Source organism: Pinus tabuliformis, chromosome 9 (assembly GCF_031772625.1).
Source record: "Pinus tabuliformis cultivar Carrire ecotype Pingquan chromosome 9, CPIR1, whole genome shotgun sequence".
NCBI classification, from domain to species: Eukaryota; Viridiplantae; Streptophyta; class Pinopsida; order Pinales; family Pinaceae; genus Pinus; species Pinus tabuliformis.
This window is the reverse complement of record NC_142307.1, coordinates 321,174,339-321,246,427: the sequence shown is the minus strand read 5'-3', so window position 1 is coordinate 321,246,427 and position 72,089 is coordinate 321,174,339. Positions and strand designations below refer to the sequence as shown.

The window sequence follows — 72,089 nt, the reverse complement described above, 5'->3', positions numbered from 1 at the left end:
TAGAACCTAAGAGTGAGAAATGTACTTTTGTTGGATATTCTGAAGATGTAAAAGGTTATAGACTTATTCCATTTAAGTCCAAAAATGTTATCATTAGAAGAGATGTAAAATTTGATGAAAATAAATCGGCCTGCGAGCCTAGTCCGGCGGATGTGCCACCTCTTCCTATCTCTTCTATCTTTGAAAACATTTCTTCTTCTGATGATGAAAGCGAGGATGATAATCCTCCCCCACCTTCTCAGGATCCTCAACTTCCAAGATGGGTCCGTGCTACTCGGGATGCAGCAGGTGATCTTGCCGGTGATCCTACAGATCAGCGACGTACACGTTCTCAGTTTGAAAGAGCCTCTTCTTTACTGGCTCAAGCTCCAGTAAATCATGATCCTGACACTTTTGCAGAAGCTTCAGGCCATCCACATTGGGAAGCAGCTATGAATGAAGAATATCATTCATTGATGACAAATGATACATGGGATCTTGTTCCTCTACCAAAGGGACGCAAACTTGTTAGATGCAAATGGGTTTACAGAACCAAGTATGGACCAGATGGGAAAGTTGATAAACATAAAGCTCGTCTAGTTGCTAAGGGCTTTTCACAGGTTGAAGGCATTGACTACACTGAAACCTTCTCTCCAGTTGCCAAAATGAACTCTATCTGCCTTGTTCTTTCCCTTGCTACCTCTTTAAAATGGGAAGTCCATCAAATGGATGTTAAATCTGCCTTCTTGCATGGGGACTTGCAGGAAGAAATCTATATGGAACAACCCATTGGCTTCATACAAACAGACTCCAGCCTCGTTTGTCAACTTAAGAAATCCCTTTATGGCCTCAAGCAAGCTCCTCGGGCTTGGTATGCCAAAATGGATAGCTTTCTTTTAGAATCTGGCTTTTCTAGGTGTCATTCTGACAATACTGTCTACACCAAGAAAGTGGGCAACTCTCTTATCATCCTTGTTCTTTATGTTGATGATCTTATTCTTACTGGTAGTGATCCCAACCTTATAAACCATGTGAAGTCCAACCTTAAAAAGAAATTTGAAATGACAGACTTAGGATACTTACACTATTTTCTCGGTCTTCAAGTCTTGCAATCCCAAGAGGGTATTTTCCTTTCCCAGTCCAAGTATGCTTGTGATATTCTTCGTCATTTTCACATGGAAGACTATAAGCCAGCCCCTTCTCCCTTTCAGTCTGGAGTCAAACTTTCAGTCTCTTGTACTTCTCCTGAAGTTGATGCTACCTTATACCGTCAACTTGTCGGAAAACTCTTGTATTTAACCCATACTCGTCCTGATCTTTCCTTTGCTATTGGCCTTGTTGCTCGTTTTATGCAAAACCCCCGTGAAAGTCATTGGAAAGCAGCTAAAAGAATACTTCGTTATGTTCGAGGTACAGTACAGTTTGGGATTCATTACAGTGCCAAAGCAGCTCCTCTGTTAGTTGGTTTCACTGATTCTGATTGGGCTGGTGACCTTGATGATCGGAAGTCTACTGCCGGTTATGTCTTCACTCTTGGTTCAGGACCTATTACATGGGCTTGTAAGAAACAGGCTGCCATTTCTCTTTCGTCAGCAGAAGCAGAGTATCGTGGTGCCATGGAAGCTAGTAAGGAAGCCTTGTGGCTTCGTCAGATCCTATCAGAGTTTGGCTTTGAGCAGCAGAATCCAACCACACTTTGGTGTGATAATCAAAATGCCATTCAGCTATGCAAAGATCCAGTCCAGCATCAGCGCAGCAAACACATTGAACTACACATGCACTTCATCGGAAAGCTCATTCATGACCATGTTCTTGAAGTGCAATATTGTCCAACAGATGATCAGGTTGCAGACATCTTCACAAAGGCTCTCACAGAGGCGAAGTTCACTAAACTTCGATATATGCTTGGAGTTCAGGAAGTTGTCACTAAGGGGGGATAGGCTCTAGTGACTCCTTCCTTCTCCTATTGTGTCATATTTGTAAATCCTTCAATCCTATCCCAAGTTGTTCTTAAGGGGGGATGTTAGGATATTCCGACACATAGGATATAGTTACGTTCAACTTGGTCTAGCATAGAGTTAGGTTAGAGTTAGGTAAAGTGTGTTTCTTTACCGTTGTACATTTTGTAACTTACAATCCGACGGTCACGATATGTAGTGATCCGACGGTTCACTCTCACCTCGGTATTACCGACACTTGATCCGTGGCTTGACACCCGATTGGTCCATGAGTTCTATTTAAAGCGCATGGAGGGTCATTGTTCGGGTAATCCGTGCATGAGAGAAGCTTATGTAAATTTTCATTCTTTGATTAATAAATTGCCTGTAGTACCCACGTTGGGACAGGCCGTGGACTGTTTCCCTCCTTGCACTCTGAGGGTTTTAACCACGTCAAAAATACTGGTGTATTGATTTGAGATCTGGTTGTGAGCGGTGTCCTTTTGGTATTCTTTCTGTGGAACTTACCCTGTAAATTCCTACAAGGCCAAGGCTTTTTTGATTGCCTTCTCTATATTCTTTCTATTACTGTTCAATCTGCTATGGAAACCTCAAATGGAAACAACCTTCTAAATCGCCAAAAGCAACCTATTCTTAACCAAGAAATAGATTTATCTAACAACAACTAAAACTGAAACAAAGCATATAAATACAAACAAGAGGAGATTTTCTGCTTGGATTGGGCCTTAACCCAAGAGCTTCAGCCCTCTGAGGTAACTCAATGCTAGCTCAAAAAGGATCCCATCTTTATTATCAAAATAATAATAGGATTACATGAAACTACCAACAAAAGTAAGATTGAAGTTGAGCAAAGCAAAGCTACAACAAAAATTCGAAAATTTGACTAAACTCCTAATGAGGCCCTAGGCCTCTCTACTTATACCACTGAAGCTCCCAACAACTTCCTTAAAATCAAGGAGGCTTGGCTCCTAAAACTTGAGATAAACAGAAGTTATCCTCCACTTGCTTGACTGCCTCCTAGTGCATTGATGTGGCTATTTGTGCTTTGAGCTGCATGATGAAGAATTCGAAGTGGGGACTCATAAATGAGGGCGGTACCCTCCTATAAATCCTCTTCCTTGTCTTCTTCGAATATTTTCTGCCAATTTTCCATTAAATCTTTGACTTTGTCCCCAAAATTCCACAAAAATATGCATTAAACACATATTAGACTCCATGGCATAATAACCAACCCAACTCACTCTAGAAGCATAAATATAATCAAAAAACATGCAATAAGCTAAGATAATGGTGGATCAAACTAAGTTAGGAGGCAAAATGAGCCCATATAATTATCCATTTATGGGGCTCATCAAAGGACTCGAACCATCATGTCTATTTTTTCTACAAACTAATGATTACTGGACTAGGAAATGCCTAACGAAGTGTATTTTTCCCAACCATTACTTAAGGTCAAGGAGAGGGCACAAGAAGGGGAGAGTTGAGGAAAACCAATAAACAAGAAGAGAAAGAGACACTTAAACACAAAGATCTCATGAAGGTGTAAGACAAGGATGTAAGAATGGAGAAGGGGAAAATTCGTTGAGTCTTGTGTGAAACAAATAGTGTGTATGCTAAATCATAGTAGAGTTGTATTTAGAGTAGCATTATGAACTTTGGTAGAACATGTCATAGTGGGAAAATGTAGATTACTGAGAAGAGAAGACTAGGATCTGGAGGAAGATGGTGAGTGAAATCAAGGATAAATTCCTACATGTTTATTACCAATATAGTTTATATAAACAAGTACAAAACTTATGGAAAGAATAGATAATTGTCTCAAAGTACACTAAGGAATTTTTCAAAATATCACTTGAATTAGGGATTAAAGTAATAGAGTATCAACGAGTGACATGATACATGAATAAATTAAAGTATTGGATTCAATATGACATGCTCACACTTTTCTTTCAGTATTTGGATGAAGTGTATCAAGTCATCTTGAAGGTGGAAGAAATGATTGGCACAGAAGAATAATAAAAATTAAAAAAAAAATACCCTGAGGTAGAGGATGAGAAAGTGTTTGTAGAGGAAATGAAAAGGAAAATTAATCCACTAGTAGCAAAAGAAATAACGAAAGAAATGGAACTAGAAGAGGAAGAAGATTTAGGAAAGGAAAATGCAATTACATCATTACTAGATATAGATGTGTAATAGAGAGGTACAAGGCTATACTATAGATAGGTACAAGTAGTAGTATGTTGTATATACATACTATGGTATAGGAAGACTAAACTAGATGAAATATTGTGTATTCTTTGAAATGTTGTGATGTGATCGTTTGTAAATTCTCAATAAGATAAATCATTTCTTTAATTTACCAAAACAATGTTTCAATGGGGTCCAAGTTTCTAAGTCAAATAATTATGTCGTATTCATAAGCATGTGTGCTTCATTAAGTACTGTATTTTATATTGTGATTTTCCTCTTTCACTTATAAATTAATGCAAAATCTCTAACACATATGGAATTTGCAGTCACACTCCAACAACATATAAAAAATAAAACCGTAGCAAATTCTAATGAAAAATGACATTGAAATAGAGAATACCCTACTGGAAGGTACACCTAACCTTCGATTATTACGCTCCTGTATTCAGTCCTTAGCATGGATTATTCCTTCTTCCATGTGAAATATTCATCTAATGTTGATCTGTTGATGTTGTGACTATGGCCTATCCATCTCATAAACATGGAGAATTTCATCGAATTAATTAAAAAATTGTGTTTTCTAACAACTTAAGTTCAATGCTTATTTTCTGACAACGATGAATGAGTGGCTCTATTTGGTCAAGACTAATTGGCTTAGTTCACTCCTTGTATTGTCAAGACAAAGGAATATTCAAGAAATACAAGAACCATATATTTAACAACCAACAACTAAATAAATGTATTTGTTAAGTTAATAAATGTAGTCTAATTTTTAATGTACATTCATAACACTTCACTCCATCATTCCTATGCTCATTCACAATATAATTAATTTATGAGTAGTTTTATGGCATTGAATTTAGTGGATTACTCAAACAATTGTTCACTTGGATTAGTCCATTCCATTCACACATTTATAGGTTTCCATTTTCGAATTTTAGCCTTCTCTTTCTGAAGATTCTTTTCTTGATGTCCATATCAAGACTAGTAGGTGCCATCAAATTAGTATGTGAGTGAAGTTATCATGAAGGGGTTTTCCTTAGTATGCCAAAAATTCACATGTTATATTAAAGTTTCATTAAGTGAAGCCCCCATATGATCAAGTTTCCTCTATTTCTTGTTGCTTCAACAATAGTTGTTAAACCACATCATCTAAATCATCAATATCCCCCTTTGCACAATCCTGGTCCTCCTTGGCATTATCTCGAATGGATTCAATACTTGCATCTTTATAATTGTGACCCTTTTTCTTTCCTACATTTGTTATAGTCCACATTTTCTCTACCTCAAGAAGTGCTTCAACACTTGAGGCTTCTAGGTCATCTTCTAGGAATTATCTTAGTTCTTTTTGGATTATTTTTTTGTTCCCTTCCATATTCTTTGCAAGAAAGCTTGCATCTTTCAAGGACTCCATGTTTTTAATAAGAATAAAAAATTCCTTCAAGGCCAATCTTCAAGATTCCTTATCTCGAGTAACTGGTGGAATAGAAGGGAGGTACAAGTGCATTTTCTCCACCTCTCTCTTGACAAGTTTCATGGAGCAGCTTGTTGTGTCATCCTCTCTTAATTTTTTACATACTTGTTCCAAGTATGGCCTGAGTAACTCCTTTGTATCATATCTTTGCTTTAATTCATTGAAGAGTTCTCTTTTTCGCTTGTCCAAATCAGCCTTCAATGACTCCACTCTAGCCATAAGGACATTCTATGTAGCCTAATTCAACCTTTCCTACTCCTTATATACAACTTTCCTCTCGAAAGCCAATATTTAAACCATGTATAAAAAAAAATAATGTCCTTAAGAGACCTTGTAATATCCATGGGACAACTGAAAAAGAAAAACAATACAATGTACATATTCTCTCCCCTTCTAGCATAACAATATGGAAACATTTCTTCCACTCTAAAATCCTCCTAAATACAAGAAATATAAGATTACAATACCATTAAAATCCTCTCATACATACATTGTCTAGAATTATAATCTTGTAGTCTAATAGAACCTACCTAGGCAACAAATTTTATTATTCCTTGCCATTGCAAGCACTATACTTTTCACCTGGTCAAAGGTGTTTTGTTTTAATTTGACTCATAAATAATTTGTCAATGATTCTATTAGTAGTCTTCAATTGATTGTAAAAAAAACTAACTCGTCAGTTTTTGGGAGAGAGGTGATAAGAGAACACATGAACCCTGTGCATCTTCTATTGTGTATCTCATATCCAAGTGAATTTTTTATTCATGACAAAGCACTTCCTTGATTTAGTCGCGCCTTCTCTTGGACTTATCCTTCCTTACATTCCATTTGACTGCCCCTTCTCATGTTCTTATTCTTATTTTGATTCCAATTTTTAAGAATTCAAGTGAAATTTGTATCTATCCTTCCTTGATTTCAAGAAACACTCTGAAATATATCTCCTCAAACACATGGTATCCTATGAAACTAGAAAGTCTAGGTAATGGGAGTGTTAGGGAAATGTAAACACGATAAGTATTCATCATTTATGGCCTATTATCATATGTGTGGATTTCCATCATAGATATTTTTTTTTCATTCTGATTTGTGTATGTTTGACTCTATTTTAAATATGCTGCAGTAAATTTCTCAAGTAGCGCAGCCAACTGTTGGAGAAGGAGACTTAAATAATGTCATATCAATTTATTCTCCTTTATGTTTTCAATTTCAGATTGAGGTATTGTGGTTCGTAATTCATTAAAGGGTTATGCAGTATATTTAAGTATGAAATAAAATAACTCTTTATTTTCTTGGTATGTATATCAGTGGAGTACCCTTAGAGGAATTACATTCTAGTTAATTTCCAACCATCATAAATATACCTTTACACTAATTTTCAGTATCTTGTTACAACAATTATTGCTCTCATTTACCACCATTATTCAACTCACATAATGTTTTCACTGACCCCATGTGCCCTCTTCCACTTCTAGAAGTAGCCTTGCCCCATCAAAAAACCTTAAAACCAATTTAAATAATCATATACAAATATTTATTTTCTAAGACAAATCTTTGTATCACTTTGAGCTCTATTTGTGTATGTATTACTAATCCTAACCCGAGTGACACCCCCCTTGCACCCGAGGAGAGCTGATCTTAAGTGAGACAAGGGTTGTGTGATGACATTGGCATCGTGCTTGAGTTACCCTTAGGCTTGCACCGATATTTGAACTTTAGATCTCAAGTGAAATAACTGGTAACACAACTTACAACTCAGCATGTTGATGATGAGTGAGACTTTAGATTTTCCTAGTAGAAAACCTAACTTGCCAATGTCAAAGTTCTCAGATTTTGGGAATCTAATCAAATTTTTTGTATTGTCACATGTTTAGTTAACAAAATTTTCCATCACCCATATGAATAAGGAATTTATTCCCACTTGTGTAATGTTTGGAAGTGCAATTGGTTTCCAAACTCGTTTAGAATGCTAAATAATTGCTCCACTAACATTTTATCGCAACAACTAAATACCGCCATTATCAAATGAATATTTTCTTAACAACATAGTAATTTTTAGACTAAATAATTACTTAGCATCATATAAAAGTTTCTCGAGACTATTTGAAACCAAAACAGCTATTCTTATATAATAAGAAGCATTCACCACAATAAAAGGTCACCTACAAGTCAACAATAGGATATACCACATCAATCAAAATGACAAGCTCCTCCCAATATTTTTGAGTTACAAGTTGAACAGAGATGTTGTCACTTCCATCAGTTTCCTTTATCATCAAAGTACAATACAAGTACCATTATAGATAATTTGCAACATGGAAGATAAAAAAATGATATTTTTCCTCAATTGCAGATATAGAACGTAGCGACAAACATCTCAAAATATATATGAAGAGAACTCATTGCAGCATATTATATGGTAGAAGATGAGAGGAATAAATTCTGTAAGGAAACATATACAGTTTCCTCAAAGAAATTCAAACTAAAATGCTAAAAATTACCTTTCTCATCCTTCATTTTACAACTATTACGGAATGCACTTCCTGAACCTTAGTTGCAATTTGTTCCAAATATTGGATCCACATGATCTACATTAATAATGGATCATAACAATTTAACGTCATCTATTAGTGGTAACCTAAATTGTCATAACACATTTTAGTCCTGAATATTACATTTTCCTTTGAGTGTACTTTTCACCTTTACATTTCACCTTCTTCCTTCATTTTTTGGGGAAAGTTGCAAAGAGAATAGTGGTTCTTGTTATGAGGAGTGGAATGTTTCTCACATCAAGCAATGTCAAAATGAACACCACAGTTGTCTCAAGTCATAGAATAAATCATTTATATGGCTTTCTAGAAGTCCAAAACTAGCAAGGGTGACATAAGTAGGCTTTAGGAAAGATCGAAGTATCATGGAAGTATCAGATATTATTTTCTGCATGTACCATGTAGCACATAAACACTCAGATACTATAATGTCCCCTACTAAGTAATTTCCCAAGGAAGGATGAAGTATCCTATCCAACCCCATGGGATATACTCAATGAAGGGGGAACCCATTATCCAATACTTTTGGGGAAATAATGGGTAAATTAGGGTAATTGGGGGAAAACGTGTGAAGGAAGCCAAAATTGGGGATAAGTGGAGGGAAACTTGTAACCCCTCACATTAAAATAAGGAGAAAAGAACTCAAAATTCAAGGGGAGTCTATAAATAGGAGAGAGGAGAATCATTATTCTCACCATAGTTGATTGGATATTTCTACTTTGTGAGTCGAGGCTCTAAGGGTTTTGAGACCCCTTCATCATTTGATTGACTTTTTTGGAGAAATATTCCACCCTAGGCAATCCCATATCTTTCTCTCATTTGTTTGACATAATTCTCTGAGGCACTTCCCACTTGGTTTTTGACAAGAAAGGAATAATTTGATCGGTTATTGGCATGCAAATACAATATGTGATATATGTGGCTAATATCTAATGCAACAAGGTATTCTAAGGAAATTTTGGGAGTAGTGATACCTCTTTTGGGTTTTTCTATATCAGCATAGGGTTTTCAAGGTTTATTGTGGCCACATAGCACTTATATGGTTCCTGAGGCCCCTTTTGGGCTGCCGACCAACATATGTAGGCAATGAATCTCCTCCAAGAACACCATCTAAGACACTAGCACTTTCCAAGCACTAATCTATGACAACATAGGGTTTGATGGTAAATTTGTCTACTATATCCCTTCTCAATCCTAGTGGAGCCACTCTAGGGTTGAGAATGAAGTCCTGAGCATACACTAAAGCAGTGGTTCACATTCCAAGTTTCTATTGATACAACAAACATCTCACTAGCATTGATCTGTAGAAACAAAAAAAAATTAGGGCAAGAAGGAAAGTGACATTATTTTGAGGCACAGAAAGTGGATTTACGCTAGTGAAGAGGCTAATCACCGACAATGAGGTAAGCGAAGGTTTTCTCAAACTTTTTCTAGGAAACAAGGCACACTAGAGGGGGGGTTCTGAGGTAGCGGGTCATTATGGGTAGTTTTGAGGGTTTGGAATATATGGACTTGTAGTTGAAGGAAACAACAAGATAATAAGGACTATTAGGGCATCACTAGCAAAGTTTGTAAAGGTTACGATCCAGTTGTCTCCTCAGACAACGAGCATACAAACATTTATGTAATTTTATTAATGAGTCAGACTGATTGCTATCATTACTTGAATGTTGTTGTAATCGTATATAAATTTCTAGTTCTTGTAGTAGAGGGAATGCCATAGTTATGGATCCCATGTCATAGGTCTTGACCTGATTATTTTGTCAGGCTTGAAATTATTTGCAAACATTTTGTTATTTTATTAGTTAGCAATCTGGTCCAAGGCAACTGCACTAGTCATAATACATAGGTATTTCGTATTGAACCCTTAAGTTTAAATTTAATCCAAACTCTTTCGTTATATGCAACGAGAATATAATGGGAAATGAAGAATAGGTAGTGCTAAGTTATATAGTTTTCAATGTAGCGTAAAAACCAAGCTCATTGATTAAGTGAAGAAGAGAGAACACAACATATCATTTTCCATTATGGATTCATTACACAATTTAAAGTGAAAACCATAGGTTGTAGGTCTGGGGTAGTGAAAACATATTAGTCACATCATTTCAAGGTTCGATAAGCTTCAACATTATTGGAATTCACATACTTTGATAAAAAAAAATGGACATAAATAAACCTACCCATGCATATCTAATATTATTGATCTTCTAGAGTTGGACATAGTAGTTGAAGCGTATCCAAAGAATTTATGGTATGAGAGTAGTCATAAAATGTTGTTAGTCTTCTTCTCTATGATTTTTCATCATGATGTTTTGTTCTTGTACTTTTTTAATTCTATAGGTCCTCTTATTCATTGCCTCTATTTTCAATACTTGTTAATTGAAGCACAGGTAGTGCGAATAATTAAGCTCATATTTTAAAATGAATATATTGAAATCAGGCCTTGTGGAGTGCTTTACTAACCAACACAAACCAAGTGTTAGGTTATAGTGGACCTTCGAGAGAAATAATACCACACACAACCATGGTATAGGTTATTGAACATAATGATTCTACTATAGCTTCATTATTCAATTTCCTTTAGTAGCCCCTACAATACCTGGTGTAGGCACAACAAAAGCATACACCCCTCAAGCTTGGCATTTAGGCTAGAGGAAGTCTGTTAAGAAAATATTAACAAAAATTACAACAATAGTTAAATTTTTTGTGGTGTTTTATGTATATTATGATGATGAAAATATTGTTTTCCCTTACATGGCATGATGTGTATATTTGCTCCATTTACAGTTGCGAAATCAAGTCTCTAAAGCAAAGATTCAACTCTATCCAAGTATAGTTACAACCATGGTCCTCGTTTTTCCAAAGAACATGGATTTCCAAAATATATAACTCATAATGAAACCACAATTTTGCTTGAGGAGATATTGTGCATTCAAAATACAATAAATTAAGGGTTCCTAATGCAAGGGTTTGACTATAACCAAGTATAGACAATTGTACCCTTGTATTTTACAAGAATATGCAATCCCAGAAGATTAAAGTTAACAATCAAAATCAATTAGTTTACAAGCATAAGGAAACAATGTTTCTATGTGGATAATTTTTTTTTCTTAAAATAGCTTAGGGAAATATGTGGCCAAAGATTACAATCCTTTTAGAAAATTTATGGTTCCCTTTCAATATTTTTAAGTGTTTTATATGCCCAATAATTTACTTAATATTGTCCTTATCCTTGTCTTTCAATATCTACAACCAAACTACTAACTACTAAAGTTTTGGGTGTGTAGCTCATTATTTATGCACAATTGCTTCTTTCCAACTATAATTATTATTGCATACCATTTTTTGGATTCAACTGCGTTAAGTAAGTCATTCACGTATGACCATTTCCATGAGAGGTAGTAGTAAATGACTAATTTCTCATGATTTTTGAATTGTTCACATAGCACTCATTGCATCGAGTGATGCCCCCAGGGGTGAAGAAGTGGGATTGAAACTAGTGAAATGAATCACATAGCATCAATCATCACTTCCGAGGCTTGCACTCGGTAACCATGACTTCTTGGGAGGTCACCCATCCCAGATCTCCTCTTTCTCAAGCACGCTTAACTATGGAGTTTTCCCCACAATCAAGCCCACTTAGCTTGCTACCCCATCTGCAAAATCTTAACAAGTATTGTGCCTCATGAACTATTAAAGAAGAGATCCCTTCACTCTTTTTGAATTTAAGTATTAGGGGGTTTACACAGTGCATTATATTGCATATCATTTTTGGGATTCAACTGCGTTAAGTAAGTCATTCACGTATGATCAATTCCATGAGAGGTAGTAGTAACAGACTAATTTCAAATGATTTTTGAATATTTCACTTAACACTCATTGCATCGGGTGATGCCCATAGGGGTGAATAAGTGGAATTGAAACTAGTGAAATGAATCACATATCGTCAATCATCACTTCCCGGGCTGGAACCCATTAACTAGGACTTCTCGGGAGGTCACCCATCCCATATAGCCTCTAGCTCAAGCGCGCTTAACTGTGGAGTTTTGCCCACAATCAAGCCCACTTAGCTTGCTACCCCATTTTCAAAACCTTAGCAAGTATTGTGCCTCATGAACCATTTAAGAAGAGTTCCCTTCACTCTTTTTGAATTTAAGTATTAGGGGTTTACACAGTACATTATATTGCATATCAATTTTGGGATTCAGCTACGTTAAGTAAGTCATTAACGTATGGCCATTTCCATGAGAGGTAGTAGTAACTGACTAACTTCTCATGATTTTTGAATAGTTCACTTAGCACTCATTGAAGCGGGTGATGCCCACAGGGGTGAAGAAGTGGGATTGAAACTAGTGAAATGAATCACATAGCGTCAATCATCATGTTGGGTCCCTATAATACTAGTGATTACCCCATTACTATTGTAGTTATACCCCTTATTTATATTTTTGTGCCCCTATTACCCCCATATTGTTATTTCCGTGCCCCATAGAATCCCTCTATTGTTATTTTTGTGGCTTTATATTATTATTGTTAGGTCGGCTGGATTATATTGTGACTCCTTGAATCCTATCTATAGAAAGGAGGTTTTGTCATTTGTATCATCCAAGAATTGTTCATTTATGTAATGTAAAGGAGGTTGCCCCTCGAAGAGGCTGAATTCTAAGGCGTTGATCTATCTTTTCTATCTTTTCTTGAGTTGGTTTCATAACATTCGGTATCAGAGCTTTGGATTCTAGGGTTTCACTACTCAAAACAGGTCATCGTGGAATTTTCGCTATAACTTTTTTTCTGTGACGTTTCAGAAGTCACAAAAAAAAACCCATTTGAGAAGAAATCGCGCTGAACCTTGGGTCTGAATTTCAGATATTTTCGCGCGATATTTGCAGAGATATGCTCTGAGGAAGTTGGTCTTTTTGCAGACTCCTGAATTACATTCAAAACAGGTGACCGGGGGAAAATCGTCATAACTTTCTCTCTTGGGATCGGATTGAAATTTCGTAAGAAGGTACAGAAAGAGGACGGACTGAAGTTTCTTGTATGTGTGTTTCAGATTCAAAGGTTGAAACCGGGACTCGTGGAATGTCGTAAAAGTTTGATCTACTGAACCAGTCTAAAAGCAAGTCATTGTGGGAGATTTCACATAACTCTTTCTTGGAGAATCCAATTTGGCTCAGACTTGTGGCATTGGAAAGAGGACACAGAAGACTACTACAGGTAGGGATTTCAGAACTGGATGATCTGAAATTACAGAGATACATCAGATTCAATATCAGGCTTCTATAAAGTGAAAAAAGGTGTGTAGTTTTTTTTTTAATTTTTATGTAAGCTTGGTTTAACGGAATTCAAAGGGCATAGTAAAGCATTATTATCGGTAACTGATGCCCCGAGGAAAGAAAATGCAAAAACCTAGTAAGGAACCTGAAAGCTCTAGCATGACTCACGAAGAAGAGGAAGAAATGCTACATGATATATCAAAATTACAAGAACAAGTGCAACAAATGTCACGCTCACAAAAGCTAACAGAAGCTAAGATAAGTGGCGTGGAATCTAAGATAAATGGCGTGGAATCTAAGATAAAGGGCATGGAAGCTAAGATGGAGGATTTGATGGTAAATTTGAAGATATATTTGAAGACAGACATGGAAGAATTGAAGAACTTGCTACAAGAAAGGGTCACTAATGGTGAAAAGGTAGTAAAGGAAACTCATGATGAGAACAAAAGAAATGTTAATCATGATTCCATAGAATCTAATGTTGGATCGAAGACTCACCATGTTCCAAAAATCGATATGAGGAAGTTTGATGGCAAGGATCCCGCCACATGGATATTACAGATGGGGCAATTCTTCGATCTCAATAATGTGCAAAACACACAAAAGGTACGTATGGCAACTTTATATTTGGAACCAAATCAGTTTGTATGGTATCAATGGCTTTGTTCTCGTAAACAATTTATCACTTGGGCAATTCTTACGGAAGAATTGATAGCACATTATGAGGATACAAAAACAACACTTTTTTTAGCCAATTGATAAGTCTCAAACAAAAGGATTCAATAATGGAGCACATTGAGGAGTTCCAAAAATTGAACATAAGGGTAAAAGATATTCCAGAGGAGCATAGGATTGATGTCTTCATAGGGTCTTTAAAGGATAATATCCAACATTATGTGCGCCTTTGGGAACCTGAGTCATTAGAGAAGGCATTCAGGTTAGCAAGAAAAATGGAAAGCAAAATTATGGCAACTAGGAAGCATACCATTCACAACTATAAAGATGGAAGTGTTGTTGCCCATAGTCTTCCACAACCTACAAGGTTGACACCACAACAATTGGAAGAAAAAAGAGCAAAAGGGCTTTGTTACAATTGTGATAGCAAATACACAAAAGGTCATAAGTGTGTTGAGAAGAAATTATTCTACATAGATTGTGAAGAGGAAGAAGAAAAGGAGCAAGAAAGGTCAAAAGAAGAGGATATATTCCAGGAACAAATCCTAGATGAAGAACAAATAAATCCAACCATATCTTGTAATGCATTGGCGGGAATTACCACTCCTCCAAGATAGAAGGAAAAATCAAGAAGAAAAAGGTAATAGTGTTGATTGATTCAGGAAGCACCCATAATTTTATTCATTGTAGGGTAGCAAAAGAATTGAATTGCTTCCTATATCCAGCACCAGAGTGTCAAGTGATGATTGCAAATGGAGGAACAATAAATTTTTCTGGAAAGCGCCATAATATCAAGCTATCCATGGGAGAATATGTATTTACTAGCCCAATGCTTTCCATTCCAATGGGAGGTGCTGATGTTGTACTAGGAGTCCAATGGCTACAATCCTTGGGTACAATAGCTTTTAATTTTCAAGAACTTTTCATGAAATTTTCTGTGGAAGGAAAGGAAGTTGAATTAAGGGGTATTGCAGGGAAACCAGGAAAGATAATTAGCTCTAATGGCATGACAAAGCTTCTAAAAAAGGAGCAAAGAGGTGTAATTGCACAATTATGTTCACTAGATGTTTCCACATTGGAATCATCTATTTCTCCAGATCTCCAAAAAGTCCTGGACAATCATTCCAAAGTATTTGAGACTCCCAAAGGTCTCCCACCTATGCGTGATCATGATCATGCTATTCATCTGATTCCAGGAAGTGTTCCTCCAAACATCAGGCCGTACAAATATCCATATGTCCAAAAAAGTGAAATTGAACGTATGGTTGCAGAAATGCTAGAGGCTGGTATAATTCAACTGAGTCAAAGTTCTTTCTCAGCTCCAGTAGTATTGGTGCACAAGAAGGATGGATCATGGCGCATGTGTCTAGATTATAAGGAGCTCAACAAGCTCACTATTAAAGATAAGTTCCCCATTCCTGTCATTGATGAATTACTGGATGAATTGCATGGATCAATTTACTTCACCAAGTTGGATCTTCGTTCGGGATATCATCAAATCAGAATGAAGATTGAAGACATTCCGAAAACGGCATTTAGAACTCATGAGGGTCATTATGAATTTTTGGTCATGCCTTTTGGCCTTACCAATGCACCTTCAACATTTCAAGGTTTGATGAATTCAATTTTCAAACCATTCCTTAGAAAATTTGTGTTAGTATTTTTTGATGATATACTAATCTACAACAAGTCTTGGAAGGATCATGTTGAACATGTTGACAAGGTGCTACAACTATTGGAGGAGAAACAATTATATGCAAAAAGATCCAAATGTTTCTTTGGAGTCCAGGAGGTGGAATATTTGGGTCATATTGTATCTCATGAAGGAGTTAAGGTAGACCCTAGCAAAATTAAAGCCATTAAGGAATGGAAAATCCCCACATCCATAAAGCATCTGCGAGGATTTCTTGGGTTGACAGGGTATTATCGCAAGTTCATTAAGAATTATGAGAGAATAGCAGCACCTCTAACAACATTTTTGAAGAAAGATTCATTTTCATGGACTCCGGAAGCAAAAAACACCTTTAAACATATTAAAGAGGCAATGTGCCAAGCACCGGTCTTAGCTACACCGGACTTCACAAAATCCTTTATTGTGGAATGTGATGCTTCAGGAAATGGAATTGGTGCTGTTCTAATGCAAGATGAAAGACCCATTGCTTTTGAAAGTCGTCCAATCAAGGGAAAGTTTTTAAGAAAAGCTATTTATGAGAAGGAAATGTTGGCAATACTCCATGCACTTAAGAAATGGCGACCCTACCTAATGGGAAGACACTTCAAGGTAAAAACGGATCATGATAGCCTTAAATACTTTTTAGAACAAAGATTATCCTCTGAAGAGCAACAAAAGTGGGTCACAAAAATGTTGGGTTATGACTTTGAAATCATCTACAAAAAAGGGAAGCAAAATGTGGTGGCAGATGCACTCTCAAGAAACGATGAGGATATGGAAGCATTTTTGTGTGCCATTTCTATTATCCAACCAGATTGGATAAACGAAGCAAAGGAGGAATGGAAGAATGACGAAGAAGTGTGGGCACTTATTCGAAAGCTACAACAAGATTCCAGTACTTCTGATACATTTAGCTGGCAAAATGATTCATTATGGTACAAAGATCGCTTATACCTCTGTAAGAATTCCCAGCTAAAACAAAAGATTCTTATGGAATTGCACACTTCTCCCTTAGGAGGGCACTCGAGATTTTTAAAAACTTACCACAGGGTTAAGAAGGAATTTTTTTGGGATGGCCTTAAATCAGATATTCAAAAGTTTGTGGCGGAATGTTTGGTTTGCCAACAAAATAAAGTTGAAACAATTAAGACACCGGGTCTATTACAACCATTATCCATTCCAAGCCAACGTTGGGAGGAGGTTTCAATGGATTTTATCACAGGTTTACCCAAGTCTGAGGGAAAGAGTGTCATCATGGTGGTAGTTGACAGACTTACCAAGTATGCACACTTTTGTGAATTATCACATCCATTTAAAGCCAGTACAGTTTCTACTGCATTTATGGAAACAGTTCAAAAGCTACATGGAAACCCAAAGATTATTGTAAGTGACAGAGATCCCATTTTCACTGGAAATTTTTGGACAGAATTATTTTCTTGTCTTGGTACTCAGTTAGCTCATAGCTCATCTTATCATCCTCAATCTGATGGGCAAACTGAGATAGTAAACAAATGTTTGGAAGGATATCTTCGTTGCTTTGTATCTGATAAACAGACACAATGGGTCAAATGGTTGCCTCTAGCAGAATGGTGGTATAACACTTCCTTCCATACAACAACAAAAATGACCCCATTTATGGCACTTTATGGGTACCAACCACCATCAATCACATCATATTTAAGAGAAAATTCTAAGGTTCAGGCAGTGGAACATCACATCGAACATCAACAACAAGTCCTCCAACTCTTAAAGGATAACCTCGTGTTGGCACAAAATAGAATGAAACAATAGGCAGATCAACATCGCAGTGAAAGAAGTTTTGATGTAGGTGATTGGGTATTCCTAAGGCTACAACCATATAAGCAAATGTCCCTAAAGCAAGCTAAGAAGGATAATAAATTATCACCAAAGTATTATGGTCCGTACAAGGTGTTGGAAAATATTGGTAGTATGGCATACAAATTGGAGCTTTCTTGCAGCTTCTCGATTGCACCCAGTTTTCCAGGTTTCATGTTTAAAGAAGGTTATAGGCGACAAGCTCCCAGTTCAAACAATATTTCCAGAACTTGACGAAGAAGGAAAAATTATATTGGAACCGGAAGCAGTCACAGAAACAAGAACTCGACAGCTACGAAATCGATCAATTTCAGAGTATCTTATCAAGTGGAAGAACTTATCCGCTGAAGTTTCCACATAGGAGGATGAGAATTTTATGCAGAAGTATCCAGAACTGCTCAAGCGTTGAGGACAACACTTTTTTGAAGGAGAGGGTCATGTTGGGTCCCTATAATACTAGTGATTACCCCATTACTATTGTAGTTATACCACTTATTTATATTGTTGTGCCCCTATTACCCCCATATTGTTATTTATGTGCCCCATAGAATCCCTCTATTGTTATTTTTGTGGCTTTATATTATTATTGTTAGGTTGGCCGGATTATATTGTGACCCCTTAGACTCCTATATATAGAAAGGAGGTTTTTTCATTTGTATCATCCAAGAATTTTTCATTTATGTAATGTAAAGGAGGTTTCCCCCTCGAAGAGGCTGAATTCTAAGGCGTTGATCTATCTTTTCTATCTTTTCTTGAGCTGGTTTCATAACACATCACTTTCGAGGCTTGCACCTGGTAACCAGGACTCCCTGGGAGGTCATCCATCCTAGATCTCCTCTGGCTCAAGCACGCTTAACTGTCGAGTTTTCCCCACAATCAAGCCCACTTAGCTTGCCACCCCATTTGCAAAACCTTAGCAAGTATTGTGCCTCATGAACCATTCAAGAACATATCCCTTCACTCTTTTTTAATTTAAGTGTTAGGGGATTTATGTAGTGCATTATGTTGCATATCATTTTTGGGATTCAACTGTGTTAAGTAAGTCATTCATCTATGACCATTTCCATGAGAGGTAGTAGTAACCGACTAATTTCTCAAGATTTTTGAATAGTTCACTTAGCACTAATTGCATCAGGTGATGCCCATAGTGGTGAAGAAGTGGGATTGAAACTAGTGAAATGAATCACATAGCATCAATCATCACTTAAACGTACTTAAGCCAGAGGAGATCTGGGATGGGTGACCTCCCGGGAAGTCCTGGTTACCAGGTGCAAGCCACAGAAGTGATGATTGAGGCTATGTGATTCATTTCACTAGTTTCAATCCCACTTCTTCACCCCTGTGGGCATCACCCGATGCAATGAGTGCTAAGTGAATTATTCAAAAATCATGAGAAATTAGTCAGTTACTACTACCTCACATGGAAATGGTCATACGTGAATGACTTACTTAACGCACTTGAATCCCAAAAATGATATGCAATATAATGCACTACGTAAACCCCATAATACTTAGATTCAAAAAGAGTGAAGGGATCTCTTCCTGAATGGTTCATGAGGGGAAATACTTGCTAAGGTTTTGCAAAATGTGATAGCAAGCTAAGTGGGCTTGATTGTGGGGAAAAATCCACAGTTAAGCGTGCTTGAGCCAGAGGAGATCAGGGATGGGTGACCTCCCAAGAAGTCCTCATTACCAGGTGCAAGCCTTAGAAGTGATGATTGACGCTATGTGATTCATTTCACTAGCTTCAATCCCACTTCTTCACCCCTGTGGGCAGCACCCGATGCAATGAGTGCTAAGTGAACTATTCAAAAATCATGAGAATAGTGAGTTATTGCTACCTCTCACGGAAATGGTCATACATGAATGACTTACTTAACGTAGTTGAATCCCAAAAACGATATGTAATATAATGCACTGCGTAAACCCCCTAATACTTAAATTCAAAAGAGTGAAGGCATCTCTTCTTGAATGGTTTGTGAGGCGCAATAATTGCTAAGGTTTTGCAAATGTGGTAGCAAGCTAAGTGGGCTTGATTGTGAGGAAAATCCACAGTAAAGTGCACTTGAGCCAGAGGAGATCTGGGATGGGTGACCTCCCAGGAAGTCCTAGTTACTGAGTGCAAGGCTAGAAGTGATGATTGATGCTATGTGATTCATTTCACTAGTTTCAATCCCACTTCTTCACCCTTGTGGGAATCACCCGATGTAATGAGTACTAATTGAACTATACAAAAATGATGAGAAATTAGTGAGTTACTACTACCTCTCATGGAAATGGTCATACGTGAATGACTTATTTAATGCAGTTGAATACCAAAGATGTTATGCAATATAATGCACCACGTAAACCCCCTAATACTTATACTTATTATTGTCAGTTAAGTTAGTGTTTGTTTGTGGAATTTCCTAGTTATCTCCTATTAAAGTATAGGCTATCATATTTGGATGAAACAATGTTGAGAATATTTTTCACAAGCATGTATTTCTCATGCCAACCTTAAAAAAAACAAAATTGTAGCTCAACTAGAGGTAAAGTCTAATTCATAACAAATAACATATCAATTGGCTGGTAATAATGGTGAATTGGCAGGTAATATTGGTTGTCTAATGAAATAAATATTTGTAAGTATCAATAAAGTGATCAATAGAGGTTTTTTAAAGAACTCGAAATATATCAATGGGAATACATTGATATATTGATTGTTGACAAACATTTTATGGGTTCCTTAGTCAATAGACAATGATGCTTACAAGTTTGTAATTGTGAAATAATTATGCTTTTAAGGTAAGTATGATATTTGAGTGTCTACAAGAGAAAATTGGTTAGAGAAGAGTAATATAAAATACAATGAACTGAACTTGTATAATTGGTAAAGACAATGATAAAATTCTAAATTGTTTCTTATTTATATTTTTTTTATGAACCTATTTTGGGAAAACTACACACCATTTATTCCCATGCATACTTAGATAAAAGTATATGAAGCATAGATTATGTGTGTCATATTCATTTAGCTAAGCTTGGACTAGTTCGAAGGAACCTAGGTGCGTCTACAAGTGACCAACACTTGTTTTTTTGCAAAAAACATAGGTTTGACTACATTATGAGGCCAATCACAGAATGGAGACTAACCATGAGTGTCATGACCTATTTCATACCTGCAAGATGGATATGTGCTAAATATTATTAAACTTCATCATGATAGCCACTATAATTTTCAAGTAAACACATATATAAATGATCAATCTCATAAGGTCACCAAAGAAGTCAACTCTTACGTATCTGCAACCAGATGCACTAGTCTGGGAAACACATACAATTCATAAAAGTGATAATTGAGTAAGTTCCAAGGCCTTTTGTAAAAGAAAATAAGATACCTTTAGATCCCATTCCCAATATGGTACATTGGGAATCAACTATTCACAGTAACCATGACTTTCATTATTGCGCTGATAAGGGTCTCTATTCTACATTCACATTTACTGTTATGTGTAAATGGTAAAATAATCACATGGAGAGAAAGGAGATAATTTTTCATGAATCCTTCTTTGGGTGATTTATGTTTGTGAAAACCATCTAGTCAAAATATAGGTTACCTTGAAATGAATTCCAAATAGGTCCAACTCTAAACTGTTTTGGAATGATTTCCTTTGTCCTAATGCCTCAAGTAAAATTTCGTATAGATGGAGAAGAAAAATCATTAGTATGTGATGTAAAATGTACTTTGACTTTATAGGTAATTCATGAATGATATTATGCACCTAAAGTAAGTCAATAGAGTATGGCCATCAATAAAAATCCATAGAGATGGAATTCAGATGATTAATCACTTAATTTCCATCTCTATTGTTTATGTGAACAAAACCCACTTGGTCTTGGCTCAGTAATATGTGGTCCCATCCTCTCATGATGTCTATAATTATTAATATAATGTGATAAAAAATGAAATAGAAAAGACCCTAGATGTCCTCTAGTGCCTGATTTGCATGAGATCTCCTAGGCTTGGTCACTTGGAATATAAGAAACAATATTTAGTAGAGACATGGATACCACAACATATGATCACCAATTTAAGTCCAAGACTAAGGAAAAATCCTTATTCTTAAAGAGTAGATAATAATTGCAACTATGAAAATGATTTTGTGCTGCAAGCAAAGGTATAATATGAAAATACCTTATTTTAGCAGTGTGGGCTTGTTACTCATTATTTTCGTGAGACAAGATGCAATCTTAAAGATATATTTGGATAACAGGTTCTAGGAAATTGTCTTCATTGGATATTTATGCATCACGTGATGTCATTACAACTTCAGTATAGTATTTTCTAATGAATATTATAATGATCACCATGCTTGACATACGCAAGGCCACTAGATGCCTACCTACTACAAGGTTATTGAAATACTTTAAAACAAATTTTATCAACAATTTCCAACACATGGAAGGATTCTTTACCTCGTGGATATTGAGGGCTACTTTAAGACAAAAAATACATACTCAAATTTGGTTGTTGTAGATATAATCGGGTCCACACTTTTGGAAGAATTTGTGGGAATTGTACAGGGTATTCAATCCAATTGTTTTAGGATCATTAAGTTAGAAACTTATGTCAGTGAGGTTGCTTGGTCTGATTGACTATGGTTGATTGAAGTTATACATGCAAAGGAGGAGACATAAATCCATCTCTCTTAGGAACCTTCATGGTAATGAACAACATGAAGGTTACATTGTAATGTTTGACATAGGTAACTATGTATACATGTTGGGTGGTTGTTCCTCAAAAAAATGGTGGTCATACGAGAAGGTATTTCTATAGGTTACTGTATTCATGGGATTATTTATGAGATTCGGAAAGCCGATGCATATGTGTTCAATATCATTCTCCTATTATTAGACAATGAAATGTTAATTGGTTGTTATTGTGACGTCAAATACCAACAATACATTTTCATGAATTACCAAGAAGGTGAGTGATGAAGGTTTTCTAGCATAATTTTCTTTAAAAAAATAAAATTAAACCCCAATCTCATACCTGCACATTGAGCGTTGGGTCAACCTGGAGGTTGGTAACCACCTCCTTGGGTTAGGATGTAAGTAGGGTGCCTTAATTATTGTTGGTGTAATAGCACTAGGAGCAGTAGTAAAATTGAAATATGATGTGAGTTATAGGCATATATTGAAATCAACAACTTGATTACATTTTTTGTATCCTATATCACCTCTTTCTGAAATTGAAAGAAATACTGTGAAATCGATACACTCTATATTGTGTTCTTATAACCCTACGTGAAATAATTTGATAAGCATATTACAGATACATAGGAACATATGTGTATATTCAAGTGCAAAATAGTAGATGAGTCTAAAAACAGGGTAGGACATCTAAAATTATACATCCAAATTTTTAGATATATGCATGCATAAGCAAAGAGAACTATATGTGCATGTATCCATTATATTTAAAATACCCTAATATGATACTTGTAGCTTGTTAGGTAGTTGCAACTATTAATTTCTTGTATACATGGTAAATAGTTTTTGCAAAATTACGCCTAAGTTAGCTTCTACTTGAGCTAGAGTTTGAATTGTGCATGTCAAGGTTTTGAAAACATAATGCAGATACATCTTTGCATCTTTTCCAAGAAAACAAAAAGCGTGTGCATGCATACATGCACTAGTACAAAACGGATAATCAGTTACTAAAACAATGACTAAAATTTGCATATAAATGACCATTTTTTGGTTGTTGACCATTAGTAGCTAATTTACAGTATCTTATAACGTGACCAACCTTTACTAATTTTTAGCTTAGTCATTAATTTGTTGTATCAATTTTATTGTATAGTAATATATTTAGTCATAAATTTGGTCATTAATTTAGTCATTGATTTAGTCATTAATTTACACAATTAATGACTAAATATACAACAAAATATACTACTATATGATCACCCAAAAAAACCAATTAATGACTAAAGAAATATGACCAAAATGTTGGTCATGTTATAAGATACTGTAAATTAGCTACTAATAGTTGTATATATGCAAAATCTAGTCATCATTCCTAATCACAAATTTATCATTTACAGTAGTCATTTATATTTTTTTGTATTTTCATATTCATTATATAAACGACTAATTTAGTAGTTTATATTCATTTCATTTACTTTCATTAATAAAAATATAAACGACTGATTTAGTCATATATTCATTTTATTTTTGTTCATTTTTAATCAATATAAACTACTAATTTAGTAGATTTAGATTGATTTTATGTGTTCATTATTAACAAATATAAATCAATTAGTATGATTTTGTGACTAAATTAAAAAAAAATATTATACAATCTACATGTTCATCTAATATGAAAAAGTAAAGTTACATATGTTAATTACAATACTAAATAATATCAAGTACAACTATATTTAATTTCAACCACATAAATTATATTATATGAAATGTCAAATATTACAATATGAGTTTCCAACTTAATATTGGTTGGACTACAATTTATACATAAAATATTGTTTCACCACTTCAAAATATTATCATTGTCTTTCCAAGGTATTGTAGGTGAATTCACCAACTTAAAAACTTGACAATCAATCTCTATGTGTGTGTCTCGTGAGATGTTGGCTTTAAGGGTATCACTAGACTAGTTCTCTTCCCTCTCGCTTTTTGTACTTTTCACTCTAGTGCTATTTCTCTTCTCCTTCTTCAATTCCTACTTCTTACCATCAATACTTAGTTCATCTTTTGAAAATGAAAGAAGATACAATACAGAGTATAAGACATGAAATATGATGAATGCTAAAATATAAACTGAAGTAGACTATAAAAGATTTATACAACATATACCTCAACATCAACTATGTCAATGTCATTTTTCCACAGAAATGCAACAAACTCAAACTAGTTTTATTCAATTGGGCGATAGTTGCCACCATGTGACCAGATGACTTGCATAAACAAAGAAAATAAAATGTCACCATAGAAAAGAACACCTGAAAAATTCACATCCAATAATGAAAAATAACTAATTAAATTTTCCCATATACTAATTGATCATTGAAAATACCAATATGTACTTGTAGTAGAAAAGGGCATATATTTACTTAAAATGTGAAATGTAGGCATAATGTCTTCTTAAGCAAAGACCCTTAAAATATTGAAATGTGAAAATATCAATGAATTATTCATGTTAGACAACTAAACTTAAGGACTATATTAAAAAATGAAGGAATCAATACACAAAAGCTCTACAAGCCTTATTTCAGCCATAGAAAAGATACATTGTCACTTAAAACCATTTTGAGATCTCCTTATCATGTGATCTAAATTTATGGTAAAAATATCAATCATGAAAGTCGGGGGGAATTTACTTATGCGACTTGCATTAAATAACTTATGGAGCGCAAATGACCATCAACGATGTCTACTACATGAATTAGTCTTGAACCTAATACCATTGCAAGTACAGTAGAAAGAAAATAAATAGTTTCAAATAGACAATCTAAAATGCATAAACATATAAATGAGTGAGTTAAAGTAGCATAATAAAAAGTGTTGACAAGAGTTAGAAACACATGCAAGCTTCAAAATCAATAGGTCCAAATATCTATGAAATATAAAATGGTCTCTTAAAGTTGTCGAAGTATCAATGTTCAATAAGTAGCAAGTATTGCGGTTCAAAATCAATATGTTCTAATTTATAATAGTCTCATAAATTATCCTAAGAGACTAAATCTACTGCATACTAATATGACATTTTGGGAAATATCTTATGTTGCTAGTAAGTTCATGTGTGTAGATTTAAAACCACAAATTTCTATGTTATATAAAAAACAAATTGACATCTGTATAAAAAATTATAATAACATCAAATATTGAAGATAGTATTCTATCCTACCTCTATGCCATCCTTTTTTGGGTAGTCATTACCATATATGTTCAACATTGGTTGCCTACCCACAACCACTTGTTGGATGAAAGGCATGAGTTTATTTGGAATTGCCTTCAGATATTCTCCAATATGGCTACTTGGGTGAGCTCCAACTGTGTTGAAGTAGCTCTGTAAAATCATTCTCTACTCTAGATATACCTTATAAATATCATGGGCTATATCTTCAAAGAAGAGTTCAAGAAACAGATGGAAAAGGAATTAATTTATGTAGCTACATGGTCCATCTAACCACTAATAACGAAATTATTTTAAGCAAAAAAAATGTAAGAATCTACTCGGAAAATATTGAAAGTTATTAAAATAGCAAAGACACTCAACAACTAAAAACTACAATTTGCAGATATAACTATTGGTGCACACATGAAGTTGAACATCAAAAATTAGTGCATGCATATGGATTCATTGCAGAAAGTTGGAAGTCTTCTACACAAGGAATCACCTTGGGTTGTCCATAAACTGTAGATGATGATGAGAAAACCATTTGATAAACATATTTGAGTAAAATATGATTATGCTTCAGGTTAAATTTAAAAAAATAATTTATGAAATTAACATCTAGTATTGTCATAACGTAGCAGCACACCACATTGATACACATATCCCTATATGCAATGGGCATACTAAAATGGATCACAATAATCCATAAATGAGCAGCAGATAACATCGATACGCATATCCTTGTATGCATACTAAAATGGATCGCAATAACCCCCAACTATCTTACTCACTTGCATCATCTTCAATGAAAACATTTTATATATTGATCTCAGAGCAACACTGAATAGAGATGTTATTCTTCCTTATAATTTTCATTTTTTCTCTATTGACCCATTTATCATGCCACTAGGCAGGAATTGGAAGCATCAAGATGATACACATTTTAATTAGAAAAAATAACAAAATATATTCTCAGATTCTACATCAAATTAAACATGTAACTTTCACACAATGAAAACAAATGAGAAATTTGCTTAAAATCAAGGATTTTTGTGCTTTTATGTTATGAAACACAAGTATTCTAGAAATCCAAACCATTTCATATTTCATATCTACAACCATAGTGAATCAAGTATTACAAAAAATGATTCCATTTTAACCAAATGGATGACTTATTTAGGTCTAAGTGAAACAATGTAAATTTTTGAAATGTATTCTCAAGTCAAATTGGTTTTATAATGCCCTCTTTGCAAAATATTTGGGAACTGATTTATGTACTTGTAATAAATCAAATAGAATATCACAATGATTATTTGATCAACTAAAATACCTCAAATAATGCCTTGATAACTATATTGTCATTCAAACTCATGAATTAACTTGAACTGGCAACACAAATAACCACCAAGATAACAAATTGTATGAGCCACTACATTTTGTGGTTGCACAAGTTTATTAGTTCTTTCGGAATTGTTTCTAAAATTGATCCAATTCTTACAATATAAGAAGGTATCTACTAAAAGATGAAGCTAAAAAGAAATGAGGAAAATCAAGGATATTTCAAATCCACATACTTTAGCCTTCAAGGAATCAAATATGAATATAATGAATAAATAGCCATGTGATTACTATTGTCATCAATGTCCACTAATATGTACATGAAATACTTTGAAAAGTAGATATTAGGATCCCTTCCACTAAACCCATATCAAATGGACCAATTCATAGATATATGAATATCGAATGCTCTCATGGAATGAAAATCCTGAATGAATTTCTCAATCATCTCAACAACCAAAATGAAAGCATCAGATTCATGATAGAGGTGGAAAATAATAGGACCATTCCCTTCATTGAAGTTCTCATAAAAAAATTAAGATGGATCCTTATTGGCTTATCCCATCATGCATACCAGAATAAAACCCATACCACTAGATACTTGCACGCAGATTCTCCTCATTATCTAGTGCAAAAACAAGCTGCAATGAACACTCTAGTAATGAGCCATTAGGATCCTTGAAGATGAGCACAAAGCAAGAACTACAAAACTTGGAAAAGGTATTCAAAAGAAATAGTTATAGTGAGAGATAATATAACAATTCTCTCTTAAAGGCAAGGATGATCCCCAAAGATGGCAGGAAGAAGAGAATGCAATATCAAAAAAACATTGCCTTACATCAGGAGAGTGACATAAAATCACAAAAAATATGAAAAGGGGTAGCACAAAAGTCACCATATCCCCCCAAATACCATACCGGGAAATTTATACTATGTAAAATTCCTAATCAATCCTAAAATGCAGAAAGGCATCCACAATATAACATGTTATTTTGGAAAGATTAACATTGCAAGAACTGGTAGGTACATGGAAAATAAAATTAAGGAGCACTATGATGATATCATTTGATAGCTCTACTATAATTCCTCTAAATTGGCACAATTCTATAATATACAGAATTATAAATATCATTAACAGCTACAAGGTTTAGAATTACCATTTTGCAACTATGTTTGGCCATAATCTCATACAGGTTTGAAGTGCCAACTAGATTGTTCTTATAATAACGTAATTGAATTGCTGCACTTTCACCAACAACCTTCAATCTATAAAAATGTATCATGACATAAAATATACACCATGACAAGGCAAATATTCTAATTAGATTAAAGAATTTACTACTCGTAAGGGTTCTAGTGCAAGAAATGGAACAATAGTACACAAAAGCAAGAACAAAGAACCAGTCATCAACAACTCAACCATCAAAATAAGTATTCAAAAGCTAGATAATATTTGACAATCTGCAACTATCTCTCATTTATATATGGTTTTGATCATCCATCTACATGAATACATAATACATAGATGTTTTATAAAGATATAGTAGTTTCTAGCTTCTTGAAGGAAACAATGTTCATTTATCTGAATATATTGATGGTTTTTAAAGAAAATAAATAGCTAGTTGTGTATATCTAGCTTGAGTGGTTTGGTCAACAATCCCTCTTTCCAACAGTACAGATTCAAGTATCCATGAACAATCCATTTTCCAATGGTATAGATTCAGGTATCTAGAAACCCTTTCCCCAACTCCAAAGGTTCAGTCTCGAAAAACATGTGATATTAGATATTTGACATGTGATATTATCATCACAATTGGCATCTAAAAGATGTTAGAGATGATGTCTGAAAATAAATTTAAATATTCAATTTTTATGGGTGTCTACAATAATTTAGTTGTAGGAATGTGCCTATGTGGCATTTTCATAGGATTAAAAATTTGGGACTAGACCATGCCAAGGTACTTGGATTTCAGATCTTTTTCCAATGATGCATGCAGTAAAAAATGAGTCAAAATTGTTCATTTTGATATTATAGATGGATTTACAAATAATAAATCTATAGAATATACAGATCATGTTGTTTCAACCCTTGAAATTATCACTGGATTCCAATCAAAAATATGTTAGTAAACCCTTCCCTGGAAAACAACTAGTGTGATGTGGGTATTAATGACAGGTAAATTCCAAGTCTGCCACTGGCAAGTCACAATCTTACAAGGATTTTTGGTTTTGTGTAAATGCAGAAAACCATAGTCCTGCGAAATTTAGAGTGCCCACACTGCAGTAGAAGAATGCATGGGATTTTTACACGACATGATTTGGGGTCCAACCCTTTGGAGGATACTTACATTGCATTGCATGCTATGTATTTGAACACTTGGATACATCACCTCTATGAAAAATATCTGCATTCCTTCGGTTGGAACTCGAAAGCATTTAATTTCAATGAAATATTTTTTGTGGAATACTTTCTGACACATTTGTCTCAAGGTTTATCCATTTTTCTACTAGTGTGTGAATAGACATAGAGAGGATGGATGAGGCTGAGTAGTGCATGGAAAACATCCTAGTCCTAATGATTCTGGATAGGAAGGTGAGTCACTTGAAAAAGAAGCAGAGTTAAGATGAAATCTTGACCCAAAATGAAATCCAGTAAACGAGTATGATTTACTAAAATAATAGGATCTGATGAGAATATTGTCTTCACTTTATATGTATATCACCATTGAACAAATTAGGACTAGGTAATGAAATCCAATTAGACTGAGATGCATATGCAATTGTAGTGATAACTTGATGATTTGTCTTGTAATTAAAATGCAAAGGTATTGTAAATGATTGAAAGGCATCTCTACCAGAAAAACACTATGATGATTTGAATAGCTCAACCTTCATTCTCAGGTTAGCTACATGCTGGGAAAATGAGCTGAAATTCCAAGGCAGAAATTCATCTCGACAGTCATCAAAAGTGGGCCCATCATTCAAGTCAAAATCTCTCAGGAGTCAAAACACATGAAGCTCGAAGGGACTATGCACTGGCGTCAGTCTTCAAAGTCAATCCAAAATTTTCAGCACTGATACCAAGAAGAATTTTTATTAGTTCATTCTCCCCATTAGCATCAATGCCATTCAATTCTAAATATGACTTCAAAGGACTACAAGGCTTGGTAGGAGAAAAAGTTTCAACGATTGAAGATATAAAATCTTTTCTGATCATATCTTTGCATCCAAAGCGTGTTGATGGTTCACATATTTGAGAAGATAAATGCATTGTTATTACCCCATCTTTAGATGTTTTCTCATAAGCCACATTAAGATCAATATATAATGAAGCTATATTTCCTTTTCCAATTGAATTAAATGCATCAGAATTTGAAATTGGTATTTTGGAGATAGGATGTTGTAGATCAATTATTTCTCTAGGTTCTACTGGTCAAAAAGCACTTGTTGCTCCAAATCCTTTCCAGCCTAGTTCTCCTATGATTTTCCTTGGATTTATTGAAGGAATGATGCCCATTTGACCTAGCCAACACTACAATTGGTGTTTCTAAGCAAGTGCACGATACAGTAAGGGGAGCAAAAGCACTTGTGTAAGGCACAACAGATAGACGAGATGCTGATGTGGATAGTGTTGTGTCATAATGACCTGCTTCATCCAGTTTAATAGATTCATTTAAGCCAAAAGAATGTATTTTTGATGAATCATATCTTCCATCATACTTTACTAGAGGGATGGTCGTTGCTCTCACCAGACACTCTGTACTGTTGTTTTCAAACATAATTCTTGATGTTCTACAAATGTTGAAGATACAACTGTAATGCTTTGTGTACCTTCATAACTAATATTAGAATATACCTCTGAAAGCTCATTATGTTTGATTTGAACTTTCCTTTCAATGTCACAAATATCAAGAACAGTACAAGATCCCATATTCGTAGTAAAATTTTTCTTGTCATAACTATTAGTCACACCGATTCCTTTATTTTCTACTTCTCCAGATGCCACAGTCTGTTCTGGTTCCATGGACTGTCATTTTTTTATCATATTTTCCTGACTCAAATCCTTATATGTAATGTTCCTGGCAACAGGAAGATGTTCATTACCTTTGTGTTCACCCTTCCCTTGGTATTCATGTTCAAGTCCATAGGTATAATGATGTTTCTTGGCATGAAGCACATCAATACTTTTGTTTTCTTCATAAGACAAACTTATATCCTCTACATGTTTATCGGGTAGATTATTACAGCCGGACTGCTTATCATGGCCCTCTTCTTTTGCCAATCATGTCTGCCACTTGATGTGTAATTTCCACAAAATTGTTGTCAGAAGGGCCTGAATGACAATTGTTTGGCTCCCTAACATCAGGATCAGAGGCCCTTGTGCATGGAACATATCCTCCACTTGGATTTTCTTGGTTTTCATTTCCAACCTCTTTTTCCTTTTCCAAGCAATGTTCACTACTTTCTTGGTTGTCTTCTTATACACTAATGTCCCTCAAATGTACCTTTTCTTGTTGTAAATTAACTGCATCCTGTATTTGGTGTCCACCAAGTCCCTCTTGTTCGTCTCTTCTCTCTAGTTCAGATTGTTTTTCACAATCTGAATTCAATCCACCTTTTCCCCTGATGTACAGTTCTACAATATCATAAGAGAACTCATCCCTTGGTTGTTCCCCACCCCTATTTGAACATGATTTCTCTTGTATTCTATCTTCAATAATTCCCTTTATATCATCCCCTACCATAGAAAAATTTCTAGTTTCCAAAGCCCTCATAGAGGAATTCAAAGAATCATCCTTTTTACTAGTAAATTCCACATTTTGAAATGTATCCAAGTTGGTTCTAGAAGCATCTTGATGATCCATCGAATAGTGATCATTCTTGTCTTGCTTCATATTCAACACATTTTAACGTACTACATCATCACTCTGACGTGAATTGAGTTTGCATCCATAACTTGATAAACCATCCTGCCCTAAATTCTCTCATGTTTTCATGAAATTTGTCACAGAGTTTACTACGAAATTTTCATTCTCATATTTTGAGATTTTAATCACAACTATGCTTGCTAGTAAATTCATCCCACATTCATCCATGTTATTATTTTCTCTTGAGAATGGATAGAGAAGCTTTCACTGGTACCTTCTGAGTCCTCACTAGGTTCACAATGTTTTCTTCCTTCTATCTCAATAGTCCCCTCTGCCAAGTCTTCATTTCTCTCTTCCCTTTCACCAAGGTCTGAAGACAAAATTTGATCTGTATTGCACATTTCCAACAATTTTCACTATTTTCACCATTAATGTTGCACTCCTCAATAGGTATAGCACTTACGGATTTGGTTTTATTTCTATAGCAATCGTTTGTATTAACCTCTAGAGAGGAATTACCATAAAAAAGAATATTATGTTCTTTTACCTTCCCATAGTGCACATCATGTTTCTCTTTCGATCCAGGAGAAATCACATGGTTCCTAGGAATTTCTTTATCTGCATTCAATCCAAAATTTACACTTTTTGTAGGGCTTCCAGATGGGTTAGGAAGTCTTGGTATCAAGTTTCAACCTTTGAATGTTATCCCCTTGAGAAATATTTATTCCCTTGTCATATAATTTTCCACAGTGTGTCTTTCTCGCCTGATATATTTATAATACATAACTATGCTTTGCCAACCATGGATTCTTTGTGGCTCCCTGATAGAAGTGAAATCTAGACAGTTTTGATTGAAATATTATGTGGTGAACTAGAAAAGAGGAATTATTACTAACTAAGCATACCATAGGACTCTGAGTATCTTGTTTTTTGAACTATACTAGTAACTTTTGCAAATATATAATGAATCAAATACAAACTTTCCTCTTAATTGTAAAATCAAGTAGCAAATTTCCTTTGTTATTTGTCAAAAAAACATTGTTGGAACATGAAAAAATTGATCTATTCATTTAAAACATTCAAGGGATCTAGGATCAACTATATCATTAAAACAATAGCATAAGAAAAAAAGAGCAAAAAAGAATGACAAGATGTGGTGAAGTTTCAGTGAATTTACCAGATTGTTGTATTACAATCATATCAACTGAAGAAATCAGTAGCAACCGTACACAGTGGCATAAGAGTTGTGTCCCATCTTTTCCCATGGAATCTTGTTTTCCCCATGCAAAAGGAAAAAATAAATATTCCCTTAGTCCACTATAACATAAAGTTGCATTCTTCACCCATGTTTCTTTCTAATATTTTTTCAACAACACCTTTAATGTCATTTGCAAATCAAGAACTAAATACAATTACAATTATATTAAAGTTTGACTTGCTTAGGATGTAGAAGTACTCAAATATAGAGTAACCGAGTACAAACTAAAAATAGATTTATAATAATAAGGTGCACGAGGCTTCATTACACTTTTAAACTTGAAGAATATAGAGATAATAAATCAAAAGTTCCTAAATTCACAAACCATTCCAGTTTAATATGAACTATCAACTCAATTAGAAAATTGGAAATTTATGGAGAGGGACTGAGAGCAATTTAATGCCACATGACAATAGCCATCCAACACTTCCCTCTGATTTGATTAGAGGAAAATCAATGCATAACAAATTCTAAAGAGACACACAATTTATTTATCTATAAATAATGGAATGCCACTGATGAAATTTGAAATAAACTCAAAGTATTACAATCTCCTTGCAAAATGAAATGATAAGGTAATCCTTGATAATTGATTTCAAATCCATTATATGAACTTGCAAAAAAATTTAGGAAAATGCATTTAGCATACCAGGATCCATATGTTGAGAATGCCAAGCCTTTCTTTTGTGCCAGCAAAAGCCTTCATAGCAACAGCAAGTAGCTACAACATCTTCATTTCTAAATATAGATGCCTAGTTGTTGTCTTTGCATTTCCAAACATGTCTTGAAGTAAAAGAATATTTTCTCAAAGGAATTTGTTCCCCATTAAGAGATCCTTTTCAAACAACACTTGAAATTTCTCCTACATCAAGCCTCTTAACCATGTCCCTCACTTCACTTCTTTCACTATCAGATTGCCTTTGTGCAACAACCATAGCCTCAACCTCTACCATGGACTCCTCATCGTTTTCTAGAATGGCAATGCTTCAGACAGCTTCTTGAAGACCACTCATTAGTGCACCACCAACAATATATGTATGCTCTTTATAGTTTCCTCCCGAACAAAGAATAATCAATTTTCTACAATCTTGCCCAAAACATCGTAGTCCTCTCCAGAAGCACCAAAGACAACATAATAATAAGCACCCCTACTAAATTGGTCACCACCTCAGTTTGTAGCAACATATGCAATGGGGTATAGTATAGTAGTTTCTCCAAACAACTTTCAAAGGATCATGATTGCATGTTTAACATGATCAGAGGTTTCTAAAATCCTGACCATCTTTTGGATCCTTTCCAACTACAATAGCAATCAGAACTGGCACACCAACTATTTTCTTCACATTCCAAAGCTATAAACATCAGCCATGTAACTCTGTTCTCTTTGGAGTTGCCCCAAAATAATCCACACTCTAATCCAAAAAGACATTCGGAAATCCCATAACTACCATGTTCAAGAAACCAAATCCAAGTTGTTGAATGGAGGTTAATTTCCAATCTGGAAGAGCTAGTGAAAAATCTATTTTATTTTCTTTCAAGAAACTAAGGGGCGCAGTTATTAGAACTACATCACCAACAACTCCTGCTTATTCTCAGTACAAAATTTTACCTCTCTCGCTATTCCACCTTTTGACTTTGGGTCCTTCGTAGAGTATGAAATCTATGTTACAAGATGACCTAGCTGAATATTAAGACCTTCAGTTAATGCCTCCATAACAGTGATATAACCTCCTTTAATTATATAATGAGCTCCTCCCAAACCTCCGTAAGTATCATCCTGATTCCATAAGGGAGTGAAACGAAACTAAGTTCTACTGCATAGCCATAGTACAAATTAGCAAAATTCCAATCCATAACTCATCTCTCAAGTGGATTTAGGCTTTGTTATTCCATGCTGGAATTGTCAGATAAATTTAGTCTATGAGGTTGAGATTCCATGTTAATTCCATTTTCCATACCTACAACTATTAAAATGTTACTTTCAGAAACTAATTTTATGCTAGAAGCAATTGTTGCATAAAATGCCTCTAACTCTCTCGCTAAGGAATCCAGAATTGTGCTTTGACAGTTAGAATTGTTAAGAAGGCATTTATTGCTTGCCAACTCTAAACCAGTTGAGCTTGATCGAGAAATGCGTCGCTTTTTTATGGCATATTCTAACCCCTCATCCAGAGAAATGTGCATTCTTACATCTCCATTATGAGCAATAAGAATCACCATATCATCAAGTGGGATGTTATACTATGCTTCAAGTGCCTCATCTAAGGTGGCAGAAACTTTTGACCAGTCAGAGAAGCATATAGAGGGCAGTAATTATTTAGCACTATCAACTCTAGGGCAAGTTGTGTACAAAGCAATTCAGATGGATCTAGTTTTCTTTATGTTGTGACATATGCCTCAACACTAATAATCATGCTAGCACCTAGATCCATTGGCACTGAAAGTGTTGAACAATCTGTATAAACTCTTCCACCTACCCTATCTCATGCTTCCAAAACAATTACATGACATTAATTTAGCCACTTCAAATTCCTAGAAACTGCTAGCTCAGAAGGCCCTGCACTAATAACAATTAACCTTTTCTAACTTTCTGAAATAGAATTTCCATCATTGGCCTCTGATGCTGAATTTCACTTGGATTCTTGTTTATCAATTTGTTAGTCCACTGGCAAAATTATGCAAAACTTTTTTTCTGTCAATATCATTAACCTCATCTTCACGATAAGAATTTTTTATTAGGTCTAAAGCATAATGAACTTTGAGTAATGGATCCACTTCAATTTTTACTCCATGATCCTTTCCTAAAAATACTTCATTTTCAGTCTCGGCCAGAAATGTCTCTGGTTCCTAGCTTATCATCTTTGTGGGGAACAATATATTTAATTTCCACCTCATTTTTCACCTTATAACTTATTACAACCTCCACTGTTAAATTCCTTGTTGTATTGGGTGAAACCACTAGGGCGCTATCTATTTTCATAAGGGAAATACCACATTCTTCATAATCCATTTTATCTGATTCTGTTGACTCAAACCAGTTCTTTGCAAGTTCATTTCTCTTCACATATTCCACATTAAGCAACATTTTTTGGTTGTCACCTTCTACCTTAATCTGACCAAGAATGAAAGCAGCCTCCTCTTCTCCATCAATCACTTTCTTGCCACATTTTTTTGTCTGCATACTCTCTTTTGAAAGCTTCAGCTTTGGCTCAAAATCATCTTTCGTTTTTGGCTTTTTCACTACAAGACCAACATTTATATACCCATGCAGTAATAATCATGCACATTGTAAGCCAAAAGGTATCTTCTAATTAGATTTATTTTTTTAAGGTTACAGACACATGGAAATACATTAATGACTACCAAATATGCAACTCCTTTGAAACAAGACAAATGCAATAAGTTTATCAAGAATTTTATCATGAATCAAAGAAGAAAAGAATTTTTCAAATAACTAATAATATGACACCGAAAAATTGTAACAACAAGAAATATAGTATATTCATAGGCTAACCTCTCACAAGTTAGTTTGTCAATTGGATGTCTAGCTCAGGTGGTTATTTGGGTAACACCCACTTAGGTTATTACACATCTACAAGAGACTAAGACTAAGGACATTTCATACTCCATCGTCCCATTCATTATGTGATCAAAAGGGGGTTCTACTATCTATTCAAGGATTACAAAACTCAGTCTTCACCTTCTTCCAATATTTAAATTAGATATGCCTATCTTTGTTCATGCAGGAGACCCTTAGGACAATCACATATTTTTTCTCGATGCTCCCATGTACTCGAGGCACCATGTGGGAAGCCAAGTGCAACACCTTATTTGATTCTAGATCCATGAGACCTCATTGGATCATATGCTCTTCATCAATGAGTTTCCCCACCCTCTTAAGGGGCCCCATAGAAATTTCATCTCAGAGCCTGAGATAGTTCATGTCATACCAATAGGAATTCAAGTTCCTCTAGACACCATTAGTGAGATGCCTCTTCCAAGCAACAACAAATTTCACAAGTTCATCTAGTCAGCCATCTATATACGATTTCTTTTGTACGACCTTGGATGTTAGTAGAGATGTATATACTATATACAATGATTGTTGACTTGGAGAAGGAATATCATTCACATCTTTCCTCTAAAATCCAAGATAATAGCTCCAAGACTTCATGATCTTCTATTCCTTGTACCAATTTCTCCTAAGGTTTTAGCTCTTAATAATATGTATGCAATAGTATTTGTTTTCAGCACCCCCTCTTTGGGTGGTTTTCTCTATAACTATACTATTCTAGATGATGTTTCCTCTGTGATTTCTTTGAATCATTGTCTTCTTGACAAATAAGAGAAATGAAACTTCAATTTTAAATTTTTGATCTCTTTCCATTATCTCATGATTTATTTCTACAAACTCTTATTGTAGGTAAGAAAGAATTTAAGACTTCAAACGTATAATAGAACTTTCAGAAAGCATGGAGTTATGGGTTGGACAAAAGTCAAACACCTTGAGAAGGTGGAATCCTATGTGTGGAAAGCTTCACTTGGAAGCAATTGTAGGCAAAGGAGATAGAGTCTATGAAGGAAGCAAAGCATGGTTAGTGAAGGCAGCATAATCCAATAGCTTAATGATGGCAAATTGTCAAGTTAAAGGCACGGTCGATTTTCCAAAATAAAATATGAGTCCCCACTCTAACACATGTTAAAAGTGAACTAAAAAGGTGGACTCATTTAATGCATGTGATTAGAATGTGCAAGAGATCAATACTACAGATGTGAAAGAGAAATCAAATGGAAACATAAAGTAGACATGTGCAAGAGATCAATACTGCAGATGTGAAAGACAATTCAAATGGAAACACAAAGTAGTACATGTCTACTTAGCAGAGACCATGAGAAGTCTCAATGCCAGGATGATAAAGGCTCAAGAAGCATAGAACCATAGTCACTGGGTCAAGAGGAACTGTGAGGATTTTTTTCTCTAGATTTTTCACCAAAGCCTCTTGTCTCAACATACTCCACCTAATAACAACCAAAATCAAGCAAAGCAATGAAAATGTACTCCCTATTTCTATGCCCCACACAACACCTTTGCTCAAGAAGGATCCTGAGGGACACACAATACCAATTGGCTGCCCACATAGTCCCGGGTTGGCAAGCAATGACAAATTAAAACTCTCACATCTCTCAGGAATCTCTCCCAGTAATGCATTTTCTGAGAAGTTTATGAACTCAAGGCCAAATATTTTACACAAGTTGGGAGGAATGATACCTTCAAGATGATTCGAGGATAGGTCCAAGTACATTAGCAAGGCTAGGTTAGCCATCTCTACAAGAATTCTTCCACTAATACTATTATTATGAACAACAAAAAACACTAGTGAAGATAGATTTCCTATAGTAAATCTGTTATTGCTCGAATCCAAAAAAAAAGGATGAAAAGACGATGGTAAGAGACTGCCAATGAGATTGTTGTTGCTCAAATCTAAATGAGTGAGCATTTTTGGATTTCCAAGCGTTGTAGGAAGGGTGCCCATCAATTTATTATTTGTTAAATTAAGCTTCACAAGGCCTGAAATCCTTCCTAACCCCATAGGAATACTACCAGAAAACTAGTTATAAGACAAAATCAGACCTTGAAGGTTTTGGAGTCTCTTGAAATTAGGTAAAATGGACCCACTAAGAAAATTGAAGGACAAATATAGAGAAGTCAAATTTGCAAGCCAAGAAAGTTGCCGAGGAACATGACCAGTAAGTAGGTTTCCCTATAAATTTAACTCAAATATAACGCTGCAATTCCCAATCTACTCAGGAATGTTACCAGTCAAATTGTTCCATGAAAGGTCCAATAGTCCATGGTGTTGTGTAAACTCAGAATCAGGTAATGGGAATATTTCCTTGTATCCAGCACAAATTTCACCTGGAATGGAACCAGAAAGCTTGTTATGAGAAAGGACAAGGTTATCCAACATTTCTAGCTGCCCAATCTTTCTTGGATTGTGCCAGACAAATCATTACTTCCCAAATCAATAGCCACAAGATTGACACAGTCAAAAAGTTGAGGAGGAATTTTTCCTGAGCCTGTTTCCATGAAGTGATAAATTTGTTAAATTCTTCATTTTTCCAACCTCTTTAGGAATAAATCCTTGTAAATAATTGTTATCAAGGTGCAACCTCTGGAGATTACTGGCAGTAGACATGGATAGAGACAACCCACCCATAAGGAAGTTATTGTTGAGTGATATTCCAAGCAAAGTTTGTGAACTCCAAATCTCATCTGGTAATTTTCCAGAGAAATTATTGTGTGCCATGTCTAAGGTGACTAAAGGCAGACTTGAAAGATAGCTAGGGATTCCACTAGAAAAATTGTCCCATCTAATAACAAGTCTGTCAAATTCATGCACACTCGGAAAGTGTCCTCTATGCTAGCTATAAACTGATTCAGTGACAAAGAGAGAGGCTAGGCTCTTGGCATGAAAAAGCTCTGATGTTATTGATCCATAGAGCCTATTAGCATTAATTCACAATGTTCTGAGAGATGAACAGTTGCCCAGTTCCCAAGGTAAATGACCTTCAAACCAATTTTGGATAACCTTATAGAAGTTACTCTTCTCCATCCACCAAGCTAGGATGGAAGGGGTCCTGTCAGAAGATTTTACTTAAGAATAAAAACTTGAATTGACTCCATATTTGTGAAATCATCGGGAAGTGGCCTACTGAAAACCTGTGATCAAAAATTCAAATAACAAGAAAATGATACAATGATGAAATTATCCATGACTATTAGAAAGTGGTTGTGCTAAGATTCATCCATGACAACTGTACTCATGGGAAGATAGTTCCACTCCCCACATTAGTGACTTCCATGTATGCACTCTAGCCATCTGTGCATTATAGAATGTCACCAATTATGTGTATATGCAATAGCAAAGTTTAAGATGAAATGTCATAGATGATCAATAACATTCTTTGACTCAGTCAACTGAAACAAAATAAAAATTGCATTTGTCCATGCTATGAAAGCTCATATGTGCAAGCAATGTGTAGAAGAAAGAGAAACATGTGTGGGTCCTACTATAAAGCTGCAGTTGCCAATGATTCTAGTTTTCTCCATGTGAACACAGAGAGTAAACTACACAAAGGCCAATTACCCGAGTAAACATTGAAAATGAAAAATGGTAATAAACCTCCCAGAAAATCCCAAAATTAGTAGGACTCATGCAAACATCATGACTTACTATATTTACAGGTTGAAGAGTCATCTATGCATGATACCTCATCAGTCTCCACATATGCTTGAAAGAAGCAGGAAACAATTTCAGAGAATTACATAAATTTACAAATAAAAAATGTTATGTGTGAATAAGAAGGAACATAACCAACTCCATGGTGGGGAATATTTTGGAAGTTCAAAGCTCCTATGAATTCTAAAATGTTTATTTGATTAGCATTGGGAGATAAATCCTTGAATTAGGACGTCCTCTAAAAACCCTTCTTTGGGTAAATTCATGACAAGTCTTGGATAATGCTACATATCAATAAGAGGGAACGTAAGAAACTTTGTGGTGAGTGATATTTTGTAAATCAAAATCTCCTATGAAGTCTAGAATTTTTATGTGATGCATTAGGTAACAAATCCTTGAACTAGGAGGTCATCCAAATAAGGGCACAACAAGATCCAAGGAGATGCACACCTTGTTGGAGAGAGGTGGAGACAATAGATCATTTTCCTTTAATAAGGAGGTCTCAAAGGCTATTCTTCCACTGGATTAGGGTCAATAATATTGGCAAGAGGCATCCTAGTTAGACTGTAAAAAGAAATGGTTTGAAGATAAATCTATCAAAACATAGATCTCTTTATCTGATTTCACTTGGAGCCATTTGGCCAAAAATGAGCTCAAGCATCTACCAAGAGGAGTTTCCTCCATTCCATGGTCAACACCAAATAAAATACCTCTATGATGGAATTAAATATATCACAAAGCCAAAATTCCCTCTCCACGAAATGGGCCATCCTCACCACAAAGATTCTCAAATCTATTCCCATCATTGGTATTTCCAATTGACACCATCATTACAAGATGGAAGAATACACCATATACCCACATGCTTCTTGATAAAAACCTGCAACAGAATGAAGGAAAAGGAATGAGAAGAGTATGAAAATAGAGCATTCAACACAAAGACATAAAATGAAAAGCAAGAGTAGACATATACCTTGCCTCTCATATATTCAACAATAATGACTATGGTATCCTTTAAACTCCCCTTCAAGATATCCATAAACCCTAATCATGAGTTGCAGGGCTATTAAAACCCTCCCTTGGGCCTCTCATGAAAAAAACCGTACCAATCTGAAATTTTGTAAGAGAAATTTTACTAAGCACAAGAATGCCTAATGAGAATTTTCTTAATGGCGAGAGAACTCTTGTTCACCCAAGGAAACCTCTAGGATCACTTAGGGAGTGATCTAAGTTCCTCATGTTCACTCCAAAATCACTAGAGAAGCGCACTTCCAAGAGTGCCTCCCATGGAGGCATGGAGTGCTCCTTCATACCCCAAAGAGTGCTCCCAAATAGGTTCATTACAAGAGTGTGCTAGAAAAGGTGCTTCCATGTCTCTTACACTCAAAGAACTCAAAAAGGTCGAGAATCAACAATTGTGGGAACAATTCATCTAAGAAAAAACAACATAATTCAAAGTAAGGAAGTAGCATGATGTAGCAACAAAAGAGAGTTATTGGCTGTCATGACTCAAATGTATGCATCCAAAATGAAGGAAGACCATAATGTAGAACAAGGTCGATGTATCTCAATTATTCTACTTTGTGCCCAAATAATCAAAATCAAGGAGAAATCTATATGACTAGAACCAAATGGCCACAAGTGACATGTTTTAACATATCCAATGGGTGGAACATGCCATATCATATTTTGACCTACTATGAAACATTGAAGACATCAAGGTGCTACATGAGAAATAGAACCACAAAAGGTAGACATCAAAAAATCCATTCATAAAGGTTCAACTGCTAACAGACAATGTGATAACCACCATCAAGAATATCATGAAATTTGCAAAGAGAAATAAATTATCATTTGCAACATTTCAAGTGAACAACGAAACAATGTTATGGGAGGAGGCAATCCAATCATGTTTGAAATTGAAAATAAAACAATTCATGAAAAAGGAAATCAAACTCTTAGTAAAACAAAGATTTCCTTGCAAGATTTTCCATAGTGACACTACAACAAATAGAAAAATTAACCAAACTAGAAAAGGATTGTGCAACACAATCTCTAAACTTGCTAAATAAAAATTACACAATACTTGTTAAATTTCGCAACTAGGGCCAAACATCACTTTTGAAAACTCTTATGAGATAGCTGATAGTTTTCTTGGATTCCTCTTTCCGAGATGTTTTGGGAAGTTTTAGTGTCTACGGATAAACGCTTAAACCCCTAGATTAGTAGTTAAGTCTGCAACAATAGTGCAAAGCATCCTCTACTTTTCCTATGACCAATAGATTAAATAAGAGGCAAAGAAGCCTACCTGTAGCTTTTGCTTTCTCCTTATCTCCCTTGACCAACTTTGTTGCTCCTCTCCGTACTTAATCCGCTTGAAGAGTACCTACACACAGACATAAGACAACAACCAATCAAAGAATATAATAATGATCTATTGATTAAACATAGCATGTAATCAACTACATGATACATATATGAAAGCATAAATGAATAACACAAGCATATGGAAAAATCTTTGATCACTTTATTAGTAAAAGGAAGAACTACAACCCATTGCTCGATTCAGCATTACTCTTCCACTTCAATACCATTCTCTACTCATAACAAGCAAGACATTTTGACATCATTACAATACTTGAAATCAACTCACTTGAATGAGTGGTATTTTATAGGTGAATGAAGGAAGTTATGCCATAAATGGTGATAATGAATGCCCTCCCAAACTTATAATTTAGTTCCATGGAGGAAGGGATAAGGAATTGATGTTACTTAACTCCCTTCCTCATCCAAATACAAGCTCAAAGGAGTAGATAGCCTTGAGAAACTTCTAGAGGCACCCAATGGCTAAGGAATCTTTCAAACCCTTATGGAATTTCACTCAAATTCGCTCAGCGCAGGCCAAAGAGGGACCAAGTGCGCTGCAATGCACACTGACAGTGTATTGGCTGCACTGTAGTGCACCCTAATGAAGGTCTACATGCACTGCTCTTCTTAGAGGCAGTTTCTAGATGATTTCAGTCATGGAACTTCTTGGGAAGCTAGGCATTCTGATGGTTGACTTCTTTAGGGCATGTAACAACTAAATTAGGGGTTGATGGGCCCTAATATTGTTGATCTGTAGGTTGAGGTTGATGTGCCCAAATGGATTTGTAACACAAGAGGTATAGGATTGATCTAAATATCATCCCATTCTGACTTGTACAATTAAAGTTATGAATTTATTTTGATTATGGACAAGTTGTCAAGGTCGGCCAACCATCAAATTAGCCTCCTCTAGCCTTCAATGTTGCATATAGATACAAGGTGCTTCCTCCTCATTTTGGCATCTCATCTCATTCATATTTCTCTCTCTCATCTTGAATGGGTACATATTTATGGGCCTCTCTCTCTCCACACATGCGAAAGGAAGACTGTCTTTTCTAGCTATTGCCTTGACCAGATTTGACCGAAATTTCATGAGGCCGAAATTTCAAGAGACTGAAATTTCAAGAGTCCGAAATTTCAGGAGGTTAACATTGACCAGTGTTGACCCTGATTTAATTTGGTTTTTGAGTGGGAGACTTTTGTTTGGGTAGGCCATTGTTCGGGGCACAAAAACCTAGGCAGTTTGATCCCTGCATTCACCAGTGTTGACTGCCCTAATTCAGGTTGTTTGCGTTGACTTACGTTGATGAGATTTGACTAGTTATTTTTAGACTCTTTTGGGTTGCATTATCTGTTGTTGGAGGCCAAGTTGACTAAGGTTGACCGAGTTGTTTTGGAGGTCAATTTCAATGTTGTTCACCAGCATTGACTTTCTGGTTAGGGCTTTATATTTCTATTGTTTTGACTGATCAGTTTGGGCAAGTGATTATTGTAAAATGTACTCTCTCACTCTTTGTTGAACTTTTGAAGAATTATAAGAAGAATTGATCAAGGGTTTCCCCACATTGGGGTTTGTCCTTGGCTGGTGCCATATCTTATGTCCTCTTATGTTGGCTTGTCTTCTACTATTATTTTTTATGTTCTATTTGCATTTTACTATCATGTTGATGTGATTTGTATACTAGATATGATATTTGGCTAATAAAAAAAATTGAAGTAAAATTTCTCTAAGCATAGAACATACCATTTTCATCCTAAAATTAACATGGTATTAGAGCTGAGGTGAAGACAAAGCCCAAGAAAGAGTGAAGAGGAATCACTAAGAAAAGAAATCACTGATCAAGCATAAGTGTCAATGGCCTCCACATCCTACTTCGAGTCTGACGATAAGCTTCATGATAAGTCTGATTATTATGAATGGAATATGTCTCTTGGTTGACTTTAGAAGAGAAAGATGCCATGGATCATGTGGAGGGAAAGATTACAGAACCCCTTTCAAATGCACCAGCTACTGCTAAGAAAAAGTACAAGAAGGGTGAAGTGAAATCCAAGAAGATCAACAGGGATTCTATTCATAAGAACTTAGTTTCTTACATCTCTAATTTGAATACATCAAAGGATATATATGACAGGTTGGTTGGCATGTTCAAATCTAGCAATGCAAATCAAATTATTTTCCTCAAGAACAAGCTGAAGGATATAATGAAGGGAAGTGGTGAGGATATTCAATCCTACTTCATGAGGTTTAACGAGATCAAAAATGATCTTCTTTCTATTGGTGATGCTATTGCTAATAGGGAGCTCACTCTCATTGCCCTTGGAGGTCTTCCTCCTGAATGGCATGTGTTCAACACTACTATTCTCAATAACGACAAAATTCTAGGTTTTGAATAATCGATGACTAGATGTTTTCAAGAAGAAATAAGGATGATGGAATTGGAGATGCCTTCAAATAGGAATAATCCTACCACAATCTCGATTCATTCCAAGAGGAAGAACAATGCAGGCTTAGAGAAGAAAAGTCAAGGAATACCGAGATCAAAAAATGGAAGGACAAAGAAGCAGATGCTGGAAATTAGGGAGATTCGCAGGATGAGTCAATGCCCAATGTTGAAGAACTAATGGATCCCATTGATTCTCCTCCTCCAAAAGGAGACCCTCATGGCTGAGGGATACTCTCGAAGATGTCAAGAGACATGTTGCACTGAGGGGGACATTTTGTGAAAGCAAGAAGCCTAATAGGTACCAAGGGTACTTAACTGCTATGAGCACCATTATTTAGTCTAAACCTTGCTCATTAGAAGAAGTTATGAGGCAAGAAGTATGGAAGGATTCTATGAACAAAGAGTACAAGTCAATTATGAAGAACGATGTCTGGGATGTGGTCCCTAGACCCCATGAGAAATCTGTTGTCACCTCTAAATGGCTCTACAAGATCAAGCATGGCGCTAATGCAATTGCTTAGAAGTTCAAGGACAAATTTGTTGCTCAAGGCTTCTCTCAAAAGGAAGGTGTATATTATGATGAGATATTTGCACTTGTTCCTCACTACACCACCATCCCTTCAATTATAGCCCTTGATGCCTCGCAAGGATGGAATCTACACAAAATGGATGTCAAGATTGCCTTATTGCATGGTTCAGTTAAGGAGGAAGTCTTTCTGGAACTACAAAAGGGGTTTTAGTTCAATATCGTCATACACATGCACAAAAGTTGAAGAAAGCCGTCTATGGGATGAGGTAAGCACCTTGGGCTTGGTATGAGAGGATCGATAGCTATGTGATGAAGCTGGGATTTACAAGAAATGAAGTTGGTCTAATCCTTTACTTTAAGGTTGAGAATGATATACCACTCATCTTGGTACTCTATGTGGATGATCTCTTTTTTACAAGTGAAAACCCTCTTATTCATCAATGTAAGAGAGAGTTGGCTTCCAAATTTGATATGAAGGACCTAGGACTAATGCATTACTTCCTAGGGTTGGAGTTCTACCAAAAGACAAGGGAGATTTTCCCTTCTCAAGGAAAATATATTGTGAAGCTACTTGAAAGATTTGGGATGGTGGACTGGAAGTCCATGACTACTCAATTTAAACTTAACTTCAAGAAGTTATGAGGAAGTGTTGTCAGGCCCAATTTGGGAAATCCTTCTGAGTATCATCAACTCATAGGGGCCCTGATGTTCTTGGTGAACTCCCATCGAAACATATGTTTTGGTGTGAACACATTGAGTTGGTTTATGGCCGAGCCTCATCATATACATTGGATTACTGCTAAGAATATCTTGATATATCTTCGGGGAACAATCACTTATGGACTAAGATACACTGTCAGGAATGTGGGGCTCCATGGTTACTCTGATGCAGACTGGGTTAGCAGTGTGGTGGATCAAAAAAGCACATCAGTATGTTGCCTCTCTCTAGGTTCTACATCAATATCATGGATGAGCAGGAAGCAAAAGTTGGTTTCTTTAAGCACCGCTGAGCCTAAATTGATTACTACTAGTTTGGCCTCCTATGAAGTTATTTAGTTGAGGAAGCTCTTTAGTGAGTTGTTTGAACATGTGTTGCATACCATCGTGATCTTCTGTGACAACCAGAGTGGGATTCATCTTTCTGAGAATCCCATGTTTCATGATCGCTCCAAGCATATTGATATCAAGTACCACTTTATCTGGGATATGGTACAATGGTGAGAAATAAGGCTCCATCATATTGGGACCGATGAGAAGGTCGTTGATATTCTTACGAAGCCCCTCGGGAAGGTCAAATTCTTAAAATTCTGTGAACCACTTGGACTCTTGGAGAGACCCTCTTATGAGGGTCATGTATGAGATGGATAGTGAGCTTTGGGACCTACGGGGGGCTTGGGGTACTTCTTGGAGTGATGCGCAACCATAGGGTGACTCAGCCTCCCCTAATGGTGTGTTGTGTATAGGATGAATGGTTCACCTTCCCTTGTGATACCCCATGGTGGCATATGCATAGGCTGAGTGGTTCACCATCCCCTATGACATATGAGTAGGATGAATGGTTCACCTTCTCTTGCCGGCACATCCTACCCATGCATTCCAGGACTCATGTGAAGTACCTCCCATTTGGCCAATGAGTAGGGAAATGAGGATAGGGACCATAGTACTATTGATGGATGCATTGTGTACTAACATACTCCCTATGCTAAGATTTTGATATTGATATGGGATCAATGGAAACTTACTATGGATCAGTTAAGAGTGGTATGACACACTCTCTATTGTTGGAGACTGACTTCGGGTCAGTGGAGAATGGTATGATACATTCTCTATCATTCCTTCTTTCTTCATGGTTCAACTTTGCAAAGCATTGTAGTGACAAGGATGATACAGATTGTTAGACATTTTGGCAGGTGATGTTCTCCCTACTTGAGAGGGAGTGTTAAATGTGGAAACTAGGGCCAAACATCACTTTGGAGAGTTATTATGAGGCAGCTGATATTTTTCTTGGATTCCTCTTTCTAAGAGGTGTAGTATTGATCTAAAGATCATTCCATTCTGACATGTACAAATGAAGTTATGAATTTATTTTGATTATGGACAAATTCTCAAGGTCAGCCAACCATCAAATTAGCCTCCTCCAACCTTCAACGTTGCATATAAATACAAGGTGCCTCCTCATTTTGGCATCACATCTCATTCATATTTCTCTCTCACATTTGATTGGGTACAAATTTTTGAGTCTCTCTCTCTCCACATGCGCAAAAGGAAGACTATCTTTTCTAGCTGCTACATTGACCATATTTGACCGAAATTTCAGGAGGCTCAAATTTAAAGAGGCTAACTTTGACCAGCCTTAACCCTGTTTTACTTTGGTTTTGAGTGGGAGACATCTGTTTGGGCAGGCCATTGTTTTGGGCACAAAAATCAAGGCAATTTGACCCCTGTGTTGACCAATGTTGACTAACCTAATTTAGGTTGTTGAACTGACTTTTGTTGACCAAACTTGACTGGTTATTCTCAAACTATTTTGGGCTACATTATTGTGTTGTTGGAGGCTGAGTTGACCAAGGTTGAATGAGTTGTTTTGGAGGTCAATCTCATCCCTGTTGACCAGCGTTGACTTTCTGGTTAGGGCTTTCTATTTTTACTGTTTCGACTTATCAGTTTGGGAAGTGAATATTTTAAATTGTACTCTCTCTCTACTGAACCTTTGAAGAATTATAAGAAGAATTGATCAACAGCTTCCCCACATTAGGGTTTGTCCCTAGCTGGTGCCATATCTTGTTCCCTCTTGTGTTGGCTTGTCTTCTACTGTTATTGTTTATGTTTTATCTGCATTTTACTATCATGTTGATGTGATTTCTATACTATATATGATATTTGGGCTAATAAAGAAAATTGAAATAAAATTTCTCTAAGCATAGAACATACCATTGTTATCCTAAAATTAATAATAATAACTCTTCATTTGTGAAAATTATTGCAAGGTTATTGAGACACATGTGCAACAATGACAAATAGTAACCAATATCAAGAAATTGACAAAGCAACTCAATTGCTTGACTATGGAATCTATACTAACTTTAGCATCAACTACCAATAGATCACACTAGATTCATTTTCTTGGTAGTTTATCATCATTATTTATTTTATTCTATTTGGTACCCCTGAAACAAAGTGATTCATTTGGGCAGTTCTAAAGAGTACCTCTATGTTATCGGGAAATCTAGTGTCTATGAAGAGCTGCTAGTCCCACTAAGATGGGTAGCTATCTTAGAAACAAACAGATTAAAGTTACTTTCTTTTTCATTTATGAGAAGTAGATAAGAGAAGATCAAAGAACACCAACCTCAATCCTTCGCTCAGTTCTTTGCTTGTTCCTTCTCCTCACCGACCGGTCTTTGCCACTTCTCCCTTGACCACTCCACTTCAAAGAGTACCTTTAAAGTCAAAGCAGCATAATACCTTCAAAGTGCAGAGATCTACAATCATAAACAATATAGGACCAGATATATATTGACCACACAGATGCATATACTATCAGACATACAAGAATGTGGAGGAAAACTTGAATAGCCTTATTGATATAAAGATTAGAAGAGAGGATTACAACCCATTGATCTAACCCAGTGTCATCCTCCCAGCATGAAAGCCCTTCTTCACCTCATGAAAAGCTTAGATCACCCAACACTATGATATTCCACCAAGATACCAATAGCACTTCCTTACAAGATACTAAATTATAGCCTCCGGATCTCTGGGATGAGGGATCCATATATAGATGATTGTAGGGGGGCGAGTCAGCTTCTGGGATTTTGATTAGTGTCCTCTTTATGATAGTTCTTGATTCCACTTGGGGATTGATGATCTCTTACTCATCCCTGGGTGAATTCAGAGAGGAAAGTGTCACAGGAGAAGTTTTTGGAAGATTCCATGACGATCCACCTTACAAACCGTCTCTGCTATTTGTCTACTCTCACCCATCGCACCCTACAGAAGGGCTTTCCAGTATGCATCACACCGTTTACACTGAGCAGGTGAGATGCATCGCACCCTCTGCACTGGGCAGTCTGTATGGTCCAGCTTTGACCAATTCTAAGCAGTTTTTTGTGGAGAATTTCTGGGAGATTATGTAATCAGTTGACCTTGTTCCTTTAGGGTGTGAAGCAACACTTTTAGGGACTTAAGAGCCCTTGGTTTATGGACATGTATGATTAGGGTTGCAGTGCCCAAAAATGTCTATAACAATTGCCCCCTAAAGCATGAGGTTGTTAATCTTTTAGTGTCGGGTGAAATGCTTTATCATGAGGATCCAAAGTTTTTTTGAGCTGGAAGGTGACCTGTAATAAGATACAATACAATACATTGTCTTCATAATATTTTTCATGATCTAGCTGAGGCAGGCATTCCCATGCTCAGCTTTATAAATTCATTTTCATGTACATAAGACAGACAATTGTCTGTGTGGCAGACTGATGATTCTGATAGAGCCATCATCCTTTGATTCAGATGATCATCTGTGCAGCAATGATGTACATTTGATGTCTTTATTTCCCTGAATATATCGCAGCCCGAATGGATGAAACTAGATCCGAGGTCTTCAAACGTGTCAAATCTTCACTTGGAGTACAAGTCGATCCATGTGAAAGTTGTTTTGGAGTCGAACATGGAAAGACATCACCTGATTACCAGCCAATGATATAAGTTGTTAACAGGCACGAGAGGAATCACCGATAATGATGATGACCCTCAAGGTACTACAATACAATTCGCGTGGTGTGAAAAATGGAATTGGCATCGAACACCATGGAAAAATCTTTCGGTCGAAGACCATTGATGTAAACCTATCGCCGGAAGTGAGAAACTTGCCATTGAGGCATGCAAGCTTCAAAGTACTAAAAGGGTTGTTCCGAAGTCGACTTCTTGGATAATGAGCTGATGTCGACAAGAAGTGACCCGTCATAGGAGGGCCTTAATGAATTCCACATCTACGACACGGAATGGAGTAAATGATTTTGGAGGTTAAAACGATCTGACGATATAGGGTTTAGGGTGGCGGTCATGAAAGAAGGGAGCGTGAATGTATTGCAGCAGATGAGACACAGGTGAATTCTCTTAGTGACTTCTCTTGAACATACCGGTGACACTGACATGGATTGGTAGCGTTAACCCCAAATATGGATGGTGCGATGGACCAACGGTGATATGACCGGTGAACGGAATAACCCAACCCGACGCGAATGTGGAGTGAAAGTGTCATGTTCAAGAGCGACTTGCTACCAATAAAGTTTCTTCAAGTTTTCTTCCCAATTTTTCTCCAGTCATTGCTGACCAGTACCTCTTTATTTTAATCAAGCTTGAGGAGGATAACATATGCTTGTTCTATAATTTTCCCTTTGGGCAAACCTGTCGCTATGTTTTAATGACCCTAGCGGCAGTGAAACTCGTTCTTGTCTATATGGACAAGTTTGTCGCTATTGGTTTTAACAAGTTTAATAAAAAAGATAACTCGGTCCTTTTCAATTTTAGAGAGTCTGAAAGGGACGTAAAGGAAACTCCAATAATCCTTTTTCATCATATAATCCCTTAAATCTGAAAAAGTATAAAATAATATGAAAGGGATGAATTTTCGATAATTTTAACGAGCCGAACAAAACAAGCACTTGATCTTTTTGTGTAATAATCCCTCAGGTCCAAAAGGATTAAAATCTAGAGGAGGGATAGCACTCCCGGTAGCTTTAACGAGCTAGAGAGGCCAACTACTCAGCAATCTTTTCATATTTTACAATTCAGACAAAAAGAGCTTAAAGGAGACTCGTTTTTTGAAGAACGAGTGATAATTTTAGGTAGCAGCTGATTCCAGGTAATGTTTGGAATTTTCCAATCATGGCAGTGTCACAAGGATGGCTAACAAGATCACTCTTTGCAGTTGTTCCTCAAAAGGGGTAAACACTCAAATGGAGGTGAATGATCGGCTAAAATAGAGTGGAGGGGATGATGAGAACATGACCAGGGCTCAAAAGCTGATGATAATGCATTCACAATGGTTATTTACAGGAAATTGGTTCATTTTTTAATGAGCTTACACTCTGGGGGAAACATTTGGTAATTTCTTAGGTTTAATTTTTAACGAGCTTCAACTCCACATAAAAACGGCTCATGCCAGTCATATAATAAGGATGTCTCATCGATAGATTCCATTTTTATGGAGCTTGAACCTTTCGAAGCTATGCTCCATTGCCTCTCGTATGCAAGCTAGGAATGACCAACTACGCTCCTCTACTTAGCTACCAAGATCACTACCAAGGTTAGGTAGGAAAAAATTTCCTTTACTTTGGTGGTGCCATCTGGCCCTTGCGAAGTCGAATGGTCGACTCGACCACTCACCCGACTTAGGTGGTTGAATTCAGCGGAACCATAGAGTTAGTGTTATTTTGGTCGCTTTTCACTTGCTCACAAAAGGTTTGCATGCCCCTAGGTATAGTGAAGTAAAGTTTCCAGGTTACCGTTTAGAAGTTCTCACGTTCGCAAGATAGTTTCCATCCGCACAGCAGATAGAAACACTTCCTCGGCTTAGTCCATTTGGACAAAGGCTCCAATCACCTAACCTTGACGAAGGAGTCTTATCCCGGTCTAACTCGCTCTTCCTATACGGACGGGCGTCGGACCAGTCATACATCCTTCGCGGAAACCTACCCTATACCTGAAGTTTCCCTGCCAAAGCAGATCAGGGTGCATGCCCCTTGGGTTTCAGTCATGTCCCTCCGAATTACTCGCACTCTTCAGGTGGATGGACCAGAGATTAATGAGACATTCCTTGTGCGAAAAGACCATTTAGGGATGGCATTTGACTATTAGCTATGTGTGAGTCGGGGAACGAAATTTGGTCTACGAGCTAGACCACTCGGCCTTCATGCATAAAACACATTACTCTAAAGAGTGAGGAGACAATGGCTCCCATGCTATAAATATAGTCGCGCCCAAGGAGTAGATTATAATCTAGAGGTACTTGGATTACCATTACGTTCATATAAATGGTTTTCCTTCTCAACGTTATAGGTACATTAGGAAGGATCCCTAACAGTCGATTGGTTCCTTTGTCGAAGCCTGTTAGATTTCTCATTTTAGGCAGAAGGGATGGCGAACCAAGCACTTTCCAAGTAGTTGAAGAAAGGATGCTCACAGAAACCCCTTCATCTATGATGGTACCGAACATGACCATTTTGTAAGTTTGTAGAATGATTTGGAATGGTACACTAGCCGGTAAACGGGGTCCACCTAGTAGATTCCAATCGAAGGAAATGACTAGGTTGCTTGGAAGTGGGACCAAATAGATGGCCGGATATGACTCTGACGAACTTCCTTCCTGCGGTGAAGGAATGGGTAGATTTCCCCCATGTTCATCGGAGTCTGTGTTTATGAAAAGAATTTGAACGGTGTTGTTCTCATTCTATTCGGTGATTGTATCATCTGAAGATGGACCTTCCGAAGACAAGACCGGGTCGACTGCCGCCTCAACCTTTTGACTTTCGTCTGGTATGGATTCAACGGGTTTATCTTCAATGATAGATGCTTCGACCGACCATAATGGTGTGTCAGTGAGATTTTCAACTAGTGATGGACTCAGCAAGAGTTTCTTGTATCCAGGAGGAAGCCATAGCGTGAAGTAGGACGGTTATCCAAGACTCTTTTAGCTTCGTCTAGGAAGGGACAACGGTGGACGATGTGATCGCCTTCACACAATTTACAAGGAAATTTACATTTCCTTTTCTGTCCAAATGCCTCGCTTTCACTAGTTGATGGTGTACTTTCAACATGATCTTCAGAGGTTGATGACACCGGATTGTGCAATCAAGGAGACCAGTCCCTTAAGATTTGAGGGATGCAAGGACAATCTCGATGATAGTGGTCTCCTTTGCAAATGACACATGGAGATTTAGGCTTGGACGGTGCGGTGTGTGGATTTTCACTAGACGATACCCAATTACCCCTTTTTGCCTTTGGCTCCTTCTTCTTCTTCTCTTTCTTCTCCTTCCCCTTCTTCTCCTTCTTAGTTACTTGATTTTTGGCTTTACCAACTTCATCAAGTGAAGAGGAAGGAGGAGAGGAAGAATCAGACGAAGTAGAAGGTTGGGGGGTAGCTTTAGTATCATCTAGTTGTTGACTTGATTGTTCAGGAATCACGGTGTTCTGAATGATGGAGGTCGAGAAGAGCCATATTGGCAAGCCAATCGTCAATCCTGGAAGCGACAATGTGGCCATATGAGGTGCACCAACATCTCCCCAAGAGGAGAAAGGACTAGGATTTCCTCCATGGGGAAATCCTTTGTTGGTGGACTCCATTTTCCTCAACCTAAGACCAACGTGGGAATAGTGAATTTGTTCCAATTAAAATAAATTTTAGATGCTTTGACACAACTTGTTTTTTCAATTTTTAAGAGTCGAGAAAAAACAAAAGATGACTCTAGTCACCTTCGATTTTTAATGAGCCTAAAGTGACAAGTGCTCAGATGGACCTTTTCCTTTAAGGATTCTGAAAAGGAATGAAAGAGACTACTCTGGAAATCTAGACAAAGGGATTACCAAACCAATCGCAAAATTGTAGAATACCTTTTACGGTACGGTAGTCAATCTTCCCGAATTCTGTGTTCAGTACATTGCGATTCATAGGTCAGCAAACAAGGCTTCCTATGGATAAAGGATATATCCTATTGTGGTCTCCCAATATATACTCGATGGTACGTGGGAGCACAAGTCCGTACTGGCACTTGTCATCTCAAAGAGGAGTAATCACCCAACCAACAATGAAAGCGATAGTTACCAGACTTTACGACGCCGGAATACCTCTCTAGCCTAGACTTCTAGATGTTGTGCATTAGGTTCCAAAGCGTTTTTATGTTCATCGAATTTATTTTACAGTTGATCTTTCTTAAGAAATTTTCCTTTCAGGTTCACCACGTGATGTAGATATATAATTCCTAAAATTCAGTCTAAGATGATAAGCAATCGTTTAATATTCTTTTTGCAACGAAAATCCTAGCTACTAAAGAAAGAGAGATGATATTCTTTCAACATAGAGTAGAGAGCACACACTAGATGCACTGTCCTAAATCAAACCAACAAGTAGTCTAAATGCAAATGCACATGCATGTATTTGTTTCAGCTTTCTTAATGTGTGAATGACAAGAAGAATGCTAAGTACAAATCTGAATTATCTTTTCAAAGCGACAGTACTAACAATTTTATCTTCAAAAACGAAAGGAAGATAATGATGACACTTTGCTATTTGGAATTGAAAACTTCTTTTGACACTTGAAAAACTACTGATTCAAATCAAATAAAAGAGTAACTATATAATCGACCATCCAGAACAATAGAATTATTTTCTTTGACTAAAAATGAGACTTGCGACACTTCCAAATCAAAAGACGACAGTTTGATTATGTTACTTTTTGTAAAAGAGAACTGTAAATGGCGCACAATACATAAAAACATTCACAATTCTTTGTACTATGGAGGCAGAATCATGCAAAGGAAGGGAGTTTCCACAGTGGTATACTGATCACAGATAGAAAAACTCCTGAATAAAGCTGAAGAGAGTGAACACAGAAACCAAAATCTAAGAGCAGAAGTGGTCTTATCTGATCAGCGCACTTGCAACACAGGGAAAGTGTGATGCAGTGCACCTACTGCACACGAGAGGTGCGATGCATCCAGATTCCAAAGAGGAGCAAGTGCGATGATCTAGGGATGAGACTTCAACTTGGTTCTTGGTCACAGTTTGCAGCTTAGTTCAGGGATTTAGGCCGAGCTAATGATAGTAAATAAATAGAAATCACATGGGCTGATCTAATGAGGTTACTAGAGCCACCACTAGGGCAATTAGGATGTTTGCAAATTGATTGTTCAATTTATAAACAAAACCCAAAAATAGACTGAAGCAGCATTGATCTACTTTGCACTTGCATGGCAACTGAAGTTCGAAGGCTAGCTAGCTTAACTTCAGGCTCTGTCTGTAAGTTTATAAAACAAAGAAGTATAGACAAGCAAACAAGCTATTCGCTCCCCAGTGGAGTCACCATTTTGTTATCGGGAAATCTAGTGTCTATGCAGAGCTGCTAATCCCACTAAGATGGGTAGCTATCTTAGAAACAAACATATTAAAGTTACTTTCGTTTTCCTTTATGAGAAGTAGATAGGAGAAGATCAAAGAACACCAACCTCAATCCTTCGCTTGGTTCTTTGCTTGTTCCTTCTCCTCACCGACCGGTCTTTGCCGCTTCTCCCTTGTCCACTCCGCTTCAAACAGTACCTGTAAAGTCAAAGCAACATAATACCTTCAAAGTGCAGAGATCTACAATCATAAACAATATAGGACTAGATATATATTGACCACACAGATGCATATACTATCAGACATACAAGAATGTGGAGGAAAACTTTAATAGCTTTATTGATATAAAGATTAGAAGAGAGGATTACAACCCATTGATCTGACCTAGCATCATCCTCCCAGCATGAAAGCCCTTCTTCACCTCATGAAAAGCTTAGATCACCCAACACTATGATATTCCACCAAGAAACCAACAACACTTCCTTACAAGATACAAAATTCCAGCCTCCGGATCTCTGGGATGAGGGATCCATATATAGATGATTGCAGGGGGGTGAGTTAGCTTGTGGGATTTTGATTAGTGTCCTCTCTCTGATAGTTCTTGATTCCACTTGGAGATTGATGATCTCTTACTCATCCCTGGGCGAATTCAGAGAGGAAAGTGTCACAGGAGAAGTTTCTGGAAGATTCCATGATGATCCACCTTGCAAACTATCTCTGCCATTTGTCTACTCTCGCCCATCGCACCCTACAGAAGGGCTTTCCAGTATGCATTGCACCCTTTACACTAAGCAGGTGAGATGCATCGCACCCTCTGCACTGGGCAGTCTGTATGGTCTATCTTTGACCAGTTTTGAGCAGTTTTCTGTGTAGAACTTCTGGGAGATGATGTAATCAACGAACCTTGTTCCTTTAGAGTGTGAAGCAACACTTTTAGGGACTTAGGAGCCCTTGGTTTATGGACATGTATGATTGGGGTTGCAGTGCCCAAAAATGTCTATAACACTCTATTTTATAAGAAATATCTTTGTCTAAAATAACCTAGCCTATGAATGTTGTCAGGATGCCATGCCAAACAGTCAAGAATGCCTATTTGATGGAAGGGTAGCAAGTTTATAATCCTATCATTTATATTCCAGGTTTTTTTGTAGCATACGTGTGTAGAAGTGTGACTCCATGAGTTAGTAGATGTCTACACCATGTCATCATCAATGACTGACATGATAACAGGTAGGGATTCCTTAAAAACGGCTTGGTACATTAAGAATACAATTTTTACAAGTTGAATTTGGTTGAAACTTCACAGTTCCAATGGTGCCATCCAAAATATTGTGCCAATCAAATGTATATGGACTGACAAAGAATGTATATGGACTGAGATAGTTTGCTTTGTTTGCGTTTTTTTTAAATAGAGATCATGTAAGTTTCAAATTTCCATATTCATGCTATGATTGTCATAGATATATTTGGGTCATCCCAATAATATTAATATGCATTCTGTTTCAGAATCCATTATAGAAAAACTACTACTATACAAAAGTTCAAACAGACCAGTAATGCAAAAAATAAGTACACAGAAAAAAGTAAAAAAAAAATCCAAACAGTGTCAAATGTGAGAAGCAAACCTTTGTTGCATCTAGCAAGTGCCCTTCATCCACAAAACTCCACAGTGCATGAGAGCACAAGCATTTTGGGGATTGAGAGCAATAGCTTCTACAAAGCATTCAAATTTCTATGGAATGAGACCTTTCATTGGGAGAAAAATTCCTTTTCCAATCTGAGCATTGACATTGGTAGGATCTATTTCGAAAACAGTTTCATAGTGACCAATTACATCTGCAAACATATTCCCCAATCGCAATATGTTGGCATAATACAACACCTCCTCTTGAAACCTTCCAAGCGATAAGGACGAAGGCCCAAGATATAATAATAGTTCGAAATTTGAACAAACATCATATATGGATAATGTCATTCCAAAATTCACCTAAACATCACACAAACGGGAAACTCATGCAGGTTTGATTAAAACAACATAAAGTGACCCTAAATGGATATTTCCACCACATTTCAAATGAAGAGCCTAAAATCGAAATCAACAATAGACATTTGGAATATAGGTTTTATGTTAGGGTCGGGTCGGGTTGGACAGAGTACTTTGAAACTCTGAAATTTAAAGCTCGCTCCAAATTAATAAATGTTTAGAGGGAAATTTAAAAGGAAAATAAAACAAACTCGTGAATTGCATAGATAATTGAATAGTGTGTTAGGTTTTTGACTATTCTAGCATTGTATCATTTGGCATATTATAATTTTATAAAGTCAATGTTTTGTTTTATCATATTTTTTTTTCCAATGGTTGGGTAGGATAGAGTCGTTTGAAACTATAAAATTTAAAGCTCCCTCCAAATTAATAAATTTTTAGAGGGAAATTTAAAAGGAAAATAAAACAAAATCGTGAATTGCATAGATAATTGAATAATATGTTAGGTTTATGACTATTCTAGCATTGTATCGTTTGGCATATTATAATTTTATAAAGTCAATGTTTTGTTTTATCATTTATTCTTTTTCCATTTGATTTTTGGATATAAAAATTGTTATAATATTTAATAAATGAGTGATAAGTTATTTTATTTCTTTAAGATGAAGTATAAATAATATTAATTACTTAATTTTAAATTATTATTTATTTGAATATTAAATTAATATATAAGATTTTTTTGATAAATTATATATATATATATATATATATATATATATATATATATATATATATATATTATATTTTAAATTTGAAATAATTATCAAAATAAAAATAAGATATTTAAATTAATAATATTAGAAGAAGATTTCAAGGTTTAGATTAATTATTAAAACATAGCAAAATATAACTAAATTAGTAATGTATAATGTTTGATAATTAAAAATGGTAAAAATAAGGAGGGCTCTATTACCTATTCACCAACAGCAAATGTTAATAGTGAGAAAGGAGGTAATAGTGAAGTGGTCTTTTTTCTCTATATCTCACACACACATGGTTCTTCTGAAAAACTATCACCACCACCACATTTTCACCCTGATTTAGTTTTTAATAATTGAATATATAACTATACATAGAACACTGTTACATAAAGGGGGGTTTTAAGACAATATTTAAGACAATTTTTGGGTAAATTTTCTTAGCTTGAGACAAAAATAAACTTTTGTATTTTCTTAAATATTGTCTTTAAGCGAGTTTCTAAAAAATTATTGCCTTAAAAAATATTGTATTAAGCATTATTGTCTTAAAACATAGACAATATATAACACAAGCATTATTGCCTCTTAGGAGACAATAATTTTTTTATTTAAAATCACTTTTGTCTCTCTAGAGACAATATAAAACAATGAATTGAGAATATCTCACCATTGAAATAAATCGATATAAAAAACATTTAATTAAAAATAAACTACAAAATCGTTGATTAATTCATGTTAGCGCATAGTGGAATCGAACCACCAACCTTCTGCTTGTAAGGCAGGTGCTCTTCCATTGAGCTAGCACACTTTAAATAATTACATGAAGAGTTAAGGCAATCCTGAAAACTACATTTATAGCCATTTAATAAAAAAAATAAAAAATAAAAATAAAAATGACACATGATTTATAATATTTATAAAAGCTATAATCATGCAGACCATACTTGTAACTTACTAAAACTAGCAATTGCCCCAAAACGTGCAAAAAGTGGCGGATTATATCTCTAGCAAAAAATTTCAAAATCCTCTATTAGTATAGAGTTAAATATTCATGTATACAGGCTATCTTGCTACAGTGGCATATCCCTGTGTTGGGATTTCATTCCATGTTAAGACTTCTTTTTCTTCATTTTCTTCTCCACACATGTATGTGTCTATTATTGTGTATATGCACCCATATAAAATTCTATAACAAAATGTCTTGATTTCAAAACCTAGAAAAAACAGAATTATGATTTTTGAATGCACAATTTGTGATTGAGTCATTATCAAAGAAAAAAAAATGAAATGGAGTGGATATATTCTTTTTCACCTTTGCAATCAGTTCTCCCTACTTAAAAGTTAATAGATCTGGAGTATGTTTTTCCTTTGAATTTTAAGCTGGATAGATTCATGGCTCCATCCTAGCTCCACAATTATTCGGGCCCTCTATGGCTTGGGAGTTGCACACCAGCCATTATTTATGATAGTGAAGAGTACTGATGACTGAGAACATGTGCTAAAAATGTCATCTATGTTGCTACTAAATGCAAAGATATATCATGATAATGAAAAAAACAACAACAAGTTTCTTATTAAACAAGTGGATGTTGATTATAAAAAGGAGAGGATGACATAATGGAAGACAAACTACTCTTCAGTAACCAGTGCCAAGAAACCATGGTGCAATGCGAGTCGCAAGAGGCGAATGGAGAGGGAACCTTGTCCAACTATCCTTTTCCAACAATTTTGAACATACTTTTCAAGGTCTGGCATAAATATGAAAAAGACACAAATAGGTACACTAAACCCGCTAACCTTCGGTAATGTCATGGAAGAAATGAGAAGAAGGTTCATGATTTTCAGAAACAGAGGGTGGAGAATCGTTACAAATTGTTGCAATAAAGTCCATAATATAGCCATCACAACACACAAACTCTTTTGAGATTGACCTTCATAACCGTGACAATGTAGACATCAACACTAATAACCACAACAATCACATCTACCTTGACCTATCTGCTATAATTCTTTTTGTGAAGAATCCATTCCATCACACAAACCATAAGAATCATGCTCAACTTTGAAATATGTACCCAAAAAATCCACAAGTCCAAGATAAGAAATAGTTTCAAAAATCTGATGCTGAATCAAATTAATGCAGATTTATGAAGGGAGTGGATTGAAAAATGTTCCTAACTGATAAAACCTAACTAAATTTATTTTCACCTGATCAAATAATATAAAATAATTAATTAATCAAATTAGTTTAAAATGATTTGAAAGAATGTGAATATCCTCCACATCTCAATTTAATTGCTGTTTTACACCTCTCAAATATATTCTACTCTTATCAAATATAAATATATTATTGTAGAAATGTTTTTACAAGACAAAATATATCACAATTTAACTTTTCTTTTTTAATTATGAATACATCATTTTCCATAATACACTTACCACTTTTTAATAATATAACAAATTTAATATAAACACTCCAACTACCAACTTGAAAATGTTAACATTGAGGATCGACATCTATAATGTTGCATATTCTCTTAGTGATTTGAGTTCTACTTTGTACTCATTCCTATCCCACCCTGCAGGAAAGTTTTTTTTTTTTAAATAAAAAACATATAAGTTATACATCAATCCCTTTTTATGGAGAAAGCATCATGTACTTCAGGAACTAGGTGATGGCTTATGAGGGGGATAAAGCTCATGCCCACTTGATATATAAATGTCCAACCATCTTTTGAATTTTTTATTTTTCCTTTCATTGTAACCTTCTTATGTTTTTATCTATCTTTTAGTTGCATCAACCTCCAGGGCTAAGTTTTCTAGGCCTAGACTCAAAGATGAGGATGAAGGGTACCAATCCCAACGACCAATGACCACCATCCCCATGAATGGAGGCAAATAAAGGGGAAGATGAAGAGCGCTAAGTATGGAATATATTGGACATGTTACTTCAATCAATGCTTCGCCAATAGTTCCCTTCCTAAAATCGTAAGGCCTCAGAGTAGGTCCCACTAGACTAAATTCAAAGACTAACATCCCAGGTGAGGGAATAAGAACACATTTGAGATCGATCAATCATCCAGTTTCCCCCTTGATCAATATTACTATGCTCATAACATTAAGTGAAAGAACATGATTTCAAAATGGTTAAAGTAGTTGTTGATGGATGACCTACACGTCAAGAAGGAATGTCACATGGGAGAGAGAATTATGACTAGAGCAAGAAATGGATGATCCTAACATCAAGTTATGTGTTGATCATATAGGGCTGCTAGCTGGCTGGCTATCTGTCAGAGGAGAAATATTTTCTCCTGTGGATTACTGACTTTTTGGTGGATAACAAAGCCATAACCAACTACAAGGGTCTTGAGAAACTACCTAAGTAAGAAACACTTTACATAGATCACTAAGCATGGTCTAGTGACAATATAAAATGTTACATCATCACAAAATTTTGGCTCATCATGATACATCACAAAGGTCTTTGTGAAGGAACAACTAATCATGTAACACTAGGCTCAAACATCAACTCAAAAATGTGTACAAGATCAACAAAAATGTTGGGGCAATATGGTGAAGAAAATGTGGACACTCTGACGCAAATCTGAGGGATAACACCCCCCACCCCCGCAAATAGAAAAAGAACGAAAAAAAAAAAGTGCATAACGTGCCCTAAACCCTAATCCTAACCTATGTATATATGGTCCCCTCTATTTTCCTCACACCTTTCTCGTTGATATTTTTCAAGCTTATGAAATATTTGGAGTTGTAGCGGATACTCAAGATGATCCGGATTTAAACAAGAATGCAACAAATTACAGAGATAACCATAAACACAGATATGGAGCGGAAATAATACTTCATTTCATTAATGTAAAATACTGAAATATGCTTACAAACAGTAGAGGAAATAAACTAGCTAGGGCAATGGTAGCTTATCTCTGAGAAGAGATGTGGTGGCTACATGCCTCTAAACTGTGTTATAATGAGGCTCGAAGGACTATTTATTGTTGAGAAGCAATGGAAAACCCTTCACATCCTGAAACCTAACCCTAGAAGATGAAACGCCAAACCGTGGGCCCCGTTTGGGTAAATTGGTACATCAACTTCCCGGGGTCGTAACTTTGGCATACGATCTCCGTTTGATGTGTACAATAGCTCGTTAGAAAGATCTATCCGAGTACTACCACTTTGGGGGCCATGGACCATGCTGCCCCAGATTTTCCAAAAAACGTTGTTTAGGGCCTCAAAACGGCTCTGGAAGTTCAGGACCCGAAAAACTGCTAAAAATAGTAAGTTGTGCTACAATTAAGGAAACTAAAAAGACTGAAAGAGATAGTTGTGGGGGTCCAAATGGGATAGGTGGGTGGCCACCAACATCCACCTAGATCATTCCTCCCCCCTTAGGAAGTAATGGTCCCCATTGCGTTGAGTTCCTCCCTGAGATGAGGAAGCTTCTACTAAGTTGGGCCTCTGGTGAGCTGTTCTGCAATCTCTGATGTGTCCAGAAATGGTCGGAAGCATGGTCAACAACGGTCCACATTAAACACTCAGTGCAAGTGAAGGAATGGAGGAATGATGTGCTTCCAAGCATTGTTTCCCGTAGCCTTGGTACTGGTGTAAAGACCATGTCGGAGTGGTCGGAGCTTCTGATGGGCTCTTGTAAGTTGTTCTTTCTGTAGATGTAACCAAACTTTGTCGCCCACCTGAAACTTGTGTGGTACCCCTGTGGGTGAGGAGAAGTTGTTCCTGTGCCTTGCCATGACTGTATCCCTTTGCTGCTGCTGCTGCATGGAGGACCCCTTCGCGGGGGTCATGGATGTGATGACAATCTTCCCCTTACTTTGGGAGTGAACCATACAGATGAATTTCCTGGTCTGGGAGATGAGCTTGCTGCCTTTCTTAGCGGTGATCAAAGATGTGGCGGTAGGTGGGGCTACCTCCGGTATCCTGTATATTGAATTATTCAAAGAAATAATGACAGCATGAGGCCTTGACTCATACACATCATGTCGCCTCCACAAGTATGGTTGGCCTAGTAATACATCACAAACATCCAGGGGTGTAACATCACACAATACCTCGTCTGTGAAGGGCTTGATGCTGTAGGGAAGGCGGCACTGCTGGCGAACTTTGAGATCTCGTCCTTCATGAGGCCACCCGATACTGTACGGCTGCGGGTGTGGTGTAGTCGGTAGGCCCAACCGCTTCACGACCTTTGCTAAAATAAGGTTCTTTTGGCTGCCACTGTCGACAATGAATTGTAGTGGTGACCCCTTCACCCACATCTGTGAGTGGAAAAGACGCTCCCCCTCCTCTGGATCTTCGAGCTCATTTTACTGGATCTTGGCGGTGGCAACAGTGGCACTAGGATCCGCATCCATGATCTGGTTCCCTTTGCCATTCCCCTTGTCGGGTTCTGGCTCAGGGTCGGAACATTTATCTGATTTGGAAGCCTTCAACTCGGCCACCAGCGACTACTTGGTCCGGCACTCACTTGTGTTATGAGTGGGACTCTTGTGGAACTCACACCACTTTCCTGTGTCCTTCTTCGGCTTCCTGGTGTTCTTCTTTTCTTGCGGCTTCGACGGGTTGTCTTGGGTCACCCCGCCTTGGCTTTGTCCTTCGGGCTTCGAATTTGCAAATCCAAAGTCTTGCTTCTTCTGTTTGAACTTTTGCTCGATTTTGACAACGTATCGGTATGCCGTGCCGAGCGAGGAGATGTTCAGGAACTCCATCTATTCCTGGATGTATCTGTGTAGGTAGCCACGGTATTTGAGTACCAAATACGCTCAGAGTCCTTTATACCTAACTATGTGCAAAGTGTATGAAAAATGTTTGTGAACTCTGGCACATCTTGGTCTCGTCCCTGCCGCAGTGTGGTCCATTTGATGTATTTGTCCTCATAGCTTTTGACAGGGTAGTTCTGCTCCTTGATGGCATCCCGGAAGTCATTCCAAGTGGGTGCGGCCAAAAACAATGACCCTATACTTTCATTCTTCTTCTCGCAGTAGGTTTCCCACCAGTCCTTGACGTGGGGGGCTGCTTTGAGAAGAGCGAAAACAATCTTTTCCCGACTTGAAAATTCATGAACAGAAAAATATCCTTCTAGCAGATTTAACCATTTATCTACGACATCTTCATCTATTTGACCCTCGAAGATGGGGATTTCAAAATTAACTTGTACCTTAAATGGTGTGGCATTTCCAGAGTAGTTGCTGGAAGCCGATGCGTCACTTCTGGGTAGCCGCTGAAGGATCTGGGCAAAGTTGTCCATCATCGCGTTTCGTTGTCGCTCGAGGGCTTCTTCGAGCAAGTTTTTGATAGGATCTCCTAACCCCTCGTCTTTCTTCTCATCCGCCATGGGAGGCCGTCGGGATTTGTGAGGTTGGTCTTGCAAAGGTTCGACCAGTTCAATCCCTAACTCCTTATATCCCGACCTCGTTGGGGACATGAAAATAAAAATAGAGAAAAAGCAGACCACTTTGATACCACTGGTCCGCATTTAAATAGGAACGCACAAATTACAGAGATAACCATAAACACAGATATGCAGTGGAAATAATACTTCATTTCATTAATGTAAAATATTGAAATATGCTTACAAACAGTAATGGAAATAAACTAGCTAAGGCGATGGTAGCTTATCTATGAGAAGAGATGTGGTGGCTATATGCCTCTAAACTGTGTTACAATGAGGCTCGAAGGCCTATTTATTGTTGAGAAACAATGGAAAACCCTTCACATCCCGAAACCTAACCCTAGAAGATGAAACGCCAAACCGTGGGCCCCGTTTGGGTAAATTGGTACATCAACTTCCCGGGGTTGTAACTTTGGCATACGATCTCCGTTTGACGCGTACGATAGCTCGTTAGAAAGATCTATCCTAGTAATACCACTTCGGGAGGAAACATTGATCCATGGACTCCTGTTGCCCCAGATTTCGCAAAAAAAGTCGTTTAGGACCTCAAAACAGCTCCGGAAGTTCAGGACTCGAAAAACTGCTAAAAATAGTAAGTTGTGCTACAATTAAGGAAACTGAAAAGACTGAAAGAGATAGTTGTGGGGGTCCAAATGGGATAGGTGGGTGGCCACCAACATCCAATTGGATCACAAGAGTATTGATTCAGAACAGTTCTAGGGCAGATTCAAAGTGCTTCTTGGGCTAATTTGGAGGTGTACTTGTGAGGAATTCGAGTATTTCTTGGGTCAACTCAAAGATATCCTGAAATTTATTTGGATTTAATAGACTTTTGTACCCATTTTCCATGAATTGCTCATCAGTCGTCACGAGCCAAGCTCTGGGTTCCTACTTGAGTCCCTATTGTGCGTTTTACAACTTACATATAAGGTGCATTTTCTTCTTTTAGCATGGACCCTCGGGGCTGTAGCATGAAGACTAAAGCTCCATTTAGAAAGGAACTATTGGCATTCCCCTGATAAATCGTTCATTTGAACTAAGATGCCACCACTAAAACCAACTTACTTTTCTTCATTTTACATCATAATCAATGCCTAACTTCTCTACAAAAGCTTTTACTACTAGTGATTATATGGTTAGGTGTGGACTTATCTAATGTGTTTGATTGGACACTGTCGAATGCATAAAATTGAGCTTTGGAATAAGGCATCAATAACTTTACTCAGTGATGCAGGACTTTCTACTGCATATATAATATCATGGTTTGATCATCACATTATTTGTATTCAATTCAGTACATATGCATTGTACATTATCCCTCTAACTACTTTTCTATCGTGACATGTTTTAGTTGTTGAAAAACTAAACATCTAACATTCAACAATTTCTTCGATCCATGGCACAAAAATGTTGGAAGTTGGCACCTATTAATGTAGCTAAAGAGTTGGACCATAACAAAAACGACTAGATTTATAGAAGTAATGTATAGTATATAAATTTGAAATCTGTTATGAAACTAGTTCAAAAAAATATAGAAAAGATAGATCAACGCCTTATAATTTAGCCTCTTCAAGGGGGAAACCTCCTTTACATTACACAAATGAACAATTATTTGATGATTTAAATGACAAGACCTCCTTTCTATATATAGGAGTCTAAGGGGTCATAATATAATCAAAGCCGACATAACAGTAATAATGTAAGTGCACAATAATAACAATAGTGGGCTTCTATGGGGAACAATAGTAACAATATGGGGACTACATGAGTACAACAATATAATAAGGGGGTTGTACTAATAACAATAAGGGGTTACACTAGTAGTATAGGAGCCTAACATGCCCCTCTCCTTCAAAAAGTGTTCTCCTCAACGCTTGAGTAGTTCTTGATGCTTCTGTATAAAATTCTTGTCCTTCCATGTGGAATGTTCAGTGGGTAAGTTCTTTCACTTGGTTAGATAATCTTATATTGATCAATTTCATAGCTGTCCGGTTCTTATTTCTGTGACTGCTCCAGGTTCCAATATGATTTTTCCTTCCTCTTCAAGTTCTGGAAATATTGTTTGAATTGGGATCTTCTACAACTTTTGAATGAGTGGCCATACTTCTTCATCCTTCTTCCATTCATCCCTTGCTCTGTTTATCCAATCTAGCTGGATAATAGAAATAGCACAAAACAATGCTTCCACATCCTCATCCTTTCTTGAGAGTGCATCTGCAACAAAAATTTCTTCCCTTTTTTGTAGATGATGTCAAAGTCATAACCCAACATATTTGTGACCCATTTTTTATGTTCTTCTAAAGATAATATTTCTTCTAAAATGTATTTAAGACTATCATGATCCATTTTTACCTTGAAGTGTCTTCCCATTGGGTAAGGTCACCATTTCTTAAGTGCATGTAGTATTGCCAACATTTCCTTCTCATAAATAGCTTTCTTGAGATGTAGCCGTAAAAATACCCAATCGCCTACATCAAAACGTTTTTCACTGTGATGTTGATCTACCTGTTGTTTCATTCAATTCTGCACTAAAGTGGCATTATCCTTTAAAAGTTAGAGAACTTGTTGTTGATGCTTGATGTGATCTTTCACTGCTTGAACCTTTTTCTTCTTGATATTTCCTTCTATCTTGAGAGTTTGAGGAGTGGTAATTTCTTCCAATTCTTTACAAGATATGGTCGGATTCATTTCTTGATGCTCGATATGATCTTTCACTTCTTGAACATTTTTCTTCTTGATATGTACTTCTAGCTTGATATTTTGATGAGTAGTAATTTCGGCCAATGCACTAGAAGATATCGTAGGATTCATTTCTTATTTCTCGATGCGATCTTTCACTTCTTGAACCTTTTTCTTCTTGATATGTCCTTCTGTCATGAGAGTTTGAGTGGTAATTCTTGCCAATGCTTTACAAGATATGGCCAGATTCATTTCTTCTTTCTCTGGCATTGGGTCCTGGTGTATATCCTCTTCTTTTGATGTTTCTTGATCCTTTTCTTCATCCTCTTCATACTCTATGTAAAATAATTTATTCTCAGCACACTTATGACCTTTAGTGCATTTTATATCACAATTGTAACAAAGCCCTTTTTCTCTTTTTTCTTCCAATTGTTGTGGTGTAAGCTTTGTAGGTTGTGGAAGGCTAGGAGAAGAAACACTTCCATAACTATAGTCATGAGTGGTGGGATTCCTTGTTTCGATAATTTCTCTTTCAATTGTTCTTGCCAACTCGAATGCCTCCTCCAATGAATCAGGTTCCCAAAAACGAACCTCATGTTGAACGCTATCCTTTAAAGTCCTTATGAAGACATCAACCCTTCGCTTCTCTGGAATAAAATTTAGCCTTCTATTCAATTTTTGAAAGTCCTCAATGTGCTCTTCCATTGAACTCTTTTGTTTGAGATTTATCAATTAGCTAGAGAAGGAGTTTCTCTTTGTATCCTCATAATGTGTTATCATTTTCTTCGTGAATATTGACCACGTAATAAGTAGTTTACGAGAACAAAGCCCTTTATACCATAAAAATTGATCTGGTTCTAAATATGAAGATGAAATACATACCTTTTGTAATAGTGGTACACCATGTATATCAAAATATTGCTCCATTTGAAGTATCTAATTTACCGGATCCTTGCCATCAAACTTCCTCATATCGCTTTTTCTTGATTTTAGGACCTCGATCTTGGAATGACTATAACTCTGTAATTTCAGTTCTTCCAGTTCTGAAATTACGACCTGCAATAGCCCTCTACATCCTCTTTCCAATGCCACCAGTCTAATCGAATTTAGATTCTCCAAGAAAGAGTTATGCACAACCTCCCAAGATGACCTTATTATATACCTTTTCAGAAGAGCGAACTTGTGTGAAGTGCCATGTGTCACTGTTTTGACCTTCAAACCTAAAAAATATACATGGGAAACTAAATCCCGTCCTCCTTCTGTAAATTCTTACAAAATTTCAATCTGATGCTCGAAACAGAAGTTATGATGATTTTCCCCAGGTCACCTATTTGGAATGAAATTCAGGAGTCTGAAAAAAGGCCAACTTCCTTAGATCATCTCCGCAAATATACTGCGAAAAGATTTAAATTTCGAACAAGAGGTTCAAAACGATTTGAAACCAAATGGGTTTTTGTTTTATTGTCTAAAACGTCGCAGAAAAAAAGTTATAGTGCAAATTCCACGATGACATGTTTGGAGTAGCAAAACCCTAGAATCCAAAGCTTTCATACCAAATGTTATGAAACCAGCTCACAAAAAGATAGAAAACGTAGATGAACGCCTTATAATTCAGCCTCTTCTAAGGGGAAACCTCCTTTACATTACACAAATGAACAATTCTTCGATGATTCAAATGAAAAGACCTCCTTTCTATATATAGGAGTCTAAGGGGTCATAATATAATCAAAGCCGATATAACAATAATAATGTAAGGGCACAATAATAACAATAGTGGACTTCTATGGGGCACAATAGTAACAATATGGGGACTACATGGGTACAAAAATATAATAAGGGGGTTGTACTAATAACAATAAGGGGTTACACTAGTAGTATAGGGGCCTAACAATTTCTAAATCAGATTCTATTAAAACCATTTGCAGTGCCATAATACATAACCAAATAAAAATCACTATATCCCAGTGGGCTATCTTGTGTGGTTTAATGTTTTAATCTTCATGCAGAGGTCTTGGAGTCTATCTCCCAGACTAGCTGCCCCTATTTTGTGACTCAATTGATATTTCTCCTGGGTCCAAAACTATAATTAGCTCCAACAGGTTAATGTTAGGAACCATCCATGAAATGCACAAAAGTGCCCAATGTTTCTCTATGATTTTTTCCATGGAGAACAGAAACAAAATAACAATTATTTCAGATGGCCAACAAGTGAAATGAAAAAAAAAAGAACTAACCTTAATTTGGCATTCATTGTCTCACACCTCTTGTAGAGCCAAGATTTTCTCAACCCATCCTACATGAAAAATAAATGTCGATGAATAAATGTTACAAAATATCATAATAGTGGCCTCACAACATTAGTCTCGCATGCACTACAAACTGAAGCAAAGAAATTATTGTTTGAAGTAATATTAGCAAACAAAGTCGGGTGTGGTCCTATAAATGTTGTTATTGTCGACGTTTTATATGAATACACTCATGAAGTGTACATAAAGAATGTAAATTCAATCATTTCAATATGAATGAAATTACACGTCTCTCTATGGAAAATAATAAAATAAAATAGCAGACATGGAGTACATATGGAATACATATTGATGTCGGTGTTGTAGCTTGAAATATTTAATTAACTTAAGTAACACTTCAAGTATTTGCTCCAAAAGCTGGAAGAAAAAAATTAACCCACAGACATCAGAGATGTAAACAAAAAATAGTGCACAAACCAACAAACATATGGATGTCAAATAGAAATACAAATAATATTTCAAATTTTAAATCTACAACAACAACAAAAAATTACATTGCACGGTAAGACACGTAAATTACATTGCACGATAAGACACGTTTGAAATAACAACATAAAATCATAGACATGTGAAATAAAATTATCAAAATGTTTGAACAACTGAAAACTTGAAAAACAATAAGAAAAATTACATTGTGCACTGTGAGAAAAAATGTTTAAAACAAATTCTATAAAGTAATAAAGCCATCTTTAGAAAATTGTACATACTCAATGCGAAAACTACATATTTGCATACAATTACATTGTAATATTTCGCAAACTTTCAATCTGTAGAATAAATATCCTAAAGTAATGCTGCTTCGTCCCTTTCAATCTCTTCAACAGTTGACTTAACTCTGTCACAATGAGCATGCTATGATTAAAGTTCAGTAAGTCTCCATTTGACGAAATAAATTAAAAAAAGGTAGTCTAACCAAAGGAAAACATATATAAGAATGGTTTTCCTACGACAATTTTTCACTAAAACACCTCACTTTACAAAAACTATTCAATTTATACATTTAAGTATTATGTGTGTAACAGGTTTTGTAGTTACAAGGTGCACATCATAGAGAATATTGTTATGACTCTGGACACCACATATCTCCACAATGGTATGATATTGTCCACTTTGGGCCTAAGCCCTCATGGATTTGTTTTTGGGCTTTATCCCAAAAGGCTTCATACCAATGGAGATATTTGTCGATCCTTATATACCCGTGATCCTCCCCACTTCTAGTCAATGTGGGACTTTGGTCGTATACCCAACAATCCTCCCCTCGAACAAAGGACCATCGAGCCTCCACTCAAACGATTATCCATCCGTCCACTCTCTACCAACCAAGATTGTCTGCTCCAATGCGTTGGAAGCACACGCCTTACATGGAAGCACCACCTGCGTCGAGAGCATGCTCTATCCCAGGTCAACTCCTCTTCACCGTGTTGGGACCAGGACACGTCCATGAAGAATCCGGAGCACACCGCCTGTCTAACCGAGCTCATCCACGGATCCCATCGTGATATTACCGTGGCCCACCACCTTTGTTCAGCATTCCGAGGATTCATCCACTTGGCTAACTTCAGGGCATGGCTCTGATACCACTTGTTAGGACTCTGGACACCACATATCTCCACAGTGGTATGATATTGTCCACTTTGGGCCTAAGCCCTCATGGATTTGTTTTTGGGCTTTATCCCAAAAGGCCTCATACCAATGGAGATATTTGTCCATCCTTATATACCCATGATCCTCCCCACTTCTAGTCAATGTGGGACTTTGGTCGTATACCCAACAAATATAACCTAGCAGAGTAATTTACCTTAACCATATCATTCTGAAAAATAAAACATATATATTCATGGATTTTCAACCACCATTTTTCACTAAAACACTTCACTTTAAAAAAACTATTCAATTTATACATTTAAGTATTATATGTGTGTAACAGGTTTTGTGGTTACAAGGTGCACATCATAGAGAATATAGCCTAGTAGAGTAAGTTAACTTAACCATATCATTCTTAAAAAGATAACCAAAAGTTATTTCTGCACAATAGCAATATCAAATTCACACCAACAACTCGAAAAGAAATAATATTTAACTATTTGCATAACAACCCAAAAGAGTTAGATCCAATGGTGAAAATCGAGGTGTTTTTCAACACCGGGCAATGTTAGATTTTCATGACGGCCATTTACCCTGTAAGACAGGGGGAAACCTTGACGATGTGACCATATGTGTGGTTACATCCAAAAAGATTATATCAATGGTCTCATGACCCATGCACACGTAAG

General features: G+C 36.3%; 2 pseudogenes; both read right to left on the bottom strand.

Annotated features, from left to right (window-relative positions):
- Nucleotides 1-24,991: 24,991 nt before the first annotated feature.
- On the bottom strand, nt 24,992-28,130 carry LOC149148524 (UDP-glucose 4-epimerase-like; annotated as a pseudogene).
- A 3,195-nt stretch (nt 28,131-31,325) lies between these two features.
- Nucleotides 31,326-39,281, bottom strand: LOC149148523 (lysine-specific histone demethylase 1 homolog 3-like; annotated as a pseudogene).
- Between the last annotated feature and the right edge of the window lie 32,808 nt (nt 39,282-72,089).